The sequence below is a fragment of the Hydra vulgaris genome, chromosome 09 (assembly GCF_038396675.1).
Source record: "Hydra vulgaris chromosome 09, alternate assembly HydraT2T_AEP".
NCBI classification, from domain to species: Eukaryota; Metazoa; Cnidaria; class Hydrozoa; order Anthoathecata; family Hydridae; genus Hydra; species Hydra vulgaris.
In genome coordinates, this window is record NC_088928.1 from 6,574,201 (window position 1) to 6,646,289 (window position 72,089).

Sequence of the window (72,089 nt, forward strand, 5' to 3'; positions counted from 1 at the left end):
TTAGACTTTTTTTGTTCAATTTTTTTTTCTTTTTGTTGTTGTTATTCTGCATGAGTGGACTTGATAAAATGGCTCTTTGTTGAATAATGCAGTTTCTACATAAACCGTTTATTTTGTCAACGGCATTGACTTCTTGAAAGCATTGCGAACAAATGTGTAAAGGACTAGATTTGCTTTTAGGTTTTTTTTCAACAAGCTCTTCTTCTTCTGAACTTTCGGTTTCAGATTCTGAATATTTTCGTTTTTTAAGTTTGGATTTGATTTGTTCCTTTTTTCTCCTATTCTTGGGACGTTTTTCTTCTTGTATTTCTTCTTTTTTATTTTTTATTTTTTTAATTTCATCCAATTCGGATTTCATGTTTTGCAATTCAGATTTAGTCGAATATTGAGTCAGTTGATTTTGTAATTGTTGCATGTGATTTTTAATTTGACTGAATTGTTCTTTAGGATTTACTTTTGATTCTTGCATCATTTTTTCTTCTAAATTGACTAAATTTTTATGATATCTTCCTTTGGCACAAAAGAGACTCATTTTTTTTGTAAAATAGGTGAGAGAAAAAAAATAACAACTTTTTTTTTCTTTTTATATTTTCTTAATCATAATAAAAAATAAAAGACATTATTTTATACTAATCAAACTAGTTAATTGTAAAACGGAACCTTTTAAATCTTTAAAGTAGGATTAAAAAACAGTAGAACTAAGATTATTAAAGGTAAGCGGTTCAGAATTTGAATTGAGAAATGACCATCTTGTTTGTTTCCAATCGTCTACATCGTTGATATCAAAGGTGGATAATTGTCCTTGAATAGAAGGATTACGATTTTTTGTAAAATCAATATTGGTGGTGACTTGAGTAGAATTTGGTGTAGTCTAATAAATTGAAAAAAGCAACAATACCGGGAACATAAATTTTGTTCATATACATTTCACAATTTACAGCTTGATCACATTTGATAAAAATGTAAGCGTCCGTAGTTGAAGGAAAGTTGGAAACAGTGTTATTAAAATTACTAACTTGAACTAGAGCACATCTTAAGAAAGCGAGTCGTTTTTTTTGAATTTTAAAATCTAGCGACATGGCGTTGGTCATATTTTAATCAACTTGCATAACAAAGGGATTGATTTGTTGAGTTAAACTGTATTGATCTCTTTGTAAAAGTAAAGTATAAGGTATAGGATTGTTTCCAACAGGTTGATACATTTTTAAAATGATATTTTTTAAAGGTAAACTGTCTGTCCAAGTTTGTATAATCGTACCATCGCTCTTTTTTTGATAAATGAATTGACCATTAAGAGAAGTGCAATAAAATACCAATTCTGTTAGATTATTTCCTTGTAATATAGCTTTGACACTATTTAACCATGTTTTATGACTCGGTGTGGTAGCTCTTTCTAAAGTACTTGTTGTGACAAGAGGTACTTTGATCGTATTGAAAAAATAGGTTTGCTTTGTTCGCAATATATTAAAACTTCAATAAAAGTTTCTGCGCTATATTTAGCGATTAAAGAGCTATCGGATGTCCATATTTTATAAATGTCATTAGGTAAGTTTGAAGGTAATACTTGAAAGGGAGTGCCTTTCATTTCGGGAGTACCAATAGGAACATTATTCCATGTGTAACTGGTATCATAATCTGAATAGGAATTACTTTTCATTTCAAAATAGGCGTTACTTTTCATAAGTAGTGTGCTCAATTTAATGGGTGATAATAATTTTCTTTGGAAGGATGGTAAAGAAAAAAAAGTATAATAATTTGAAGTTCCGTCTATAGGATCAGGAATGCATGAAGGCACACCCTTTGCTTTATTTGTAAGATATTTACTAAACATGTTAAAATCGGACCCTGCATAAGTATGATCGTCAAAAGTCAAGTTATTTAAATTGAGATTGAGTAAATTGTTTGTCATGTTTAAACTTTCGGTAAAAACATCCATCATTTTTAATTCTCTTTCAGGCCATATGACTTGATCTACGTTAAAAAAGGTAAGAGTAAAGAAGCTAACGGTATATTTTTTAAAGTATAACGATAATATTTTCTTTTGGATGTGAGAGGAAAATAAATTTGATAAAAACTTGTTAATAATTCTGTAGGTTCTACGCCTAAATCAGCTGCTGTAACATAGATAAGTTTTGTACCAAATCCAGTTGGAAAAGCAGTTGTAAAAGCAGCTTTGATAATATCTACAAATTGTGGTAGTACTATTTTTTCATTGGTATAAACTCCAGGATAAAGTGGGTTTTTAGTGTCGATATAATCGTTCCAAATTTTCCATAAAGATTGAATACGAAGGTTGACATTATAAGGTGTGTTGAAATCGTTAAGATTAGTTTCTACGTTATATAGGTTGCCTTCAAACGGTATTGTGTTGGTGTTGGTTATTATTTTTAATAAAAAGAAAGCAATTTGCCACGGTACAATGTGTTTCATTTTTGATTTTGTACTTTCTGCAATAGGTAAAAAGTTATTAACATACACATCTAGATCAACACTAAGAATATTATTGTCGGAGGTTAAATTTGTTCCAGTTAAAGCCGGATTTTTATAATTGGGTGAGAGCATAATATGAATAAAAGGTCGAACAAAGGTTTCTTCTATACCGTTTAGAATAGTTTGTCTTTCGGGTGAAATAGCTGCTATTTGTGCGGCGGTTAAAAGCGGATGTTTTGCATAAATTAAATAATTTTTACTAGTGTGAGTATTTAATGATAAATTGAATATTTTGTCGTATAGAGAATTAGTAGTAATATAATCAAATTGTAATAATTTTGTAAAATCTTCCAGAACGTACACACTATCACTTGTTCTATTTTAAAAAAAACCAAAATAAGATAAACCTCTTTCTTGTAAAGGCGAGATCACGCATAAGGTAGATCGAATAGGTTGCAGAAAAGAAGGATTTCTTGCGTATTCGTTTCTTTTTTTATAATACCATAATAAATTATAATTGATTCTATTACTAAATGGGGAAGTATTAACGTTAAATAAATTTTGTTGAACATTGTTGTTGCTATCTAAACTAAACTTTATCATGGGTAAATCGATTACAGCCGTTTTGTATCGAAGCTCAGTCGAAGGATCAAATAAATATTTTGGATTAAAATATTTTGTTGATGAAATTTTACCATCTTTGTTATAATAACTTGAAAAAAAGTCTGAAAAATATAAAACTCTATCTAATTTAGAATTATAAAGTTCCAAGTTTCTAACAAAAAAATCATCTTGATAAGCGGTGGGTGACATAACGCCAAAGAGTTTACCTCCACCTGACGCATTAAAGGTCCACATATAACTCAAATAATCGGCGTTCATGTTTTCCATATCTAATATGTCATAACAAGGAAACGTGTCGCCTGGTAAGGGTATATGATTGGTGTACAAGACAACATTTTTAGTAACAAGATAAAAATATTTTATGTGTCTTGTAGGATTGCTAATCATATCGCTTTGAATATCTGATAACATTTTTTTTATAGCTGGTTTGGATTCCATTCTTAATCCGTAATTGTTTTCTAAGAAGGATAGGTTTTCATCCACTCGAGTTAAATTGCTAGGTACGTCCATACTGGCTAAATGTAAAATGGTGTTATTTTTAAATGTGGGTTTGTCAATATCGGTTAAAGATAAGGGTAAACTAAAATCGTTCAAGACATTATAATGCACGCTAGCTTCATTTTTATTTTTAATTTCGCTTAAATTAACACGTGCTACAATCATATTTATTTACATCTAAAACATCGTCAAACGTTAAATTGTTCATTTTTTCTTTTTTTCTTTTTTTCTTGCACTCTTTTCTTCAAAGGTTTTAAAAAAGTGGTAACATATTCATTAAAGTTTTTATAATAAATGTCTTTGTCTTCTTCGTTAATAGGTAACAAATCTTCTCGTTTTACTTTAAAAGTCGTATTTAAATCGCCTACTATTCCCACTTTATAAATATAAACGGGTAAATAACCTTCTACTGAAGGGTTAGAGCGCTTAGAGACTTTGATAATAATTACCTTTTTGGTAGTGTCCCAATAGGGTTGATCGCGAGTAGTCGATTTGCTAAAAGTGTCTTTGGGATCTATTTTATACTTTTTCAAATAACATTCGGTTCCAACGGAGAGAGGTTTGTATATTTTTAATTTTTCGTTTTTGTATTCTTTTTCTACTCGATGTAACATGTTGAAAGAAAAATGATGTCCTCGTCTTTTGCCGTCTCGGTATTGATCGACTAAACGAAGAGCTTTACCTTTGGCGTCGTCGGCCTCCAATTCATCAGGAGCGATTCCACTTGTGACTCGTTCTTTTTCGTTGAGTTTTTGTTCCATGTCCTCGATATAAAAACTCCAATTCTTTTTTTGAAGTTCGCCTTGTTTTCTTAACTTTTGATAAAGTTGTTTTAAACGTCCTATGGTTGATTCGGCCAAGTAAGCTTTTCCATAATTTTTAAACTAAAATGAACAATGTTTTGTTCATAACACCATTCTTCCATTTTGTTGTTAAAAAATTCTCCACCTTGATCCGTTTGCAAGTAGATAAAAGTTTTTTCGTCTCTTTTAATGTCTTCAAAAATATGTTAGAAACTGCTCAGCACTTTGTCGGCTGTTTTTCTACGTGACTCTCAAATACACTTTTTTAGATACTCCATCAACCACAACTAAACAAAATTCGGGTCGATGAGGAGCAAAATTTAAATTAAAACTGTTCATGTCGGCCAAATCAGCTTGAAAATATTGTCGAGGTCTATCGTACGAATATTGATGTGTTTCGTAAACATAAGGTTTCCGAGGGGCTTGTTTTTTAACGTTGACATCTGTTGTTTCTTTAAAAAGCAAAGTAACGTGTGACCAAGCGGTGATGAGACCGTTCCATTTGGCATAGATGGAATTTTCTAAAAGCGCTTTGAGTTGATCATAAAACTTCAAATCGGTTGGATTTTTTTTTTAAAGTGTCCAATTGTAATAAAACTTTTTTAATTTTGGGTACGTCTGTCAAAGCAAACAAACAACTCGATAATTTGGTTAGTTGATCTTCTACAAGGTTGTCAATAGCATCTCTCAACACATTGTCCATTTTTTTTAAAAGGCGGAATATTTTGTTAACGGAGCTTTTCTTTTTCTTTCTTCTATATTTGTAGATGGCGATCTAGTAGATGGTTTTTTTGCTCTTAATCCTAAACGACCACTTCTAGTTAACATTGGAGTTTTCAGTACTAGCACTAGCAGCTGTTGGGTCAGTTTCAGTTGTTTCAGGTAAAGCAGTAGCTCCTAATAATGTGGGATCAGTTTCAGGTTCAGTAGATGCAGTTGTTTCAACAGGTTCTTCTTCTTTTTTAGTTTCTATCGGACCTAAATAAGGATCGGATGCTCGTGTTCGTGGTTCTTTTTTGGGTGTAGGAATTTCTAATAAGGAAGATCTTGTTAAAGGATGGGTGAATAAATTTCTTTTTTTAAAATGGGTAACATGTTTTAAAGCGTTGGCAAAATTTACAATATTAATTATAATATTAAAAGCGAATTTAAACGACCAAGTTGAGAATTATACATTGCACCCATTATCATCAACATTTCGAGTAAACTTTTTTCTTTGATTGTATTTTCTGTACTGTAAAATTGATTTGAATTGGATTTAATATGTTGCAATAATCCCAACATACCTCCTTTAGCACAAGTTTGTTCTACTTCTTCTTTTAATAGGGCTGCATCTGTTACATCTCTAAAAGGTAAAGAAGGTAGGTGTTGAAAAAAGTTTTGAACGTTAAATAGACCATCGTTTCTCCGATGGGTCTGCTGGCTAACGCGTTTTCGTTATAGTTGTTTAACATTCGAACAAACATATCTTTATTAGGTAGTAAATAACTGTTGACTTGAATGTATTCTCTCAATATTTCAAATTTATCACCTCGAAACATTTCGCCATATTGTATACATCTTTGTTGAATAATGTCTTTTGTTTGTGTTAACATTTCAAAAGCTCTACTTCCACCAAAACTTTTATCGCTGAGAGATTCGCTTTCTATAAAACTAGAAGTCATAACAGTGTAAGGATCTCGAGCTAGAGCACTAGCATATACACCTTCGGAGGTTAATTTAGTTGCGTTTCGGAAGGGTATGTTGTATTTTCTAATAAAACTCCATAATTTGGCAAAAGTGAGTTGTCTTATTTGTTAATAATCAGCTACTATTCTCATGTTTGTTACAGAATGAGAAGAAGTGAGTAAAGTTAAAAATTCGTTAGCATAATAGGAATATTGTTTTGGATCGTTTATTTTTTCAAAGGCAAAGTTGCTGACATTGTTAATAATACTAGCTATGGATTCTTCTACATCTACGACGTTGGCTAGATATAAAATATAAATTTTTAAATTGCTTAAAGTGGCTTTTTCAAGTTCTCGGTTTGTAAACGCGTAAAGAAATTTGATGTGATCCAAAACAATAATTGACTTGATTTTTACATATGTCTACCAGATGTTTAGGTAAGTTGGGAATTTTTTTTACAGATTCGTTTCGATAAAGCTGTTCTAAAGTTACTCGCATTGGCTGTTTCGTGAAAAATTAAAAATTTATTAAGAGGTGTCAAAGTGTAAATTTTTTTATGAGTCGATGGAATAGTATTTAAAGTAGTAGAACGCGGTAAAGTGTTTAATGTAGATTGAATAGAGGTGGGTGGTGTAGTAGTAAGAGAGTTGTCTTCAATAGGAAATCTTTTTAAATTTCTCATCATTCTTAAAGATTCGCTAATGTTTCTTTGATCAATTTGATCGTTGAATTCGCTTTGTTTATTCAGATTTAAAATGGATTTAAAAGCGTAAGCATCTCCTCTTACGTTGAGATAAGTTTTCCATTTTTCTTGTTCGCTGATTAAACTTGTAGCTATATCACTATCGAGCATAGTGTCTAGAGGTAACAAAGCATTTAAATTTTGTTGAAAGCTTACTTCACCAGCAATTTGATTTTCGAGATTGATGGGATCAGCATAATTGAGAGAAGAAGGTAAATCGTATCTCTGGATAAGCTCAGACACATTTGATGTGTTTGTTTCTCCAGATTCTAGGTTACCTTGTTCGTTTTCTTGTTCGTCGATTTGTAATAATTTTTTGTTAAAAACATCCATGTTGTAGGCATTTTTTTGCTAATACCTTACGTAAAGTTAATAAAGGAGACTCGTGAAAAGGTCTATATCTATTCATGTTTCATAAAAATACAAATTATTTTGAAAATACAATTCTTTTTGACAATAATCAACGTCAAACTGTTGTCTTAATAAATCGATTACAGTTTTTGTAGGTTGTATAGTGTCGAATGAGATTAATTTATTAGCGTAATAATTTATAATTTCGTGATAAAGTTTAAAACGAGTAGAGTTGAAATATTCTTTTAAAACGTCGTAATTGTGATAAACAAAGTCTGATATAGCTTGATTTTTATCTTTCATTTTTTCTTTTTTCATGATGACTTTTCCGTTTTCGTTAAATTTTGGATACGGATACAAATATTCTTTGACAAAAAGTTTAATTTCTATACAAACGTATTCTTAAAAAGCGTTTTTTATTTGTTGTCGTTCGTGATCCGATAAAAGTTCGCATTTTAACATTTTTACAGCGTTAAAACGCGTCAAAATTTCTTTCAGCCATATTTTAATTTCGTTTTCGTCAATGTCTTTTCTTCTATTCATTTTGGGAATAAAAATTTGTCCTCGAACAGCCAACTTTTGTCTCATGGCTTGACGTTTACTCGCTTTGTTGGAAGGATTGCATAATTCGTAATCGTTTTGTAAAGTTCGTAAAATTCTTCGCTTTCCCAATCATTCAAAATCAGAACCGGGTCCACCGTCTGAAGATTCGTCTGTAGATTCGTCTGAAGATTCGCACAACCCATATCGTTTTTGTCTTTTAATTTCTTTGAGTAGCTGTGTTGCTCTTTCGTTTTCACTCCATATCTTTTTTTTATCGGATTTTCTTTTTCCTTATTTATATCGATTTTATCTTCTTCGCCGGGTTTATTCTCCTTCTCTTGATTAAAGTTGTTGTGATGTGATTTGAGATAATAATGATTTTTTAGATTAGGCGCTTTTACGTAGGGAAAAGATTGAAAACTAACGATTTTTTTGTTCACGCTCATGTCTTTATAATCAAAGTCCAATTTACCTTGAGCGTCTACTGGAATAAATACTTTTTGTTCTTTACTCGTAATCTGAGTTCTTAAGCGTGCAACAGAAGAGTTTCTTTTAAATAAAGCCAAATGTCCGTGTTGATTAGAAGTTTCTTTATTTAACAAATCGCTGATAACGTGATGATGCATTTTGCCGGTTGAAGGAAAATCGTTTTTAAATATTTTTTCAATTTCGCTGTTGTTATCAAAAGAAATGATACATTTGTAATGAGACACTAAATTGTTCCAACATAGACTGGCTTTAGAAGGTACGGAATGAAAAATGGTAATAGTACCTACTCCGTGATGAGATCCGCTAGAACACGCGCTCGTGTATTGTTGACTTTTTAAACAAAAAGCGCTAATATCATCAAATAAAAGTATTGTTTTTAATAAACGGTGATCACTATTTTGAATACCGTATTTATTTTTGGAAAAACCAATGGCTCTCTGTATTACTGAATCTAAATTTTATGGACTGGTAACTGTTATAATATGATACGCTTCAAAATTATTTTTAAAAGATTCGATAATATTTTTCCATGTTTTGTGTTGACATTCGCTAGGTTCTCTCATTTGTATCACAAATAACATTTCGGCATCAGGAAATTTTCCACAATGTAATAAATCTCTAGCCATAGTTGATTTTCTGCTGTTTGTAGGACCTGTAATAATTATATTTTCAGGATAGACATCTCTTTTGAGTAGGTTTAAAAATATTAAATTTAACTTGTGAATGGGTTTCTTCGTCTTTGAGTTCAGTTTCTTTGGATGTTCCTTTTAAATAAAAATCATGAAAACCTTTTTCGTTTAATATTTCGGTGATAGATCTACCATCTTTTTTTTTCTAACGGTATCTCTGCAGGTTGTTCTACAGTTTCGAGTTTTTGTTCAAGAGGTTTTTCTTCTTTTTCTTCCATTTTTTATATTTAAAAAAAAAACAATTTTTTTGATTTATATCTTTTTTTTACAAAAAAAATTTACAAAAAACGGTCTAAAATAATTTTTTTAATGTCCATTCTTGGTATATTATCCAATACGTAAAGTAATTGTTCTTTTGTCCCGTTACGATTCCATATTTTTAACATTTGAAAACTTTTTTCATCGATATTTATATTATAATAGGTCATATTTATAATCGTCGTCAATAAAATCGAGTTCATTTTCGTGCACTTTTAAATATCTTCCACAAGGTTTCCAATTGATCGCCAATTGTCTTGCTAATTCTGTTAGTAATATAGTGTCCTCTATTAAGTTATGATTCGTTTTTTTCTCTAAAAGGCAAGAACAATTATAATGTATTCTATTAAAATCTTCACAATGCTTGCAATCTTCTTCATAACAGCCTAGACGACATACAAAACTCAAATATTCAAGTAAACATTCTGTACAACAACTTTAAAATGCTTCAGGGATTAACTCGCGTCCGTTTAGAGTGATTAGAATTAAACGAGAAGTAAAAAATCCTTTTTTATCGTGATAATATTGAACTTCGTTTTCTGTATTTTCTACTAAATAAAAATTTTTTAAACCAACATCTATCAACTTGTTTTCGAGTTGTAGGGTTGTTAATTTTTGATCAAAAAAACAAAACTCCATTTTTTTTCTTAACAAAAAAAATTTTACAAATTTATATTCTTTTTAATATCGTATAATAAAGGTATCAAAACTTTTCGATTAAACATCGCCATTGTATGATAACGCTCTGATTCTTTTACAATATTTTTTTTAATTTGAAGTAAATTTTGAATGTGTTCATCGCTACAAAATTTTTCTATATCAGGTAAAACTTTTAAATTGGCTTCTCGTATTGGTTCCAAAAAATAATGATCTCGAATTTCAGTCATGACTCCGTCATCAAAAACATAATTTTTTTGTGTAAATCTTTTTAAAAAATCAATAGTGTGCGTTTGTATTTTAACTTGTTTGTAATTAACACTCATTCTATTTTGTTCGATAGGTTGATTTTCTTTTACCACTGGAAAAGGAAGTTCTCTACACAATCTTTTTGCAGAAAAGGTATCAAAGCCGTTAACATAATTTGAAAATAAGAGTTTAGAATTGGATACTCCTTCAGCTCTATTTTTGTGATAGTTTTCTTTTTCTTCGTCTCCGTTGACGCTGTGAACACTATAACATTTAGGTCTCATAGCAAAAGCTTGAGCAATGTAATAAGGAGGGGTATTTCGTTTTGAAAATGATCAGTTTCTTTGGGGTAAAGAGTGGAATAAAAAGGGTGAATTTTTTTATAATTGGAATAATCCATCTAACGATCTCCAAATTTTGAAAAATAAATCCATTCTTCTACTTTTTCGCGAAATGTTGAAGAAAGCATATTGTTTTTCTTTTTCTTTTGCGTAATGAAAAAACAACCAGAACCAGTATGTGTTCCTACCAAATGTTTTTCAGCTCCATGATTTCTCATACTTGTCCCAATTCCCAACTAAAACGTCCTACGTTGAGTTTAGCATAAGATAAAATTTGTGAAGCCACAATACGTAAAGATTTATTAATGAGTTTGCATTTTTTGCTGGTTGTTAAAATGAGAGCATTTTTATGATCCTTTGATTTTAAGAGTTCAAAGACGTCTTTCATTTCGTGATGATTGTTTTCATCGTGAAATAAAATACTTTTTGTTTTGACATTGATCATCAAAGTGAAAAGAATTTCTTTAAAATAATCGTCGTAATTAAAATCGACAGCGTCGTAATAATCTAAACATACTTTATTTTCAAAAACATCCAATTTATATCTTTCGGGTTCAACACCAATAAACATGGCTCCGTTATATAATAAATTTTGAAAATGAAAAGGAAGTAACAACCTAATATTTTCATCCGTTTGACCTTCTCGATTTAAAACATGGCGAATGTTTTGAAAATTTTCAATGATGTTTTGAAATGCTTTTTCTTCGTGGTTGATAAAAGTAGTATTTAGTTTTTGTGCAATTTGTTGACTTAATGTTCCGTAATGTCCGTTAATTTGTAATTTGCAAGAAGCATCGACTACCTTGTTACCCTTTTTAATGGCTTCTTTTCTTTTTTCTATATTTCTTTTTACCATTTTTTGAGCTAAAGGATAACGCCATAAAGGGAGCACTTTATAAATTCTTTCAACAACACATCCACAGCACGTAGTCAACCAGATTAAAGTGTCTAAAAATTCACAAGTTTCATGCGAACTTAATTTCATGACCAATTTAATGGTTTTGTCTTTTTCTATACCATAGGTTCCATTGTTTTTGAGATAACGTTTAGATACAATTTCAGTTGGAGAATAATCTTGTAATGATATAATTTCTTTTTCTACCATGGGTGAAAAACCTCCTACTTGATCTTGATACTCTGGTTTCATGGTAATTTGACAATGCACTAAAGCACTAGTTGAGAATCCGTTTAAATTAACACGATGATATTTTCAAATCACATCGTCTAAAGTAATACATTCCAAATCAAAAGAATATTTCATGTGAAAAGGTAAAGGTTTTAATTGAGCTCCTCCGTATTGACCATTTTCGTCCATTAAAATTAAACAACCTCTTAATACACTGTTTAATCAGAGTTCTTTTATTTTAGGTTCAAAGTAATCTGTATCAATGGCGTATTTTTGTGTACCGTTGGTTGACATGCCACCTCGAATACTCTTTTTAATCATTTTTTGATGTTCGTTAGTTGGAGGAAGTTGAGCAGGAATTAAACTGATGGCAGAATTTAATTTGCTTGTATAACTAAAAATGCTAACATGATTAAGAATATGAAATTTTGTAAATTCAAATGTTCTTTCATCAAAGTCAATCATAACAGAACCTAATACTACTGTGTCGAGTACAGTATAAATATGCAATAAGGACTTTAAAGTTTTTAAATTTAAAAAGTTCCACAATTTTTGAACACCTTCATAAGCTTCTTTGATTTTTTAACTCCTTCTTGTACGTTTTTAGACTTCATTTAATTGTTTTGAGCAAATAATTCAATAGGAGGTAATGTTTTATATTCAATGTTTAATAGTTCGTTTGTTATTTGCGAGTAAGGAAATAATATTTTTTTAATAAAACAGTTTTTAAACTCTCGATTGTCAGTTAAATGATTAATTTCAGGATGAAAAGGTTGTAAATAATGCAACATGGTGTTGACAATTTGATTTTGAGCTTTTTAAGATAACATACTACTGGCTTGTTCAAAGGAACAATTTAAAATTTTCAAGCTGTCCGCAATTTTAATATATTAACCAATGCAGATAATATTGACTTTACTCACATTTTTAGATATAACAAAAACATCTTCCATGTTGCTAAATTTTATAAAAGCGTTAAAAGGTGTTGTTTCAGATTCAGCCAAATGACCGTATAACGGAATATCCAAAAAAAATTTTAAACCTTCTACAATCATAATACGGCTATCAAAAGAAGCGTTGTGAGCAAAAACAGGACAGGACAAATGTTGACTATATCTGTCTAAATTTTTGTTGTAATAATCATGAGCTAATCCATATACTTATCCTGAAAAATGATCGTGATCAATAACAAGATAATTTTCAAAAGCGTTGAGAAAAAAATTGCATTAATTTAAAACTTTTTCTCTATTTTTTTTATCTTGAATAAAATCGGATAAACTAAATTTTTTTCAAATTGTTTATTAAAAGAAACCAACATGCAATGATACCATAATTCGTAGACGGGTTGCTTCAACTTTCTCATAAGAAACAAAAAATAGAGGTTATCTGTATTTTGACTACCTACTTCGTTGATACATTTGCGAAAGATTTTGATTAAAAAGTAGGGATCATCTAACAAGTCCATATAATCTTGATCAAAGTATTTTTCGAGTTGATGATCGGTCATGATAAGGGAAGCCAATTGTTTCATATAATCTACAAGTTCTCCACTGGTTATTCTCACATAATCACTTAACAAACCGTTAGTGGGAGGTAGGTATTCAAATTTTTCCCACCATCTACAACAAATGTAAAACAAACTCGATACTTGAAATAATTCTTGTTTTATTTTTTCCGCATCGTTGTTGATTAAAAAATTCTGAACATTCAAAGGTAACATGAACAATTCTAAACGTCCTACTCTTTTAAACATGGTATTAACAACTTGAATTCGTTTGTCGTTGTAAATACGAAATTCGTTATGATTTAATCTTTCTATTTCTTGAGGAGTCATGCGAGAAAATTTATTTTTATAAATATCAGATTGTCGTATTTTATCTGCAGGATATCTACAAATAGAACATAAAGGATTTTATTCTTGCTATATTAAATTTCTTACTTCAGATAATATATTAAAATTTTGAAAACGCAGAAAACAGATTTCATAAGCAAATCGAACCAAAGTATCTGCTAAAGCTATTAAATCGTAAACTCGTAATACCATATTTAATATTTCGCTATTTTCACGAGCCGGATTTAACTTTTCCCACAATATACGCCTGTGTGTTTTGTGATCACGTGTCCTTGTTCATCTAAACCAAAACATTCTCTTGCCAATGTTTCATGAATGCATTGAATGACAATGGAATGACAATGATAACTCAACTCTGATAAAGATTTGACTTTGGAAGTGGCATTTTCTTGAGACTTTGTAATACTCGTTTCACAATCAAACGTCATTAAAAAAGGAAATAAGTTTCTACTAGTACACATAAACAAATTTTGTGTACGATAGTGACTATTGCAATCGCCGTATGTAAATTAGTCCGGTTTATAATATTTCATTCCATTGGCGAATCAACAAAGTGATTAGAAAAGCAGAATAAAAACATAATCCTGGTTCAAACAAATACTATAATCTAAAAACATTTTTCTTTTTTGTTTATAAAAGAGTTTAGTATAAGATTGACCTTTTAGCGAATTTTGCCATTTTGTTATAAAATGAGGTCTATACCATTTACCAAACCATTCGTTTACATCAATTTCTTTGCTCCTTTTTTGTTGTTTTTTTAATAAAAGTAGTTTTTGTTTTTTTTTCGTAATGGGTTTTCTTGCGTTTTTTCTTATTTTGAATTTGTTCATCTGTTTTGTTTTCTTTACTCCACTTTTATTGTTGTTTTAACAAAAGTATTTTTTTTATTTTTTTCGTAATATGTTTTGTTGCGTTGTCATGAGCATTTTCTTTTTAAAACCTGACAATTCAAAATCTCGTAATTTCATCATTGATCTTTCTGTTAAATTGGATAGAGTTTTAATTTAATATTACATAATCGTATCAACCTCCATCCGCTGTTGTTTTCTAAAATATTAAAAACAGCTCGTACATTGGCATCTTGAATAAAACGTAAATTAGTCGGTCCTTCTAAAGGTTTTATAAAATAAGCAGGTGAATTGTAAAAACGTTTCATTATTTTACAATAACCATCTTCAATAGATTTGCAACAAATTTAAAAATTTTTGAAACAAGTCAGCAAAATGAAGAATGTTTTTCATTTGCGTTTCAAACCCTTCCATTGTTTTTTGTTTTACGTGATAAACAATTTTATCGGGACTTTGAGTTTCTGAATAAAGTTGTGATTCTTCCACAATATCTTCATCTTTATAATCATCTTTGATGTAAAAAAAATGTTTAGTGTATATACTGTTGTTACTAAGTTTAGTTTCCTCAGTTTGATATTCAAATTTCATTTTTATTTATACCTAAAAAAAAAAAATTACATGTACTTTTTATAAAATTCCGAAACATCAGAATCAGCAGTGATACTTTTAAATATTTTTCGTAATTCTAATTTATTATTAATAATTATAAAAATATCATTAATGTTACAAACTCGTGATAAAGAAACATAATAAAGACTATTATTAAAGCCTTTGAATTAAATTGAACAACTGCTTTATTCATTGTACTTCCTTGAGCTTATGAACAGTTAAAAAGAAAAAGCTAATTTTAAAGGTAAACCGAATCTTGAGCCTACAACAGCATGAGAGCAATCTAATATCTCTTCTTTGACACATTCAATTTTGACTTCTTTTTTATTCATATTAACCCAAACTGCATTATTTTCTATTAAAATGACTGTACCAATAGTACCATTGCACAAACCTTCTTACACATTGATATTTCTCACAAGCATAACTATGGCACCTATTTTAAGAAAAACAGCTGCTGGAATCTGAAACAAACATTGTATATTTGGATTTTTAATTACATCTTTAGCATAAAACCAATAACCTTCTTGTTTTATACTCTCCATTTTTTTATTATTATAAACATCAACTTCCATATTTCCAAAAATTAATCTTGTATATTTAGTGTTTAATTTTTCATCTTTTTCAAAACAACGCGTCATAAAATAATCAATAGTTTGGTCTGAAACTTGTTCAAAACGTATTTCATTTAAAGCTTTAAAAAATTGCGCATCTTCTTTTTGTCTAAAGCATTCAGTTAAAACCAAAACTTGTGTCATCTATTGTTGCCATATTTTAGATTTAAAAACAAATTCTCCTTTAATAGGTGGCAATTGAAAAAAATCACCACAAGCAATAACTTATATACCACCATATGATTCATCATAACATTGTTTTATTTCACAAGCTATTAAATGTAATAAATCAAATGTTTCAGCGGAAATCATTGAAATTTCATCAATAATTAAAACATCAGTTTCCAACCACGTTTTTTTAATGTCTGGATGCATGTGTCGTTTATAATAATCTAAACTTTTAACATCAGTTTCTATACCAGCAAAAGCGTGTATAGTGACTCCATTTAATAAATGAGCTGCTTTTCCTGTACTAGCAGTAATATGTATTGTTTTATAAATTTGCATACTTTGAGCAATTTCTTTGACGATATAACTTTTTCCACAACCAGCACCTCCAGTAATAAAAAACTGATTCCTTCATCAAGCCATTGAAGCGCTTTTTGTTGTTGCAAAGATAACATCTTTTTTATTATTTTGCTAAAATAAATTTTTATTTTGAATATAAATACATAATAGCATACTTTACAAAAAACATCATAAGAATAATGTTCTGGTCAACGAGTCTTTCCAGTTTATAAGATAAATCGTCTGGTCCATGAACCAACAATAAAAACTTTACAGTTAACATTTCATCTTCTGTCAATAGGTTGTTTTGTTCACTTATTAACTTGAGCATTTTTTTATTATTATTTTCTCTTATTTTATCCATCTAAAAAATTTTTTACATTTAATGCAAAACATTGATCACAATATATATATAAAAAAAAAAAAAAACTTTTTCTGAACGTAAAAAAATCTAAAAAAATAAGATACTGAGACAAAGACGACAGATAATTCATTATCTGTTATCATTATCTCTTTATCTTTATTTTATTTATGTAAAAAAATTAACATTTTTTTAATTCAAAAAAAAATGCGAACATTGTCAATATATAAAAAATGTTTATATGTCCTTTCGTAATCATTATGTTCTGAACGTATTATCTCATATTTTTTCTTTCTACATTTTAAACACATATTGATTGGTTGACATGGACATGATACCAAACAAAGAATTTCGCTTTTATGATATCCATTAGTCTTTTTTAACAAAGCTTCTGCTAAACCCAATTTTTTTGCTGCCAACATTATATTATTTTCCATTTTTTTATGCAATCTAAAAAAATATATGTTTTTTATTGATTATTATTTATATATAAAAAATGTTTATATCTCCTTCTGCTATAATCGTCAAATGGATAACGTATAACCGCATTTTTTATTATTTTACATTTTGAACACATATTGTTTTTTTGAAATGGACATGATGACAAACTCAAAATTTCGCTTTCAACATGTTCAAAAATTTTTTTTAACAAATCTTCTCTTAAACCCAATTTTTTTGCTGCCAACATTATATTAGTTTCCATTTTTTTATGTTATCTAAAAAAAAATTTATTTTGAAATAAAAAAAAAAGTTTACAAAAACTTAATTTGTTTCTTCCATTTGATATTTGTTCACGAAATCGTTGTAGTATAAATGTTTTTTTAATTTTATAAATATTTCTCGACAAGTACGACATGCTTCAAAATCGCAAAGTTCTTGATTCACAGGGAACAGAAGTACAAATCACACAGTCGTTTGTAGAAAGCATACTTTTTTCCAATTAACTACTTGGATCAGATTTTGCAACATAATCTAAAAAATAATCAAAATTGAGACCTTTCTTGTCTACTTCTCTATTTATATCAAATTCTTCAAAGCTTGTTTTTGACATTTTTTATTATGTAATCTAAAAAATAAAAATAATACAAATTTAAATTTTTCCCCATATCTTTTTATATTCACTATCGTTTCTTTCAGAAATAAAAATTGCATTTTTTTTTATATTTACAATCTAAACACATTTGTTCCAAAAGACAATTACAGCTAGCTAAATCACGTATTTCGTGTTTATGAATAAAAAATGTTTTGTTTAATAAAATCCTCGATAAACCAATCTTTATAGAAGCTTTTTCTATCATATAGTAAAATTTTTCAATTTTTTCAGCTGAACATTGACAACTAAAACAAGCAAATCTGTCTTCATCGTATTCTTTCGTATTCAGCAACACTAAATTCTGTATATTGTTGTATGTTTCCTGTTTTAATAAAACCATCAACAAAGTCTTCTAAATAAGATGCAAACATAAATGTTTCATATTTTGGACAGTGTTCGTGAGTATGTTTTTTCGCATAGCTATGTTGATAGTGTTCTAAACATAAACTTTCATTGTTAATATAAGTAGGTAGTTTACATAATTTTGGAAATAGTAATCTATTTAAATCAAATGTAAATATTTTTTGATCTTTTATTGTACTCAATACATCTTTCTCCATGTTGCCACCTTTAAAAAACACGAGATTAGATTCGAATTTTAAAAATATTGATTATAAGTAATCCACAACAGAGCAGCAAAATATAATTTCGCTGGTATATTTGAAAGTAGGATAGTACTCTAATCCGTGAATATTGTTCAGACAGTATAAAAATACTTTTTTATCTTTTTCATCCAAGTTTTCAAATTTTTCACAAGGTATTACTTGTGTGTGAAAAAACTTCTTATCACTAAGTGAACGTAAACATAACTCTCTAATGCAATTTCTTCCCCATGTATGGATCTCTCGATTAGTAATAAATTCGAAATCTAACAACCACAACTAACAAAAAATTGCTTTTTTATTAAAAAAAGAAGCGTATTCTTTTAATAAAATGGAAAAAAAAGTATAAAAAATCAAGTTTTAAAAAATTATTTATATTTTTTTTAATAAAAATAAATCGCGTTGATAGCATCATTAAAAAAATTCATAACAATTGCGCAGGTGCGCGCTTGATGAAGTGTCTAAAAGATACAAACACAACGAACATAAATCTTAAAGTTCTTCACCTTCATCTGATCGTGTAGAAGAAGAACATTTTACTGATAAAAAATCATTTGATTTTTTACAAAATGTACTCGATTCTAAAAGGATAACATTAAATTCTTACAGTATTGCAAAATATTTTAAAAACAGTCAATTTAATAATTTACTCGAAAACCCTCAACTTTGTCCTATTCATCTCAATCACTTTGATGATTTGAAAAAGTAACTCGGTGATATCTATATAGCTGAACTCTATAAAGCCAAGTTTACAGTTTTGCTATTAGACAGAGAAATCAAACCTACTATGGATCAAACAGATGGTGATCAAACAGACGGTTTTGTGGATACGTTTACTACAAAAGTAATACCTACCGTCTCTTCTTTGATAGAAAAACTAGATGGAGCTTTAAAAAAGAAATCTGTTAAAAGAAACATTGAAGGAATTATAAAGGAAGGAACCAGCGATAAAAAAACTTTATTTGTTAATATATTACACGCTATTGTAACTATATTTATTACGAGTTTTTTTAGTTTAGAAAAAGAAGAAGAATAAAAAAAAATGGCTACTGATGAATCTTTGTCTCATTTTTTAAAAATTCAGAATTTGAAAATTATTTTATAGGATTATATGCTTTTGACGAGCTAAGTCAAACAAAAACTCATATTCATATTATTAATCAAATGAAAAAAAATGGTTCTTTTATCATTTACAGCAATGAAACCACAAAAGAAGCAGGTCGACATTGGAGAGTGTTGATGAAAATAGACAAGGGTCATTTTTTTTGTTATGATAGTTTAGGAGAAGAAAGTGTGTTGCAACAAATTCTAAAACATTTAAGATTTTATATATATTTGTTTGAAGTAGTAGACGAAGTCAATAGCAATATACAAATCAACACTATTAACATAAACTACAATGAAATTGAAATTAATTCTTATATGCGACAATCAAATCATTTTCCTACAGAATGGACCGCAGAAAATCGCGAATTTTATTGGTTTACCAAATTTATTTAAAAATATAGTTACTGGCAATCAAAACGTATTTTTTTCATACAACAAGTTTCCTTTTCAATGGAATGATAGTAGTTTATGTGAAGCATTTGCCGCTTATTTTGTAGCTCTAGTCTTTCGCAGTAAAAATGTATTATATACTGATCAAATTTATTTACCTTCATTGTGCAGACTGTTAAACCATTATTTTTATGAAGTAACAACTCTTCATGCCTCTGCACAAATTCAACTAAATCTTTATTCATTTTTTCAATTTATTAAAAGAGAACTCTTTCCACACCTTGATAACACTGCCAAACAACTGTTTGAAAAAGACATGCAATTGCATTTATATATGAGAAAACAGGAAAATCTGAAACGTGGTCTATGAAAACAAAACAAATTCCTTTGAATTATGATATTTATGAAAAACAAATATTGGCACAAAATGCTATTAAAAGATTTTTAAAAGATTCTGGATTCTTAAGAACAAATTATGAAGCTACGTGGGACAAATTATTTGTATTGGATATTCAAGCTAATCCATCTGTGATGAACGAGAAAATATTTATTACATGATCCAAACTGAAATGGATAGGATTTATGCAAACAATTACACACGATTAAAGACTGCTAATCAATTTTTTGGATGTACCTATTGATGATGTCATGACTTAAAAAGAAATAAAAAGGCAGATAGCTCTGAATTTAATATAAACAAACATGAAGAGAACAGCACACACGCTACTTGAAGACGTTGTAGAAGAAAAATGTGTTACGTGTAATGGTTATGGCGAGCTTTTTTTCGTGGTCTTAAAAGAAAAAAAAATAATGCATTGTTAAAAGATTGTACTATACGCGTATTAAACAACGAAGTATGGATTTATAACATAAATACAAAAAAAAGTGCAAAAATACATCTTCGCAAGACGTGTTGCTTAACTTGCAAGGGAAAAAAAACAATTACCATAAAACGATATAAAAAGAAAAAAGAAGAAGAAAAATAAAACAATATTTTGTTTATACATGTTTATCCTTTGATGAAATAATATTTTTTTACAACTGTCTTTTATTTTAATATACTTCAAACACTTTATCCGGAGGTATATAAGGGTTGACGGGTTTTGTAACAACAGGAACAGTAGTAGTTTTTGTTTTTTTGCCTTTCCACGCTTTTTTTATACCGTATAACAGCGAACCCACTTGAAATGCGTTCGTTACATTTTTAGGGGTTATAAAATCAGCTAATCCTCATCCTCGTCTGACTCTTCCTCGCTTACGTATTTTAGATCTATAATGTCTTTGCTGCCTTTTTCGTCAATAAACCATCCTCCAAGAGGTTTTAAAGCTAACGATAAAATATTTTTTTCAGTTATTTCATAAGAATGTTCTTCTCCATTTTCATATATAAACACAATATTGAGTTTATCATTGGAACGAGTTACTTTAATAATTTGTCCCTGTTTTAAACGATGTGACAAGGAAAAATCTCCCTTTGCATTACTACTAGCTTTAAATAGTGAAATATAAAAATCAGATTATTGTGGAAACGGATAACAATCCTCTGCATAAGTTTAAAAAGTCATTTTTTATAAGCTCTACTTCTTCAAGTAGCCAAATGTTAAATGACTCTTTAATAACATCAACAAAGTCTTCATATACCATTTCAAATTCTTGGTTGATTTTATCATAAATAAAATCAATATGAGCGTTTTCGTTTGAGCGAGTTACTTTAATTTCAGCTAGTCCATCTAAACGAAATACTAATTTGAAATTGCCTTGGACTTGTTTTAAACTATCATTTGCTTCAAACTTGGAAGTTTCTACTTTTATAATAGATTTATAAAATTCATTTAAACAAGTTTTAAACTCCATTTTTTTTTTTCTTTACAACAATTTTTTTAAATGAATTTTTTTATTTCAAAAAAAACATTCTAAATTTATAGTATTTTTTAAAAAAAAAACAATAGAAAAAACACCATTAAATATTTTTTTTTATCAATTTATTTTTGGTATTTTATTACCAACATAAAACACACCGTCCTTTATATGTGAAAGACAATATAATTTATTTATAATATCAAAATCAAATATAAATCCACCAAAAGAAGTGGATGTTTTCAAGTGTCCATTTTCTTTGTCGCCGCTTCTGATTTCAACGATGCCATTTTTGTATTCATAAGTCAGAATGTAATCGCCAAACGCACTAGTATCATTTCATAAATTTTTTAACTCATCGTTCTTGTGTTTTTTCATGTTTTCTAACAACCATAGATATTTCTTTTAAATTTTCTTGGACGTGTTTTCTCATTCTTTCGATAAAACAATTTTCGCAATACTTTCTAATATGAGTTTTTCTTCTCGCATGTTTACACACTTTTGTTGAATTCATTTTTGTAAATAAACGTTTTGTAGAGTTGAGCTTTTTTATACTTGTTTTTTAATCCGATTAAAATATAGTTTTAAACACACCACCAAGTACGGATATATTTCCTAATAGGCTACCAAGGATACCTTTACCACGTTTTCTAAGTATACGTTTTAGCCCTTTACCAATTAAAGAATAATGAGATCTAGGATGAGGTCTCGATTTTCGATGAAAAAAAATATACCTTTTAGCAGTCCTATGACCTCTATGCCTTCGATGTCTCATTTTTTAAAAAATATTTCTTTGTTTATCGCGATCCACTTTTGTTAAAACAAAACGATATATCGGTTTTCCTACTCGATCCATTTCACGATTTTGTTTATTATTTATATACTTGCTTTTTATTTTTCGATAACACATCAGTGCTTTTCTACAATATTGACGCTTTATTTTTTTCAAATTTTTCTTAATTCTTCTACGTCTTAGTACTCTTAGTTCTGTATTATTAGGATCCTATCAAAAAATTCAAAAAAAGCATCTCTATAAAAAGGCTATTTTCCATCAAGTGTATATTTGGGTAATTTAGAAGTATATTTGGGTCTTAAATTACTTTTACAATAGGCAGGTCTTGAAAACAAATTCCGTCTTACAATCATACTGGAAAAATCAATATCATCTGCACTCATTTTTTTGACTTGTCTTTTTGACTTTAACTTTTTGACTTTAACTTTTTTTTTATCTTTTTAATTTTACAAGATAAAAAACATGGTGTCACCCTGACACAACCTTACTTATTTCATCTTTACTTTGTCTTAGTAGGCCTACTTACTTATGTTTTTCTTATAGTGTTTATTTTTTATACGGCCGTATTTCTTACTTACTTACTTAACCTTACTTAGTCCTTACTTAACTTTCTTAGTCCTGCCTGATTTCTTTAACCTATTTACTCACACACTCGTACGCTCACTCGTTCACACACACTCCACATTACATCAGTGAGCGGTGTTAGCGCCCCCTGTTTACATTTTAGTTTACAAGTTTAAAACTTTCTAAACTTTTTAAACTTTCTAAACTTTCTAAACTTTCTAAACTTTCTAAACTTTCTAAACTTTCTAAACTTTCTAAACTTTCTAAACTTTCTAAACTTTCTAAACTTTCTAAACTTTCTAAACTTTCTAAACTTTCTAAACTTTCTAATCTTTCTAAACTTTCTACTACCTTCAACGAGAGTCGAACCTACAACGGTCTAATGACATGGCGATTAAAACATAGTGCGGCGAGCGAATGCACTATGCTACGTTGATGTGTTGGTTCATGAAGTTTTGAATTCATTTGAATTAACATTTTAGCACTTTACGCAGAGTTTTTTTCTTCGCAGTGTTTTTAAAAAGTTGTTTACTCCGTATTTTAATCTCTTTAATCTTGTTTATAAAAGCGGTATTAAAACTTTCTAAATTTAACTAGCATGACTCAGCATTTTCTTTTCATTGCATAAAGTTACATCACTTTGTCTTTTATTTCGCATTAATCTGTAGAGATTAAATTTTATACATGAAAAGCGTGTTTTTTGTTAACAAAATTAAATGGCAAGAACAAGATTTGTGAAACGTTGTATATTAAAGTCGAGTAAAATGGAAGAGTTTATTCCGCAAGATTTAGAATTCAGCGATATCGATATAACTAATGAAGAAATAACTAATAAAAAGGAAATTATACTCATCGAAGACGATGAAGAAATATTTAAAAAATTATTTACAACGAACGAAGAACGAAGTTATTTTTATATAAATATTTTTTTTATAAAAAAAATACATTTTTTTTAAAGATTTTTTTTATTTTTTTAGAAAAAAAGAATAAAAATCGCATTTGATACAACAATAAAAGAAAGTGCGATTTTTTTTAAAAAAAAATTTTTAAAAAGTTATAATAAATTATAAAATATATTATTTGTTTCTATTTTTTTCGTCTTATGTTTGCTTCTTTTAATTGATGTTTAATATCGACATATGATTCAGCAGTATGAATCAAGCGTTTTATTCTTTTACCAACTCTTCCAAGTTTACGGTTTGTTTTATTATCTTTATATCTGTTATTTGTTCTTCGTAAACAAGATAATATTCTTTTACAATTGCTCGGTAAATACTGACTTTCAGTCTGTGTCAATGTTGAACTCTGTTTTGTACTCGTTTGTGTTTGAACTGCATTTTTTGCTCTAGGAACTGTTGTTTTTGTACGTGCCATATTGACAGAGTTTAACGATCTAGGAGTATACCTTATTTTAGGCATTTTATAAAAAATGATATTTTTATATATATATATATATTTTTTGCTTATTACAAAAAAGAACATGGAGTTTTTTATATAAAACAACTAATCATTTTTTTAGTAAAAAAAATTTATTATATAAAAATAAATAAAAGAATGTACCCATTAGAAAAAGATAACAGTCCTGTATTTCCAAAACTATTTATAGTAAGAGATGGGAAAAAAATACTCATAGCTCAAGTAAAACCTTACAATGCTAAATTGGGTAATTTTTTCATTTTTTTTGTTTATATTTTTTTTTTGAAAATTTATTATTATCAATAACTTTATAAAAATATTTTTTCTTTTAGATGAACGACAGTCAGCTGTTAACGATTTAATTCAAATACTTAGAAAAAAGTAAAGGCTTGACGAGTCGCCTTCTCATAGTTTAACTTTAGTGCTTTTATTAATAAAAAATAAATACATTTTTTTAATATTTCCCTCTCATTTTTTTTTTTTAAAAATCCGTATCATGAAAGTCAAAATTTATAAAATTTTATGTAAATTATTTTTTGTAGAAAATAAATTTTTTTATATTCTTTTTTTTTTGTGTGTTTATATTAATTTTGTTTATATTTTTTTTTTCATTTTTATGTTAACTTTTTTATAATACAATATAAAAAAATGATTAAACAAATAATAATAAAAATGAGCAAACAACTCCATGGCGAATGGAAACAACTGGCAGTATATTTAAAATTTAAAAGAAATCATATTAAGAAAATAGATGACAATTATGTAAAAAACTCGGATAAATTAAAAATTATTTTAACACTATTCGTTTTTCAACACAACACAAACAAAAAAAGAGCAATAAATTACTTATAGTTTATTTTATCAATGTGGGAAAATGAAATTGATAATGAAAAACTTTTATTTAGTTTATCACTATGTAAATATTTATATTAAATTGTTTACATTAGTTATTATATTTGTTAGCAAAAATAAAAAAATGAATTTTTTTCAAATTAAACTGAAAAAAGCTGGACGTTTACAATGGCAATGGGAAAGTTTGGCTCAATACCTCTGATATAAAAGAAGAGAAATTGAATGTATACAACAAGACTATCGAGACACGAATGAAAGAATCTTTAGAGTTTTAACTTTATTATATCAAAAACACATTGAAATGGACGATTTTTTTCTTTTATTTAACCTGGTCGCCATGTTTATTAACTCTATATATTTAATCATTCTATTTTGTTCTTAAAAACTGGTGTATTTTTTATTATGTTTTTTTATATAAATAAATGTTTTTATTTTCAGCAACTAATAAGAAATGGACAAATTTCCATGTTGGTTTTGTGATGAAAAATTTGTTGTAGAACAACTCATGGATCATCAAGTCAAATGCACCAAAGATAAATTTGATCAAATCAACTTTCATGAGTGTTTTACATGCAAAAAAAAGTAAAAGATTCATTAAATCACGAGTGTGATTACGAAGTTCTCAAAAATGAACCAAAAATATGTTTTTTCTGTAATACTGTTATTGTTGACAACTATTATGAACACTCTGTTATTTGTTTCCATCAGTATAAAGATCAACAAAATCAACATATGGAGCAAATTATTCAAGATGGTGAATCAAACTTAAACTATTTAAATCTTTGATTCAACTACAGCATAAACAGTGTCAAAAATCTTTAAGATACTATTGCCAGACAAATTGTTGATTATAAAGATATTTTACAAAAGCAAAGAGAAGACGATCAAGAAATAAAAAATCTAAATGAACAGAATGCTAAATTACTAAAAACCTTGGAAGAAACCAACAACGAAATGCTAGAATTAAAAAATCTTATATATGACAGCATAGCCATGTTAACAAATCAAGAAGATGTACAAAATCTCAAACAAGAAATCATAAAACTCAATCAAATTGTAGAAGAAAACAGCACAGAATTCTTAGTATTAAAAAAATCAGTTCAACAACCACAAGTAAAACAACACCTCTTTAAAGACAAACATATCATCAAACTTGATCAAATGAATCTAAGACTGCTATCAGATGAAGCTTATTATTCGCAAGCTGTTTACTCACCAGATGGGTATTATTATCGAATAAAAATATATACTCGAAGCACAAATGTAAACAATTTTGCCACTTTCTTCCAACTCATTCGAAGCAAGCTCGATGATGTTTTAAAATGGCCCTTTACCAAAATAATAACTTTTACTCTAAGAAATAATGATAAATTTTTTGCTCATACTATCACCCCAGAAAATTATATTCAAAGTTTAAACGCAAGTTCTTTTGATAAACCTACCAAAGAATATAATGTAGCTGTTGGTTTCCCCAATTTCATTTTGCACGAAGAACTAAAACAATTTATTATTATTAATAATTTATTTATTACGATTACTATTCAATAATATATTTATGTAAAAAAATGATTTTTTCTCATTTTTTTGGATGCATTCATATTTTTTATGTCACTATGTATTCATATTTTTGTTATACTTCGTTTATTTTTTTAGATTAACTAATAAAAAAAAAATGAATTCAGTAGAAATATTCAGACAAATCAGTCTTGAACTAACTATTGCCAAAGTGAAAAGTATCAGTTTTATGTTGAAAATACCATTTGGAATCAAAGAAAATTTAAAAACTGCCATGGATATTATAGAGTACTTTAAAGACAACATTATAGAAGACGAACAAGGACATATTTATGAATCATTGGAAAGCAAATTGGAATTTTTACTTGTATTGTGTAAAAACATTCATCGTTTAGACATTGTAAAAAAATATAAAAATCAAATACCACGACTACCTACTTATGAAGAAAGCGTAGTTAAAAATCTACCACCTGTTTATTCTCCACCAAACACATTTTATCCAAGTGCTGTCGTTGAGGCCAAGCAAGAAGAACTTTTCAAATTTTATCATTTTCTTAACGCTGAACCACCTGAAGCACCTGAATGTGCCCAAGAACCTGATTTCTTCTAAAAACTTTTTTTTTGGGAAAGAATTCATAGTTTTTTACTTGTATAGTAAAACTATGACTTCTTTCCCAAACATAATTTTTTTTATTGTATTTTTTATATATTTATAATTTTTTTAGATAACTAATTAGAAAAATGGGCAGCAACTGGGGCAAAATTGGTTACATACTTGAAAAAGAATTTACTTCATTACACTACTTACTGCATAAACATAGAAAACAAATGGAACGAGAAAAAAAAGTCAAAAAATTGGACAAAAAAACTAAAGATAGTTGGAGTTATTTAAATAACATTCATTCACGCATTGAAAATTTTGAACACGAAACAATAAATTGGTTTGAACCTTGTGAACGACAATTTTCTTATTATCTTTTTGATTACGATGATAGTACATTGGATAACTCGAACAAATTTACCAACGAAAATCAATCTCAATTAACCTTGAAAGATTTATGTAAAAGAACCTTGGCACATCAACGAATCATTATCGAATTAGAACAATTACAAAAAAAATCACTTCTTTATTTGATAAAACTAAACTACCCTCAAAATGGAAAAATAAAGATGAAATTAGAAAATTATTCGATGGTTATCAATAACACATCTTTTACGAATGGAATGTTAAAAAAAAGAAACATTTATTATTTTTTCATCTTCAAAGACGTTATTTACACCGACTATTTCATTTGCTTTTTACAGAAATATCGTATTTAGCTAACCCTCATGAACAACTAGAAACAGATTTAATAAAAACACTATATCGTTTAATAATGTCTTATATATACTGGGCAAATCAACATTATTTTAATATTACAGAACCTTTTTTTATTTATGTTAATATTGTAAATCAATTTTTTTAGTTTTTTTAGATAACTTATAAAAAAATACAAGTACAAAGAAAAACTTTCAAAGAATACGATATGCATTATGAAAAATGGGTATGGTTTTGTGGACAAACAAGACTAAACTACAAACATGAAAAAGTGCCTACGTTAAAACAACTTTGTAAAAGAAAATGGGTTATGCTAGAATACTAGTCGAAATTAAAGCATTTTTAAAAAAACTACCTAAACTGATACCATTTCAATACTACGATATTAAATATATTATTTGGGATCAATCCTTTTACATATCAACTCATTGTGGACCTCGTTTTTTATATAGAGAACATTTAGAATTTTTTTACGAACAAGCCTATTTTTATATATAAGCAGTGAAATATTTTTATCTCATTATTTTCATTCTTATTTAAATAATGCTCAATATGATCAATTTTATATTTTATTAAAAGATTATGTAAATTGGGCTACAGAGCGTATCATTTTATTTCATCTCATAATTTTGTACATCTGAAAGATGTTATTTTATATTAATAGCTAAAAAAAAATAAACAAAATATATAAAACAAGTGGTTATGCTAAGAAAAAATCAACTAAAAAAGTAAAAAATTAAAAAATTTTTGAGTTCAACCAATTTTTTTCTTTTTTTTCAGCAATGTACCCTTATTTTTTTATCATGAACAAAGAAGCTTTGCAGCATTCGCAATCGATCAACAAGAGATATTTTTGTTCAAAAAAATGTGGCGTTTGCCAAAGTTGCCTATCCAAAAATAATAACTTTTTATTCAGAATATATATTTTTTATTACATTTTTGTCTTTTTTTTTCCTTATTTTTTTTTATTGCTTATTTATTCCTATTTTATACAACTTTATACTAACATTTTATTTTTTTTCAGATAAAAAAATGAATAATACAACTAAAATTGATGCTTGGGATTTTGAACTCGATGGTGAAAGTTTTGAAATTAAAATTAACAACACGAAATTAAAAAGACCTCTCCGAGGTCTTAATTTTGAAAAATGCGCAAAACTTGAAGTAAAGAACTTAAAAACAGAAAAAAAAGAAGAAAAAGAAGTCGAAGAAACAGAAGAGTGGATATGTGACGCCCCACCCTTTGAGCTTAAAGAAGTGTGGATATGTGATGCCCCACCGTTTAAACTCAATTGTAAATATTTATATGAATAAATTTATTTTTTTTATTTTTTAGCTAACTAATACAATGTGTGGAAATTCTAATTGTCTGGTGAAAAAAAAGATTGTTTTGTCAGTTGAAGAAGCACTATTCGTTTTGGAAATGTCTACAAAATTTAACAAACCATTTGTTGAAGAACTCAATATTTATAATCTCTACATTACGATTGGAAAACAATTTTACCCAAACATGACCTTTGAAAATGATGTGAAAGAAAAATACCCTATTTTCAGAGAAGAAAAAAAATCAATATTGTAACCATTTTTTTATTGTAACATTTTTTGATTGTAATAGGTTTTTTATATGAATAAATTTTTTTACACCTGAACCTCTATTATATCTGCGCACGCGCATCACGCTTCATTAAACAAATTAAAATTCCTAACATTTTTTTCCCCTCCCCACTATTTTACCGTCACTTGGCGTCCGTCATTTGACGGGCCCTCTCTCAACTCACTTGACGTGTCAATAAAAGGCGTCTTAGTGTCTTTACACACTTTTCCAACATACTATATCTCATATATTGTAGTCAAACCATCTGTATTTCCACAACCACCCCTAAAATTAAACAGAAACTTTCAAACAAACAGCAGTTGTATGGCAACTGCACCCCAAGTCAATGAAATTTATCAAGCGAGAAAGTTATCAAACTTGTAAAGTTTTTCAATTTTATTGTCTTATGCTTGATGTAGCCAATGCAGTTGCTTAAGCTATAATCTTTCTTTCATCTTTGGATCTTATAACTATGAAATATGGACTTTGATTAAATATTGCATAAAATTTTTTAAGCATACATTTGACAACATACATTTTAAAATAGATTTAAAAAAAAATTAAGTTAGTGCACCAAAATTTTAATAGTTTTTTTAAAATATGTTTCTTATCTGAATAATGTAATGTATTTAACAGAGTTCCGAAGAAAAAGTCTTTATCAGCTAGCAAATTTGGCAAATAAAATTAAAGAGTTGAGAATATCAGTTGAAATAATGGGTATTCCAAGTTCAGAGCACATAGAAAGTGGTGAAGTTCATCTAGAAGTTATTGCTGGACCTAATCAAACCTTGAATGGGTATAGAAATTTAGAGGAGCAGTGTGGGATACTTGCAAATAAAACAACTTTTGTAAAAAGCTCATATTTTCTATTTCAAGTCCAATATTCTGTCATTTAAAATTTGACTATGATTTAAAAAATTTTATTCAAGACTGTTTATATTTAAATAGGTTTTGCTTTTACTAAACGAGCAGAATTTATATTTTGATTATAAACTGAAATTCCATAGATATTAAAAAGTGCATTTTTTATTAAATTATTTGTAGTTTCAACTTCTTCCACGATTTGGAGGAACATCTACTAAAGATACTTTACATTACGACTTTTTTCTAATTTTGTTATGTTGTATTTAAGTATGGATAGAAAAAATAGCAAGTCTTAAATCATAACTGAATGCAATAAATCAGGAGAAAGAGGTATTCGTGAGAACGAAACAACTCTTTGTCGAATGACGAACAATACATCACTTATCATTACATGGAAGTTTCATAGCCTTTCTCTCAATTTCTGTAAACTTCACTTTTTTAATTTTAGTATGCTTATGATGACTGCTCACAAAATAAATGTCTATTAGGTCAGAGCGGGGCTCAATGAAAAATGGGTGTAAATTAGCAAAATTGAATATATAATACAGACATAAATCTTGTTGAACTTAAAAACCTTTTGCATATTGACCATTTTTTAGTTGTACAAACGAATCTCAATATGCTGTTGATAATTTAAGGCTTGGTTTTGTTGCATTTTTAATTTCAGATAATTTATTAGCATTTTCGTATTCTTAAATTCTTTTTGCTACTTGTACAGCAGGATTTGAAGGACCTCTCACATATCTTTTTAGTTTTTGAAGATAATTTTCAAAACGAAATGCACTGATATCATTGAGTGGTGAACCAAAGAACTCCATATCATCACCAATGTGCAGTAAATAATGAATATTATAAACGACAAAATCACTGCCATATAATTGCTGAGAATTCGCAACAAATTGTCTACGCAAATGTTTGGCATAGGTCAACATGTTATTTCTTCTCTCTTTTGAAGATGTAAGTAGAATTGATACCCCAACAGATAATGTTTTTAAAGCTCAGAAATCAATATTCCTTTTTAGACAACAGTTCCTGTATATAACAAGATTTGCCGGAACTTTGTAGCTTTCCATCTATCAAGTTAGATATAAAAATCTAGGGCGTCTGACAAACTCACTTGGTATGCATTTTCTTAAACCCAAAAGGTTTTCAGAAATTTGTAATATGTTATTGCTGCTTAATTTCGTCTTTCTATTACCTTTTCTCAAAGCTTGCAGAACACGACGTACAACATTTACGCAGATCAAATGCATATATTCAAGTGCAAAAATGATGATACATTGGCCTGTTATTTCATTTAAAGGTAAAGCTCCATGTTGTTGACTTCCAAGCAACTCAAGATTTCTAAAATTGTCATCGGTGCGATTTTCAGCATTGAAGCAATCAGTAGAAACAAATATGATTCGTTTGTTAGTAGACATACCCACAGCAAGACAACGTTCACATGCATGCAGACCGTTATGACCTACAATATTTTTCAGAAAAGCTCTTGCTGGAGCATAACAAACAACTGAGTGCAAAATAACTGTATAATGTTTACCGTTATGATTGAAACCATTATACTTAATTATTTTAAGTTCTTCAATGATATCTTTTAAAAAATCGTTAACAGAGTTTGGCTTACTATCTCCTTGATATAAGGCAACAATCGTAGGTGAACCTTGATTAACAGTAGAGAGAATTGGCCGAAATTGTTTTTTAGAAGATCTGTACAACGGTCAACATTTATCTATACCGTCAACATTTATTTGCAGATTGAGTACATCGCTGCAAGTGCCTAGATTTATTGCATTCTGTGAAACTTTTGTAAGGCCAAAATATATGTTCTTTCCACCACATCTTTCCTGAATTTGTATAGTTGAAGGAGTTTACAATAAAGAACGACTATCTTTAGGGCGCTGGCATCCATGTTTTCTCAACAAGGTTAATAATCCATTACATGATGAACGTGTCAGTTTGACATTAACAACCTATTGAGCTAGATTGTATTGAAAAGATCCATTGTCAATTACATCAATATCACAATAATGTTCATCATCTGAGCTGCTATAAGGTGGCACTGTGTCAAAGTTGGGTCCTTCAGAATCGCTATGGAACAAATAATCGTTGCTATTATTTGATATATCAACAAAATTGCAAAAACTTGCATTGGAAAGTGATTTTTGATTCAGTTGATATTTCAGATAATATGGTCATATTAGTTGAAGAGTTTGATAACGCAGGAGATTCCAATTCAAAGCAATTATTTACATCTTTAATAATTTTTCTATACTTTTGCATATGCTCTGCTTGTTAAGTCATTTTAATAAACCTAAAGAAGAGTCTTCAATTTGAGTATTCAAATACTTGATATTCAAATATATTTTTGTGAATAAAATAAAAATATTTAAATTAAATATTTAAATAGAAAAATATATATTTTTTAAATATATGCGTATTATTGAACAACTTGTAATTCAAATATTTGTCCATTATACGAATAATTTTTAAAATAAAAATCTACAGAAAGCTTTGAAAAAAAATTTCAGAATTTTGATATAGGGTACAACACCTAGTGTTTGCCATGCAACCTAGTCTTCGCCACTTGATCTTTAAATGAATCCCTTGTCTTTTGTTTTAAAGTTAGGATCATCAAACTTTTGCTTATATTGAGCGGTCATTGCTCTATAACTGAAAAAAGTTTGACAATCTTAAATTTTAAATTAAAGGCACTAGATTCATTTAAAGATCAAGTTGCGAAGACTAGGTCAGATGGTGAAAACTGGGTATTTTACCCTAGCCTTTATATGGAGAAATGAAAATATATTTTTGTATGGATTACATTTTGTGTGACATTATTTTGTTTTGTTTTAAAAAAAACACTGTCGAATATTTAAATTATTTATAAATATTAGTAAATTTAATAATTTACCATACGAGCCCATAGCAACCAGCGTGGCAGTATTTGATCCCCTAACCACAATTGTTTAAATAAAGGTTGCTTTTTTCAGAATTTCTATTTCAGAATTGTTTATGATAACACAAGAACAAAAGTTCATATGTTTTATTTAAGAATCAAATACTTGAATGCTAAAAATCATTAGAAAGCCCTCAAATACAGTATTTCAAAGGTAAAACAATTATGAAAATTGGACAATTATAAAAAGTTCTGACGTTTTTAGTAGCAAATTTTCGAGGTATGGATTTCTTGATAAAACTGTGGTCAAAACAATATTTTTTTAAACAGAAATTGTTATAACTTTGTCAATTCTTATTCAAATATCTTTAACTTGGAATCAAAAGACAGATGTAAAAAAGGGCTATAATTTCAAACTAGTTTCTAGGTAAAGGGCGCATCAATATTTCTAAAAAAAAGTGACAAAAAAAATGTTTGCCTAACTGTACTCAAAGAAATAAGATAGGAAATTTACTAAAAAAAAATATTTATTGTGAAAATTTTACAAAACAATTACGAAAGTATTGCTACACCTTAAAGGTGTAGCTAAGATTTCAATTCTTCCTTGCTTCTCGAAAATCTTAGAGCGAATTATGTATAACCGAATCTTAACTTTTCTAAATATAAATAATATTCTATATAATAAAAAATTTGGATTTCAGCCAGGGTATTCAACTGACCATGTCATTATTAATATTGTTCACGATATATTTAAAGCATTTGACGAAAGTAAGTTTACCCTCGGAGTTTTTATAGATCTTAGCAAAGCCTTTGATACAGTAGACCATGGCATTCTTATAAAAAAACTTGAAAGTTATGGAATTAAAAGCACATATTTAGAATGGCTCAAAAGTTATCTAAACAATAGAAAACAATACATAGCACACGAAGAAGGAAAAACTGATTACGTGACTATAACTTGCGGTGTTCCCCAAGGCTCCATTCTGGGTCCACTGTTATTCCTTATTTATGTAAACGACTTTCATAAGTTTTTAAATATTTTAAATTCAGTTTTATTTGCAGATGACACAAATTTATTTTATTCTAATGGAGATGTCAACCTTTTATTTAAAACAGTAAACAAGGAACTTTTAAATCTAGCGGAATGGTTTAAGGCAAACAAATTGTCATTAAATTTAAATAAAACTAAGTATACTTTTTTCATAGAATACACGATAAAGACAACATCCCATTAAAACTTCCTGATCTTAATATTGGTAACTCTAAAATAATTAGAGAGTCATCATTAAAGTTTTTAGGAGTAATACTTGACGAAAACTTGACATGGAGAGAACACATAAGAACGTTAGAAGATAAAATTTCAAAAAATATTGGCATTCTATACAAAGCTAAGCAATTATTAAACCAAAACTGTTTAAAAATCTTATATTTCTCCCTCATACGTTGTTATATAAACTATGCAAATATTGCATGATGCAGCTCTAATGTAAATAAAGTTAAAAAATTGCTTAGTTGACAAAAACACGCTGTCAGAATTATTTCAGGTGCAGGTCGTTTTACACATTCTAAAGAACTATTTGAAAATCATCACATACTTTATGTTTTTCAGTTGAACCTTTATCAAATTCTTATATTTATCTACAAATTTCATAATCAAGTAACTCCTATAATATTTAATACACTTTTCAATAAAATTAACCACGAGTACCCTACAAGGTTTTCAAATTACAATTACGAGCAACCTAAAATGCACTATTTGGTTACTAAATTTTCTATTGCCATCAGAGGTCCTAAATTATGGAACACTTTGTTAAATAACCAGCTGATAAATTGTTCTTCGCTTTCTCTATTCAAACAAAAACTAAAACAAAAACTTCTTAACGATGTTAATGAATTAAATTCTTTTTAAGATTCTTTTTTTCGTCTTTGTTTTATTTTTAATTTTTAATTTTTCTTTTTAACAACTATCTTATTAACTAGTCTTTAGTTTAAATTTTCCTTAAATCCTACTTTCAACTTATTTTTAGTTTTTATGTGTAACTATTATTATTTTTTTTTTTTTTTGGTTTTTTTAATTTTTAATTTTTTTTTCACGATTTCTTTTTAATTATAAATTAGTTACTGATTATAATATGCATGTAAAATTTGTATTTATTTTTTATCTGTATTTGTATCGATTTTACTTGCATTTATCGTACAAAGTAATTTTATGTTTACATTTTAATGATTGTACACGGTTGCTGATGAAAGCACGTCGGGGTGCAGTGATAAGGCAAATATTGCCTTCTTTTAGCCCCGATCATGTAAATTTTATTTATATGAAACAGCATTGTATTCTTTTTTTTAATGACAAAATAAAAAAATAAAAAATGACCCTAGCTTTAAAAATAGCTAAGCTAAGTTGACCTTAGCTTTAAAAGTCCGCTTTAAAAAAAATCTTTTCTGGAAACTATAGAACTAATTTTTCATTTTTGTTTCATACTTTTGACGTTATAATGTTATGTTTTAATATTCCTAGGTTATAAAATGAAATTTAAAATAATAAGCAAAATACATAATAATCAAAAAGAAAATTTAAAAGCATAAAAATTAAACATACCTTAGGTTTATTCTTTTCTAGGTTCTTATAGGTAGATATTTCATTTAAAAATATTTACTTTTTATTGAAGTCAGAAACAAGGAAACCAAAGAAATTGACAATTATTCAAATGACCTTAGAGAAAGCAGACAAAATATTTATAAATCTCATTAGAATATATACTAACCACATTTTTTTGCATATTATGTTGCGGTAAAAAAGATTTATAAAATATTGTTTAATTAAAATGTGTTGTCTAAAAACACCACGTTATCAACACATTTATTTGAAAAAAAAATTTTTTTTATTGCCAAAAAAATAGTAATTGTGAATGTCTTTTAAATATGTTGTTTTGTGGCTTTAGTCATAACGTATTTTCAACACATTTATTTATAATAACAATAATAGTTTTTATTTAATTTGTTTGCTAGCGAGAAGAAATGCTCTTAATTTTTTGTTTTTTTAATGGAATTGAATTCGATTAATTTAAAGTAAATTTAAAAATTTAGGTTAAACATTAATTAAACGTCGATTAAATTTTATAATGCCCGATGCGCAGTAAAAAGATCTTGATTAAGCGTATAAACGCTGTCTAAATATTTAGAATTCGTTTAGAATTGATTTCTAGACGTTCAAATAGATTTATATGTCATTTAAACGCGATCTAAATTCAATTTAAATCAGCAAATGCCCGTAGGGTATATATGTATGTATGCATGTATGTATGTATGTATGTATGTATGTATGTATGTATGTATGTATGTATGTATGTATGTATGTATGTATGTATGTATGTATGTATGTATGTATGTATGTATGTATGTATGTATGTATGTATGTATGTATGTATGTATGTATGTATGTATGTATGTATGTATGTATGTATGTATGTATGTATGTATGTATGTATGTATGTATGTATGTATGTATGTATGTATGTATGTATGTATGTATGTATGTATGTATGTATGTATGTATGTATGTATGTATGTATGTATGTATGTATGTATGTATGTATGTATGTATGTATGTATGTATGTATGTATGTATGTATGTATGTATGTATGTATGTATGTATGTTAGTATGTATCTATAACCTAAATATCATTTAATGTAAATTTAAAAAAAGTCAAAGTAGCAATATTCAAAGAAAATTATTTTAGTTTCAAAAAAGTATATATTTAGAATATTATTCTTTTGAATTAAAAAAGTTGCGAATATACCTTTAACTTTGACGACAGTAAACACCAGGTTAATTAATTTAAAAGATATATTTCTATATGTTAAAAACCAAATTTCAAGTATTTATTTTTTTTAAAGTAAATATTTTTCAAATATTTGCATTTTTATCTCTTGTAAACTTTAACGAAAAATTAACCTACGTTCTTTGGATTTTTAGGCCTATCGTTTTATATTATAATTACTTTTAAAAAACAATAAAAGTTGCACAACGTTAAAAAATTATAAAAAAGCAACGTTATAAAAGATTTTTCGAGCGACTACTATATTTTGCGTTTTATATGGTAATTTGAAATATGTTCATAATTTTACCTGCTATCAAATCAAGAGGCTATTTTAAAAATAAAACGAGGGGACGAATCCCTAAAAACAACCAACTCCTGTTTTAAAAAAGAAAAAAAGAAAAAGGGCAAAACTAAAAGATTGCCGCCTGAAATGTCTCAAATGCTAACTAACCGACTATACTCCGGAAAAAACCAAATATAAGTTCAAAATCGCCTTCTTTGGGGAGGGGGGTGTCACACACTTTATACACCACATACACTACCGTAAACTTGTCCCTATTCGAATCTCAACAAAGCTATCTACTTTTCGAAGACTTGTGTTTAGTATTCACGCCAAATATTTCCACATTTCAAAACCTCTTCTTAAATGTTTTGTGTAATAACCTATCACAAAATACCTAATATACTGTGTATGTAAGAAGATATCGTATTACGAATGTAACTTTTGCTTTTAGATTGAATTTTTTTTTGAAGTGTCGTATTATAAACATCAAAAAAAAATTGACGTGTTTTTTGTTCATTTTTTGTTACTAATATGGAATGGGAATTTGCATAGGAATTCCTTGCGGAAATTCCCCAGTATTATTATTGCATCATGTTTTCTATAAGCTTGATGGTGTTAAGCTTGAATATATTATATTTTATCTTGACTTTGAGTAAAAAGCAATTTTTTAACTTTTGAAATAACAGATTGGGAATATATTACTTCGATCAAATGAACCTATTTTGGTTGTTCTTATTCGCCTGCATATCCATATTAGAAACATTTTCAAAATCGACATCAGGCGAACAATTATCGTGCATAAAAAACGAAAAAGGCTTATGTATGTTTAATACTGCTGCTGGCCCGATCTCATCCGCTCTTTGTTCGTGAATTGGTGATTCGCATATAAAACAAGATGTTTTACATGAAAAATGTGAAACATGTTGTTGTGAATATGTTAGCAAGACAAAAATAAATGACTTCAAGGATTTTAAAGTAAAACACACAAAAGGTTTGTTTATTATTTAATGATTGATAATATAGCGTTGACTAAGCTCGTTTGAGGTTTATTCTGTTGTTAAAAAAAAAAATTAAGTTTATTCAAATAAACGACTCTCTTCCCTTTTTTAACTGAATTTTAACGCTGCAGCAGCAGATACACTGCTGCTACAGCAGAAAAAGTTGCAACTGCAGTAGAAACACAACGCAACTGCAGAAGTAAAAAAAAGTTTTACGGCATATCCCAGCATAAAGATAAAGCGAGAACCTTTTCAAAATATGTTTACAATTGTTGAAAAGTTTTTTATCATTTTGATAAACAACTTTTCAACATTGGGTCAATGACTCATCAGTGACCGTTTTGATGAAACAAAGGATTTTCAAACTAGTTGAAATCTTGCCCCTATTTTCCCTAATATTAATTGAATGAAACTTTTGTATTTTTTCAAGATGAACGAGACATCAAAAATGAATAAATATTTTTATGGCTCACTAATTTTTATTTGTCAACTTTTATTCGTAATTGCATTAGGCTGCACATACCACAGAAAAAATTGTTATGGTTCCCGTAAGTTTTTTCTTTTTTGCAAGCATTTTAAACTAACAAAAAAAATAAAACTAATTATTAAGTTACGTGATTTTAATTTTATATGCTTTTTTTCTATGCAAAAATATTTTTTAAATTTGATGTTAGTGTATATATTTTGCAATTCTAATTTATTTTAGGTCCTCCTTATCAAGCAGATGAAAAAATTTATAAAGAAAATAAAAATAGCCATCAAGGTTTAATAAAATACTTTTGTTTTTATGATGTAGTTTATTTATAGCATTTGTGTAAAATCCTTATATAGGTATTTAAAGATAATGCATATAAATATATTTTTAAGATCTAAGTAGACACTTTTCTTCTTATTTGCTGTTCGATGCAAGGGTATTTACGACTGCCATTGTTAAAAGTCGATAAATAAATAAAATCGATAAATAAATAAACTCGATGAATAAATAAAATCGATAAATAAATAAAATCGATAAATAAATAAACTCGATAAATAGATCAGCGTTTTCTAGATATCAATCTAGATCAGAATTTTCAAAAGATAACTATTATTTTGATATTAACATTAAGGACACATTTAGTGTTCGGGATGCTTCAAAAAGTAACTTTTAAAACAAATCATTTGAAGTAAATTTTGAGGAGATGTCTAACTTGAAACTTCGCAAAGAAATTCCCTAAAACCAAGTTAGTAAATTTGCTTACGGTGTTCTTTTTGCTAATGTATTTCTATATTTTGTTGGCTTCTAAGTGTATTGTCTTACTAGCAATTCGAAAACACCAATATATTTCAAAAATCAAAGGTTTTATTGATTTCTGATTTCTGTAGAGAGAGAGAGAGAGAGAGAGAGAGAGAGAGAGAGAGAGAGAGAGGTTTTATTGATTTCTGTAGAGAGAGAGAGAGAGGTTTTATTGATTTCAGATTTATGTAGAGAGAGAGAGAGAGGTTTTATTGATGTCTGATTTCTGTAGAGAGAGAGTGAGAGAGAGAGAGAGAGAGAGAGAGAGAGAGAGAGAGAAAGAGAGAGAGAGAGAGAGAGAGAGAGAGAGAGAGAGAGAGTAAAGTTTAGCATAAAAGACTGTTATTAAGGGCTTTCCTTTTATTTTTTATTTTTTTTTTTGCATTTTTTATAAATTTAGTAAAACAGTGAAAGTTATTTATATTGCGCAAAAGTTAGGTTTTAATATATAAACAATTTCTTGCTTAACTCACTCAACTAAAAGTTTGTTTTATGACAAAATTTATTAATTGTGGCAAAAATAAAAACAAATTAGTTTTTGCAACAATTGTTGTACAACGAAATCTATAAGTGTTGTTCAACATTTCTATAAGTTAGAAACCAGACTTTAATAAAGTTAGAATTTTTGCATTAATATTTTTATAAAATGAAACTGTATCTTACTTATGACATGTGATATGACATGCGATATGACAAGCGATATGACATGTGGTATGACATGTGGTATGACATGTGGTATGACATGTGATATGACATGTGAGGCACTCTGCAAATAAATAAATAATAAGAAAAAAATAATGTTTTATAAAGCATATTTTGTATATTTTAACTACTCAAAATTGATTTTATTAGTTTTTAAAATTTTCTCATTTGTCTACAGTAATTCTTTCTAATTTCATAGTTTATATAATAATAATTACATAGTTTAAGCAATTAAAACATATTTTTGAGCATCGTTTTGGTTAACTTAATTTTGACATGTTATCAGTTATGTAAAAATCCATATTATCACATAAAGTATCATATCTTATCATTTTGGTGAAACATATTAAAAAAACTTTTATTTTTTTTTATTTTTTCAAGGTCTTCTATTAGATGATTTTTTTTTTTATTACAATAATACTTTCTTATTTTATTTTTATTCTTGTTAACTTTATGATGATATTTACAAATAGATAAATTGTATATAAATTTTAGTATATAAATTTTAGTATATAAATTTTAGTATATAAATTTTAGTATATAAATTTTAGTATATAAATTTTAGTATTTAAATATTAGTATATAAATATAAGTATGTAAATATTAGTATATAAATATAAGTATATAAATATTGTCAGAAACAAGAAACAACTTTCTTAGTCTTTACACCGAGTCTTTCATGTTAAAAAAATATAAAAATATTTATAACAAAATATATAACAACATTCATAATATAGGTATATCGATTGTTTTAGTAAAATATAAGGTATTATAAACTTGCAATAGAATTTAAATAAATTATATTTTTAATAATTAAATAATTATTTATATAATTAATTATATTTAATCAATTTATTATATTTAATCAAATAACCATATTTAGTCAATTAATTATATCTAATCAAATAAATGTATTTAATTAATTATTCATATTTAAATAATTAATTATATTAACTAATTATATTTAATTAATTAATTATATTTAATTTATATTAATTATATTTAATTAATTAATTATAGTTAATTAATTAATTATTGTTAATTAATTAATTAATTATAGTATTAATTTATTTTAGTTAATTAATTAATTGTATAATTAATTATTTAAATATAATTAATTAACTATAGTTAATTAATTAATTATAGGTAATTAATTATTTATATTGATTTAATTTTTTATGTTTAATTAAATAATTATATTTAGTTAATAACTATATTTAGTTATTTAACTATATTTAATTAATTAACTATATTTAATTAATTGATTATATTTAAATAATTGATTATATATAAATAAGTGATTATATTTAAATAATTATTTATATTTAATTAATTAATTATATTTAACTAATTAATTATATTTAGTTAATTAACTATATTTAATCAATTAATTATATTTAATCAATTAATTATATTTAATTGATTAATTATATTTAATTGATTAATTATATTTTATTAATTACTTATATTTAATTAACTAATTATATTTAATTAACTAATTATATTTAACTAAATAATTATATTTATTTAATTAATTATATTTAGTTAATTAGTTAAACAAAGAACTGCTTTTTCAAGACGGGGGTTATGAACTGAGAAGTTCAGAACTGTTATTTGTAAGGAATGTTATTTATCATAGAAATGGTTGTCCGTTCGATTAACTGATCTTCGTCGATTTGACGCCTTCGTCTATTCTAAATTTAGTAGTATTTAGTAAACCTAAGACGAATATTTATAAAGTATTTCACTCAAGTTAAGCAAAGATACATATGAAGAAACAAACTACGATAATGCATTTTTTGAAAGTGCAAATTTAAAAGAATATAAAAATTACAAAAGAGGTAACTTCAATTTATAAAAATAACCAGGGTTTAGAGATTACAAACCAGTTTTGTTACATTTTTTAACCTTCAGACTTAACTGTATAATATGGTGCATATTTAACCTTCAGACTTAACAATATCATATGTTGCATTTTTAACCCTCAGACTTTACATTTATCATATGGTGCATTTTTATCTCTTTAACTAATCGGTCTGATTGCATGCGTTATCATATGATGTTCCTAAACAATATTTTGATGTTCTTATGCCTGTTAAATGTAACAGTTAAAAGAGTTATTCTTAAAATATTAAAAATCAATTAACCTTTATAACTTTTGAAACAATAAACTTACACCCTGAAAATCTGGGACCTAATACTAAAAAAATATTCCATCAAAATCCTTTTAATCAATGATTGTGTATGCTATAAGGTTCTCATAACACTAAAAATTAAAATTATAGTTTGAAAAAACTTAATTTGAATATTTTGTGCAGGAAGTTAAATTTGACAGTTATTTAATGATAGATATCAGCTCTTAAAAATGCATTTTACAAGTTATTAATTATCACAGTGATAATTGATCACACTAAACTTTGTATAGGTTATTTATTTCAATCGATATTTTAGGCATAGAGAATTCACTCAGCATATCTCTATCACGTACCTATTGCTTACGTCCATGCATAAACATAATTGATTTCCGCGCTCCAAAAATTTGATTTCCATAATGCCTACGTTTGCCAAAAACCATTAAGACTGCAGAAAATCCATTTTGCCTAATCTATATAAAAAAAAGCAGAGAGGCATCCTGATAACTTGAAATCATAATGCTGAAGAAAAATCCCATCAAAATCCTTTATAGTGGTGAGACTGTATACCGTGAAGTATCCATAATGAGATTTGAAAAACTTGTATTGAAATCCAACGGAGTTATTAACATTTTACTGCAACTTGGTCTTTATTTCAAGTTATAACAACTTATGACCTCTCCCAAATAAAGTTATTTCGCTCAAAAAAGTCAAAATATTAAATAGAATTACACAGAATTCCTGATTTATTTTATTACTCTTTTTTCTTATTAACAAACATATTGGCCGTAAAAACACTGCTCAATAAATAATTCTAGCAACACAACATTTTTTAGATTCTTCTCATTCGAATTTTTTGCATCTTGGTCCATCTCCGTGCAGTTGGTTCACACTTTTTTGCTTTTGTGACCAACAATACAGTTTAAGAATCGATGAGAGTATTCGGGATGAGAAGCATCTCTTTTGTATCTTGCCCTATGACTTTTGAAACAAGAATGTAATGCTTCTGTGGCTTGTTCACTATACAGTCTTAGGCTAATTATTTTCACCTTGATAAACTGTTGAACATGATGAAATACAGCCTAAACCTTTGAAGTGACAGAAATCTGGAGCTTCAAAAAACTGGATTCAAAAGTTCTCTGAGATTTACATGACGTTTTCCTTGTATACAATGATGAGGATGTCCACGAGCAAGCACAGATAAGTAAGTTGTGCACCTTTTTTTAGTTGCAGGAGTTTGCTTGGCCTTCATTGAATCGTAGACGGTGCTTCTCTTTTCCATTGGTTTTGGCAATTTTACAAATCAAACAATCACACTGTGCTGTTTGCCGTGTGATGATTTTTACAACAATGGAGTCGATGAATTGAACAGGCCTGGAATATTTTTATCACTTGGCTGATTGATCTTGAATCTACAAGTCATGCAAATTCCAGAAGACACACAATCATACCTAAAGTTGAAAGTATTTGAGATAATCTTGTGAATTTTCTTCTGGTAAGATTCTGTCAATTGCCTGTCTGCTTTTTTCATACAGATTAAGCAAACAAATTTTCTGCAGTCTTTATGGTTTTTGGCAAACGTAGGCATGATGGAAAACAAGTTTTTGACGCGCAAAATATAGATATTTTTTGCATAGACCTAAACAGGAAGTCAACAACATGGAGCTTTACCTTTAAATGAAATAACAGGCCAATGTATCATCATTTTTGCACTTGAATATATGCATTTGATCTGCGTAAATGTTGTACGTCGTGTTCTGCAAGCTTTGAGAAAAGGTAATAGAAAGACGAAATTAAGCAGCAATAACATATTACAAATTTCTGAAAACCTTTTGGGTTTAAGAAAATGCATACCAAGTGAGTTTGTCAGACGCCCTAGATTTTTATATCTAACTTGATAGATGGGAAAGCTACAAAGTTCCGGCAAATCTTGTTATATACAGGAACTGTTGTCTAAAAAGGAATATTGATTTCTGAGCTTTAAAAACATTATCTGTTGGGGTATCAATTCTACTTACATCTTCAAAAGAGAGAAGAAATAACATGTTGACCTATGCCAAACATTTGCGTAGACAATTTGTTGCGAATTCTCAGCAATTATATGGCAGTGATTTTGTCGTTTATAATATTCATTATTTACTGCACATTGGTGATGATATGAAATTTTCTCGGTTTACCAATGATATCAGTGCATTTCGTTTTGAAAATTATCTTCAAAAACTAAAAAGATATGTGAGAGGTCCTTCAAATCCTGCTGTACAAGTAGCAAAAAGAATTTAAGAATACGAAAATGCTAATAAATTATCTGAAATTAAAAATGCAACAAAACCAAGCCTTAAATTATCAACAGCATATTGAGATTGTTTTGACAACTAAAAAATGGTCAATATGCAAAAGGTTTTTAAGTTCAACAAGATTTATGTCTGTATTATATATTCAATTTTGCTAATTTACACCCATTTTTCATTGAGCCCCGCTCTGACCTAATAGACATTTATTTTGTGAGCAGTCATCATAAGCATACTAAAATTAAAAAAGTGAAGTTTACAGAAATTGAGAGAAAGGCTATAAAACTTCCATGTAATGATGGGTTTGTGTTGATGCCTATTATTCATTCAAAAGATTGTTTAGTCAATCAAATTTAAAAGTCGTTTAACAAACAGGAGTGATCGTATTTTAGTTTTGAGATGAATTAGGGAAAATAAATACATATTCATAAACAAGACTATTATTTTATAGTTAATACATTAATGTTTACTTATTTAAGTGTTGAAAGTTTTTTTAATTTAATGAAGATATTTCTTAGTATATAAGGCTTAGCAATAAGACTGAATTTTCTTTAATTTGCACTAGCTATGTATAACATTCTAAGGCTTCATATTTAGAGAAAGAATTATTGCTTTTTACTTTTTTAATATTTGTACTTGGTATTCCATTTTGTAAATTTATAAGAGTTATACTATATTATGAGTGAATTATCCTTCTTAAAAAATGTTAATACCGTTTTTGTGTCATTCACCTCATAGCTTTTACTTCGATAGCAAAACCGACATGAAATTAATAAAAGTAGTTAATATATATGTTTATTTTTTGAAAAGTGTCCTAGCCTCCTATAATAACCTCTCTTAACATATTGTTCAATTGAGGAATGGGTTGTAAAAAAATTATATATATATACACACAAATTAAAATAAAGAAGAAGTTTTTCAAGGAGTTTACTTATGGCAAAATGTCATATCAAGAAGAATATGTTTTGCCTTGCAGGTGGGTGCGTGGGAAACTAGTTATGTGACCCCCATCTAAACTGAATGCATTAAAGTTAATGAGAGATAGAGTTGAACCTGGTGAGAAGTGGCGGTGTTTCAAACTTATAAAAATAAAAAATACTTCAGGTATGATTATTTTTTTTTTTAGCTTCTGTTGAGCTTTTAAAAAGTTTTATTGAGTTGTTTTTATTACAATTTATATTCACAATGTTTTATATAAGTTAAGCTAGTTAAGTTTTATATAACTTGTTAAAATACTTTATTTGGACATGTCGCATTACAATTTTAAATGCATAAACGTATAATCAGATGTTTCCTTATTCCTTTTGGCAGATTCCTACGAAGATTGCAATAGTTACGATGTAACAACAGCAACTAAAGAGGACATTGATATTCAGCCGATAATAAAAAAGCGCAAATGTAAAGACTATACTACTTTTTTTGAAGGTTTTCTTTAATTGTTTCCATTATGATATGTTAATATCTTTGGCAGTTATTTATTATCGGTTATGATAAGTCTTTAATTTTGTATTCCATTTTTTTGCATTCCTTTTTTTTTTTTTAATTTAAAATAATGTTACCGGTTTACCTGTTTAGTTTTATTACAATTATAGTATAACTAATTTTATTTTTCAGGTGATGAAGAAGTTGGTATTAATGTTAATGTAAAAAGTAAGAAAAGTGGCAATTTAGATTTTGGTGACAATTATCACTTTGTAATAAGAAAGAACAAAGTAATGACTGTAATTAGGGTTTGGAATTAGAGTTACGTCATTGTTTTGTTATAAAAGTTATAATCAGAATTTTAATCAGGTTTGGAACCAGAGCTACCCGTAGCTGATATTTTTATGAGGAAACAATATAAGACAGTAAAATTTAGACCTCAGCTATAAAGCCTTTGTAGTAATAATGGCAATAACAAAAAATAACGAGTTAAGGCAATACTTATAGCGAATGTAAATATTTTTATTTTAAATGCATTATATTCCTTATTATATTTCATTTTCAAAATGGTTTCAACCACCTCTGCAGCTTATTTAGTTCCAAAGATATACGTGTTTAAATATTTTCAATTCATAGACTTTTCATGAAATATTTTTTTTAAGTATCTCGTTAAATTTTTGGCAAAAAAAAACGTTTTTATCTTTTTTTTTCTTGCATAAAAAGATGCGTAAACTAACTTATTATAAAATTTTATTAGAAATTAAATTGTAAATCCAAATTATTTGAGCAATTCATAAGTAGAATTTTTTGGAGGGTTAACGCAGACGTACCATGAAATAGTCAATTAAAAGTATAATATGTTTGAATATGTTTTAAATTTTTTTGTACAAAATAAATTTTCAAATGTTTTAATTTATAATACGTTAAGCGTAACAAAACTTTGATGATAAATATTAACTTAAATTATTTTTACTAAAATATATTAACTTTATTTTTCTTTAATAAATTATCAATTGAACAACGTGGATCCAAATAAAACAGGCCGAAAACGTCAAAATACGTACAAAATAAACATAAATCTAAATTTATTTTTACACAAACAAAAAAGATTTTAGTCAACGACTTGTTAATAATTTCAGTATTATTATAAATTCAAAAAGAGATTTAACCGCTTATAGTGTACTGTTTCGACTAATTTATTGTTTCCAGCACCTTCGATAATAATTTATGGATAAATTTATCGTAGATAAAAGATCTACGATAAATTTCTATTTTTTAATGGGGTTAGGGCTTTTAACTTTTTTGAAAATTTTGAAAACAATAAATGAAAAACTCGTTGAATTGTTCTATTTTATTGTGTTTGGCTTTATTTGATTGTGTACTCTCGAGTCCATAATTGAAGGGGGGGGGGGGAGGCGTTTATTAATTTTTGAGAAACTTTGCCACCCACCCTAAGCTTATTAAGACCCCCCCTCCCGTTTATTAATTTTTACTTGTTATCAACAAAAAAATGATATCTAAAACTAAAAAAAAAAAATCACTGAAAATCAGCTTTAAAAATTAAAAAATATATTCAAGTTACTGATATACAAAAATACATACAAGTAATAAAACTTTCAGTGTAAATTCTGCCCCCGCCCCCGGTTTATTAAATCTTGACTAAACTCCCCACCCCCACCCACACTTTTATTACCCCCTCCCTCTTGTATTAGGAAATTGAGAGTACATAGATTAATAGATATGGAATTACCATAGATTAACAGTCATGGAAATAAACAGTCATAATAACATAGATTAACAGTCATGGAAATATTTATACGGATTATCTTATCTATCTATTTGTCTTAAATTTTTTAAAGATGTCTTAAATTGTTTTTTCTTCTAAATAAATTATTGCACTATTAATGTACCCAAGTTTGACTATATGCTGCAAATTATTTGAACACAGAAATTTCAATTTTCAAAATTCATTCAAAACTTTGCAGACATCATCTCTGTAAATTTATGCAATTTTATACATAATTTGCCTTGGCTATTCCGTTCATAAATTAGACAAAATTGTCTAACTTACTTAACGAAGTGCACCAACGAGAAGGTAAGCCATAGGACTTTGCACTCCATCAGTGAGCTGTCATGTTGCGTAAGGTTAGCCCTCCATTTCTGGATTCTTTCCTTTACTTGATAGGCAGTTCATGTAAAAGTAATAGTAAATTAGCATAAGTTAGCCCTCCATTTCTGGATTCTTTCCTTTACTTGAGAGGCAGTTCATGTAAAAGTAACAGTATTTTTGCATAAGCTTTTTTTTTTTTTTTTAATGATAATGTGCAGTTAAGCTGCAAATAAACAACAACAAATAAACAAAATTGGTACAGATAAACATATCAGATATGATTTATACTATTTATAAAGATAAAAACCACTGAACTTAAATGCAGTAAAAACACTTTATTGGAACATGACAATAAAATAAATAAGATTAATATATACTATAACATTATTCTAAATTTACTTTAAATAAAATTACCTTGCAATCCTAGCTACAAAGAATAAGATCACCTTTTTCAAAATCAATTAATAAAGGAAATGACCATACTTCATCAGGTTTGTTATCATACTTAACAAGGTATGTAGTTCGTCTACCATTTAATTGATCAATTTGAACCACTTGCGCACGTTCCCAAGATACTTCATGAGCATCTTCTTCTCTAACACGATATTGTATAGAAAAACCTACAAAATTAGATGGATTGTTAATAAATTTTGATGAGTGCATTTTTTGTTGCTCTATAAATTTGTTTAGTCTTGCATCTTGAATTTTTTTCCATTAATTCTTTTTTTTTGTTTTCAACAGCTTTTACGAGGATTTAATTTATTACTTATATTAGTTAAAGATTGTTTGTTTGTGTTAAATTTGCTTGAATAACAATAAGAAGATTTTGATATAATTCCTCTGAAGACAAGTTTATTCTTTTGCTTTCTTCTACCTTTGTTTTACAAAAAAGTCTTTTTGTCACAATCGACTTCTAAGATTATGCAATAAAAATTAAGATGAGCAAGAATTTCATTTGATTTTAAAGGCTCTTCTATATTAAAAACTGTTTCCTCTGCTTCCAATAATGATATCCATGCCCTTACATTTAAATTTATCAAATCATTACAAGCTGCAACTTTTTTATGTTGTAGTTTAATTTCTTCTCGATTTTTTTCTTCTTGCTTTGCTAGACGGTGCATAGCTTTATCTTTTTTAAGTGCTTCTTATCTTTCATCATATTTGCTTTTCATTGATGTTACTTTAGTTCTTGAATATTCAAGTAATTGTTTTCTTTCTTCATCTGTTTTACCATTAAGCCATTCTAATGTTTGGTTCTGAGACCACCTTGTCAAAGCCTGGATAGTTTGAACATTTGCATTGGGTTTTGTGCGAACCATTAAATCCAAAATGGCAAAGTCACTTTCTGATGCTTTGTTAGTGACAGGAACATTAGAAGCAGCTCCAGAAACTGAGTTAGATGGATTCCAATACCATCTGGTAACTGATCAGCACACTGACGTTCCAAAATAACAAGAATTGCATGGAAAATAACTTCAAGTGATTGAACAGTTAAAGAATCAAACTCATCATTTTGAGTGCATCCAAACAGTTTGGTGTAAACCACATCTTGATCAAGAAGATTAGTATCCTCAAAAATTTTTCCATTAGCAAATAGTAAAGAAGATGCATCCATACAAAGTGATGAAAGTCTATTTCTTAAGCGAAGTAGATAGGGGTTTAAAAATAAAATACTATCGAGTGATTCGATAGTTCGCCACATTGGACCAGTAAGTAGTTTGTCAACAATGCCTAATGCACAAACTTCAGTAATGAATACAAGATTTGTGATGCCTTCTTTAATTGCTTTTAATAAATTATTAGGGTTAGGTCAAGCATTATGAAATTCTGTTATAGCATCCTTATGATAGTATAGGGCAGCTGCATTGTAATATAAAATACTAAAACGATTTCCAATAAATGGAACAAAAAGAGATTTATCATTACGAGAAGAAAGAAAAGAATTAAACCATGATGCAACACCAGCTTCCTCACTACCCTTTGAATAAAATGCCTTACATGTGGTACAAACTAACCTTACAGCACCACATTTTTTACCACTAAAAGCAAAAACAGTTTCAAAATCATTTTGAAGCAGAATTTTTTCAAAAGAATTCAAAACCTTATCAGTTTCAGATGCAAAATTAGCGAGCAAATGAAGTTTACAGAAAAAATTACTCATGTTCTTCATATTGTCTTTGACATCTAAAGAAAGCAAATGCCAGTTATTAATTGCAACCGGCAAAAGTTGTTTGCTTAATGTTTTTAACTGTGAGTTAAAAAGAGGATTAACTGAAGATAGATCAGACATTGTTGATTTAATTGATGTTATTAACTTAGCAAAATTAATTTCTTTTTCAGTGGCTGAGTTGCTAACAACGTCACAAATGTCATCTACTATATTAGTAAAGTTTTGCAAGAGAGTTGCCGCATCTTTTCCAACCACTACTGACAAACCAAAAGATAAAATTTTCCCACTGGTTGTAGCAATTTGAAAATTTTGATAATGCTTATGGTATTTCTGAGTACCATTACCATGCAAACAATTGCCTATATTAGAGTTTTTATTTGTCAAATTATTTTCAAGCATTGCTTCAGCAACTTGAAATTGACCTAAAATTGAAGCTTCCTGCATTAACCTACATTTTACCGTGACTGATGGTAGTCTAGATATGTTCTTTTTTGCTAGTTTGTTTAATACTACTTTTATGACTCCGTTGACACTATTCATACTCACGTTCATTGAAAGAAGTTTCATAGTAGTTTCTCGAATGTCATCGCTGTATCTGCCATCTTCAAATGTCATTACTTCCTCATCATCTAACAAAGAAACCAATTTTTGAAGTTCTTGATTCTCCTCGTTTAAAATGTTTGTCTTATTACATAATGAAACAACTTCATCCTCTAAACTTTAGCATCTTTCATATTGCAGTCATTAATATAGTTAGTTTTATTTTGCAAAATAATTTTTAAATGACTCACTTTTTTTTGCAGCTTTATTTTCTCGTTTTTTAATTCAGAAATGTTTATATCGGAATTTTCAAGAACTGAAGTATTATCTTCTTCCTTTTTTTTTTAATTGCGATATTTTATATTTTGTTTCATTTTTTAATGAATTTATTTCATTTTTTTTTATTTCCAGTTGAGTATTACGATATTTTATTTTTTATTCAAATTTCTAACATTAAATGAATTATTTTTGGACTTTAATAGTTCTAATTTGTTTTCAATAATATTGAGCTTTTCTTCTTTTTCACAATAAAGTTTTTTAACATTGATTAGTTCAGTTTCAATTAAAGAGTTTTTTGAAATAAGTATTTGCAGATTGCTTGACATATCTTCAAAATCCTTTAGATGCTTAAAATAATCCAATTCTAAATCCATCATCGAGTCAAGATTCCTTTTTAAATTTTTCTTTTTTATTTTGAGCATTTTGTTTTCACTGATAAGGATTGTTTCTTTATAAACTTCAGAACTAATAGATGTGTTATTAAAAATATTTGTCACAGGTGGAATAAAGGCTTCACTTAATAACAAATCCAACTTTTTATTTTTGCGTTGTTTCTTTAATTTTCTGATATTATCAACTAATCTATTTATCTTTGTTGCTAATTGTCTTTCATAGCAGAGGATCTGAACCTTAAAATCACTGCAAAATTTACAATATAATGCATTGTTAGAGGTATCTTTTAACATTAAATACCAATTATAAGTTTTTTCATTAAACATTTTATCTAAACTATTTTTTCATAAATCAAGTCAAGAAAATATATAAATTTAAATCAATCTAAACATCATACCTAAATTGATATCCAAAAATTTAATGAACTAAAGGTTATTTATTTATCAAAACAATCATTGTTTTGATAAATAAATAACCTTATAGTTAATTAAATTTATTGATATCAATTTAGGTATGATGTTAAGATTCACTGTTACAATGAAAGTAGATTTTAAATAATATATACAATGTTATATATAAAACTTACAGGTTAGTTAAAGTAATAAAAAACTTAATGATAAATATACAGATGATTTAATTAACAACACTTTAAAACTTTTTATCTACTTATCAGTAAATAAATAGTTTTATTTATTTACTGAGTACAAAATTTTACCTAAATATAAAATTAGAAACAAATTACTTCACTGAAGTAATTTGTTTCTAATTGTATATTTAGTTTATATTTACTGAAGTCTTCAGTAAATGATTTAATAAATCTTGTTTTGAAAGTTAATAATAAATACTTATCAAAAAAGTTCAGCTAGATATATCAATCAAAATCATACTATATCAATATCAACATTAATGCACAAAAATGTATGTATAATAATGTTCAATAAAAATAACAGATCTTTTTTTCCATATGGAAGTTTAAATGGTAGAGTGACTAAGAAATCCGCAGAAAGTTATAACTTAGTTTAGCGCAGTGCGCTTAATAAAACGGGGGTATTTCTAAAAATCACTTTAAAGAAAACAAAAACCCACCCTATATAAATTTTTTTTTTAAATCAAAAAGTTATGTACATAACAAATAAATAGCTGCAGAACCTATTTTCACGTGATTCCAGATGAACTATCTTAATTTATGGTATTTACACAAAGTTGAATCATTTAGAAGAGAATAACTTTTTCAGTTTAAGAGAAAACTGTCGGCATCACATAAATAAATGTTCTACGTTCTTTTCTGAAAAATAATACATCAATATATATATGTATATAATTAATTTTCATGGGTGGGTTTTTATTCTTCGACACCTACATAAAATCATTTCCTCCGTATATTGGACGAAGTTTTTCAATATCAAACCGAAAGTTTTTTTTCCGTGATAAAAAATCACGTGACTAAACTCCCTACTATAATAGTAATGTATATTTATGTGTTTTCAAGTAAAACAATTATTTATAATAGTTTTTCATATCTGATGTAGTTGCAATTTATTTACAATATAGCAAAACTGTCTGCATTTCCACTTTCACCTGCAAAATGGAGCAAAATATTGCAACCAAGTATTTTATTGTGCAGAAAAAGTGTTGATGTAGTATCAAAAGATTCTGAAGTTGATCAGTTGTGTCAGTCTTTATATCTTTGAATATTGTTAATAACTATAACAAATATATTACATATATACAACTTTTCTCAGATGCAGCTTGGTTTCTTAAAAGGTTTTGTAAATATTTAATTTTTAAAAAACTAATGTAACTGTATTTTTATTTACCTTGCAGCCAAACCATCAACTCTCCTACAGTCACCTTCTGCCTCAAGAAGTTTGAATTCTAAGATTCCTATATTCAAATTGAAAGTGGCTACTACACCAAAACATAATAAAATAGAACAATCAAGAAGAATCACTAAATTTCGTAATATTTTTAATTTACATAATTTTTACCTTTAGATGAAATTTTGTGACCAATGAACGTATTTAATGTTATAATTCCTACGCAAAAAATCCCAATGATATAAGTTTTTTAAAGTCAAATTTTTTACAAATTTTTTTAGTAAAATTTTTATTAAAAACGACTTTGCAACATGATGTAATTATATAATTATTTACATTGTAGGTAAAGCATCAGTACATTCACAATCTATTTGTCGGTTAACTAGAAAATTTAATTCCAGGATCCCACTATTGAGGCAGAGAGCGCCTTCATCAAAAGACAAAATTGTGGATCAACCAAGTAATACTTATTTTTTAGCTTGAGTAGGTGTTTGTATATGTGTATATGTTTTATATATATTATTTATTTTATTTAAAAATGAATTTTTATTTAAAATACTTTTTGCATACTTAATGTAATGTAACGGTTTTTTATATTTGATGATATAGTATGTTGGAAAAGTGTGTCAAGACACTGAGACGCCGTTTATTGACTCGTTAAGTGAGTTGAGAGGGGGCCCGTCAAATGACGGACGCCAAGTAACGGTAAAATAGTGAGGAGGGAAAAAAATGTGAGGAATTTTAATTTGTTTAATGAAGCGTGACGAAAAGTATATAAAGAGTGAAAAAAATAAAAAATAGATTCATAATCAATAAAATCGAAAAATAAACCGTTACAACAATTTCAAACTCCAACAACAGTGGCAATAGTTCAACCTTATAAACCTGATCCTCCAATAGATAATGGTGGTATACACGACTCGCATGGAAATTATATTCAAAATTTTGAAATGTATTAATAAAGAAAAAATAGTGTCAATATTAGCACTTTCGAGCTTGTTTATTGTTATTGTAGTGGGAGGTTATTTATTTGGAGCGTTATTGGCAGCTTTTATATTACTTGGAACAATGTTGGGATTATATATTTGTGATGAAGTAATAAAAAACGAATTGTAAAATTTTAATTTATTATATATTATAAATATTATTTTCCAATTCTATAAATTCCGTAAGAAATTCCATCAGAGATAGCTCCACCCAAAACAGCTTTACCAATGGTAGGTAGATTAGCGCTAGTAAAGGAAGGTAAAACAACTTTAGATACCATTCCTAAAAGAGGTCCTAAAAAAATTTTCCACGCATTCGTCTTGTTCTATGTTTTTTATAATGTTTTTTATGTCTTTTTTTATGTCTTCTTTTATACATTTTTTTATCGTGGTATAAGAGATGATAATAAAGTTGGTGGTAAAACTGCAGCTAACAATAGAAGAAATTTACCAGGCATGCGTTTTCTTAAATGTCTTCTTAAGCGTTTTCTACCAGCGCCTTTTAATGGAGGCAAATAAACTCTTCCTCTTCCTCTTTTTTTATGCATTACGACATGTTTATAAAGTTGTGTTTTTTTAAAATGATCAAATTTAGTTTTTTGCATTTGTTTCTTTTAAGCTACATACCAAGGGTAAATCTCTTAACTTGGTCAAAAAAATTTAGACAAACCTCCAAACGCTGGAAGCATAGAAAGTGCTTTTTTAAAATCCTCTTTTTGACTGATTGGTCGTAATTCTCCACCTGGAATTCTTTTTCGGTAAAATTTAAACTTTCTTTGTCTTCTTAATCGCTATCTACCTGCGCCTATTAAAGGAGGTAAATAAACTCTTCCCCTCCCTCTTTTTTTACATGAATTTTTTTTTATTTTACAAGCGGCGCAACAAAATTTTTACGGATTGCGTTGTTTTTGAAGATAATCCAAAGCGTAACCTCCTACGTTTGATTTTAGTAGATGTTTAGCTAAGTTTTTAACTTTGGTAAAAAATTTTCCTTTCCCTCTATGATGTCGTGCGCTGCCTCTATGATGACGACGATGATGACAACGGTGTCCGCTTCTTCTTGTACGCCCGCGAGCCATGAACACAAGAAATAAAAACAACATTTATGATTTATGATTTTTAAGATTTTTTTTAGAAATAAATAGTCGTTTGCTTATAAAATAATGAATACAAATAGGGTTCGTTTATTAAAAGTAAAAATGTTTTTTATAACAAATTAAGACAATTTAAGTTTGGTAGGAATATAGTTGACTTCATATTCGTCTCCTACACCACTTTCTACAAGTTGAGCTGGATATTGCAAATACATAACAAGTACACCTTTAAATTGATCTGTAATATGTACATTGATTTGAAACGAATTATTTCCAGCAATTGTAGCAGGAGGTTTATCGTTGACGAAATTAAAATCGCTGGTGGTGTCAATGACTAAAGGTTCAGTAGTGTTAGTAGTACTAAAGTACAATTTAGGATGTCTTAAAAAACTGTCATCGTCACTATTATAAAAATCTGCAAAATTGTTAATGTTAAAAGTAGAGGGTGTATTTCCTTTAGACGAGGAACCATAACTTCTCCAAATTGACCATTGATCGTCTTGCTTTTTCAAATCGTATTCAGTAGTATCACCCTATGAGTTAACAAATGTTCTTCTGTAAATATAAAGGGTGATTTTTTTAATAATGTTGGATGCCATTTCAACCGGTGTAAAACAACCTTTGCTTGAATGATCGCTTTTTTTTTTGAATTAACGAAAAATATAATGCTGTGGGGTACAAGATCTGCTGTTTTTATACTTCCCAAATTGACAGTGACTTCTGTAACATTTTCTATATTGGTGACAACTTGTTCGTAGTGAGCAATACGTAGTAAAGTATACATTTCATCTTTTTTACTGTTGAGATATAAAGACTTTTCCAAGGGTAAACTGGGTTTGAGTCTATACGTATTGCAATAAATCATTGGGTTTGTAATAGCCACTCCCACATTGGCAAGCGCTGTTATGTCAGCGTCTGCAATAGGTCTTACTCATTCTAACAGTTGATTCATATCATTTTCAATCTAAAGTTCTAATCTAATTTTTTAATTCTTTCCAAAATATTCTTTCATTTGAAAAACTTCACACAATAAACTCAAAGGTACTCTAAATTTACAACCTTTTTCTCCAGTCATAAAAGCATTATATCTATCTCTTAGCGCTGTTTGATAACCAGCAGGAGCAGGAGCAGCTCCGTTTGCTGTGTTGAGAGGACGATGAGTCCATTAGGATCTGCAGCTTGTATAAGCGTTTTGGTTTCAGCAAAACTTATAGGGTTTGTAGCATTTTCAGTGTCTTCTGTTAAACTTAAATTAGGACTAATCATCAATTCTCTAAAAGGTTTCATAAAACTTTTTTTAATCAGCATTGCTCTAAAACGATGATAAGAACGATTAATGAGAGCGTTGTTTGCACAAGTAGTATTATTTTTTTGATAATTGGGATAAAGTTTGATAGTTTTAAATAAAGCATGAATAAAGTTGTTGCAAAGACACACTTTTTTTGTTAATTCATCGTCTGTTGTAGGTGTAAATCTTGTTTGCGTGCTTAAATTTTTATAAAGAAATAAATCAAAATCCAAATACCAATCTTGTGGATACGTCCATTCGTTAAGTATAGTGGTACAAGAATTTAAATTATTCATGTCCGAAGTAAGATCGTAAGAAAATTTTTGATTATTAACAGCAATGACTTGATCTTGAGATTTTAAAGAATATAAAGAATAAAAAGTATTTTTCATTTAAAATAGCTTTATATTCTGCGCTAATATTACCACTTGTTGCTTCTTGCAATAAACGATTTTTGTGGTCAGCTTGTGCCAAAACATCTTCAATAGTAACATGACCATTTGTGTATAACGATTGCCGTCACCATCTCTCATATATTTAGCTAATGAACCCATTTTTTTTAAAAAAAGAAAAAATAATTTTTTTTTCTATTTATTCATCTTCTGATTCTGAAGTGCTTTTTTAAATGGTATTTTTTTATTTTTAACGTCTTTTAAAGCACGAGTGTAACCAAGTTCAATTAAACTTTTTTTATTTAGTTTTTTTTTTCCGTTATTCTGCATGAGTGAACTTGATAAAATGGTTCTTTGTTGAATAATACAGTTTCTACATAAACCGTTTATTTTGTCAACTGCATTGACTTCTTGAAAACATTGTGAACAGATGTGTAAAGGAGTTGATTTCGTTTTAGGTTTTTTTTCAACAATTTCTTCTTCTTCTTAACTTTCGGTTTCAGATTCTGAATATTTTCGTTTTTTAGGTTTGGGTATGATTTGTACATTTTTTTTCATTTTCTTGGGAGGTTTTTCGTCTTGTATTTCTTCTTTTTTATTTTTTATTTTTTTGATTTCGTCCAATTCGGATTTCATGTTTAGTAGTTCAGATTTAGTAGAATATTGAGTAAGTTGATTTTGTAATTGTTGCATATGATTTTTAATTTGATTCAATTGATCTTTAGAATTTATTTTTGATTCTTGCATCATTTTTTCTTCTAAATTGACTAAATTTTTATGATATCTTACTTTAGCACAAAAGAGACTCATTTTTTTGTAAAATTGAGAGAGAGAAAAAAATAACAACTTTTTTTTTTTTTATATTTTCTTAATCATAATAAAAAAGAAAAGACATTATTTTATACTAATCAAACTAGTTAATTGTAAAACGGAACCATTTGAATCTTTAACGTAGGATTAAAAAAACGGTAGAACTAAAATTACTAAAGGTGAACGGTTCAGATTTTGAATTGAGAAAAGACCATCTTGTTTATTTCCAATCGTCTACATCGTTGATATCAAAGGTGGATAATTGTCCTTGAATAGAAGTATTACGATCTTTTGTAAAATCAATATTGGTTGTGACTTGAGTAGAATTAGTATAGTCTAATAAATTGAAAAAAGCAACAATTCCAGGAACATAAATTTTGTTTATATACATTCCACATTGCACAGCTTGATCACATTTAATAAAAATGTAAGTGTCTGTAGTTGAAGGAAAATTGTAAACGGTGTTATTAAAGTTACTAATTTGAACGAGAGCTCATCTTAAGAAAGCTAGTCTTTTTTTTGAATATTAAAATCTAGTGACATGGCGTTTGTCACATTTTGATCGACTTGCATAATAAAAGGATTGATTTGTTGAGTTAAACTGTATTGATCTCTTTGTAAAAGTAAAGTATAAGGTATAGGATTGTTTCCAACAGGTTGATACATTTTTAAAATGATATTTTTTAAAGATAAACTATCTGTCCATGTTTGTACAATCGTACCATTGCTCTTTTTTTGATAAATGAATTGCCCATTAAGCGAAGTGCAATAAAATATTAATTCTGTTGGATTATTTTCTTGTAATAGACCTTTGAAACTATTTAACTATGTTTTATGACTCGGTGTAGTAGCTCTTTTGAAACTAGTTGTAGTGACAAGAGGTACTTTCATGGTATTTGAAAAAATAGGTTTGCTTTGTTCGCAATATATTAAAACTTCAATAAAAGTTTCTGCGCTATATTTAGCGATTAAAGAGCTATCGGATGTCCATATTTTATAAATGTCATCAGGTAAGTTTGAAGGTAATACTTAAAAGGGAGTGCCTTTCATTTCGGGAGTACCAATAGGAACATTATTCCATGTATAAGTGGTATCATAATCTGAATAGGAGTTACTTTTCATTTCAGAATAGGCGTTACCTTTCATAAGGTGTGTGCTAATTTTAATGAATGACAATAATTTTCTTTGGAAGGAGGGTAAAGAAAAAAAAGTATAATAATTTGAAGTTCCGTCTAAAGGATCAGGAATGCATGAAGGCACACCCTTTGCTTTATTTGTAAGATATTTACTAAACATGTTAAAATCGGACCCTGCATAAGTATGATCGTCAAAAGTCAAATTATTTAAATTGAGATTGAGTAAATTGTTTGTCATGTTTAAACTTTCGGTAAAAACATCCTCCATTTTTATTTCTCTTTCAGGCCATATGACTTGATCTACGTTAAAAAAAGGTGAAGGTGATGATGCTAACGGTATATTTTTTAAAGTATAACGATAATATTTTCTTTTGGATGAGAGAGGAAAATAAATTTGATAAAAACTTGTTAATAATTCTGTAGGTTCTACGCCTAAATCAGCTGATGTAACATAGATAAGTTTTGTACCAAATCCAGTTTGAAAAGCAGTTGTAAAAGCAGCTTTGATAATATCTATAAATTGTGGTAGTACTATTTTTTCATTGGTATAAACTCCAGGATAAAGTGGGTTTTTAGTGTCGACATAATCGTTCCAAATTTTCCATAAAGATTGAATACGAAGATTGACATTATAAGGTGTGTTGAAATCGTTAAGGTTAGTTTCTACGTTATATAGGTTGCCTTCAAAGGGCATTGTGTTGGTGTTGGTTATTATTTTTAATAAAAAGAAAGCGATTTGCCACGGTACAATGTGTTTCATTTTTGATTTTGTGTTTTCTGCAATAGGTGAAAAGTTATTAACATACACATCTAGATCAACACTAAGAATATTATTGTCGGCGGTTAAATTTGTTCCAGTTAAAGCCGGATTTTTATAATTGGGTGAGAGCATAATATGAATAAAAGGTCGAACAAAGGTTTCTTCTATACCGTTTAGAGTAATTTGTCTTTCGGGTGAAATAGCTGCTATTTGTGCGGCGGTTAAAAGCGGATGTTTTGCATAAATTAAATAATGTTTACTAGTGTGAATATTTAATGATAAATTGTATATGTTGTTGTATAGAGAATTAGTAGTAATATAATCATTGTAATAATTTTGTAAAATCTTCTAGAACGTACACACTTGCACTTGTTTTATTTGAAAAAAAACCAAAATAAGATAAACCTCTTTTTTGTAAAGACGAGATCACGCTTAAGGTAGATCGAATAGGTTGTAAAAAAGAAGGATTTCTTGCGTATTCGTTTTTTTTTATAAAACCATTATAAATTATAATTGGTTCTATTACTAAATGGGGAAATATTGACGTTAAATAAATTATGTTGAACATTGTTGTTGCTATCTAAACTAAACTTTATCATGGGTAAATCGATTACAGCCGTTTTGTATCGAAGCTCAGTTGAAGGTTCAAATAAATATTTTAGATTAAAATATTTTGTTGACCAAATTTTACTATCTTTGTTATATTAACTTGAAAAAAAGTCTGAAAAATATAAAACTCTATTTAATTTAGAATTATAAAGTTCCAAGTTTCTAACAAAAAAATCATCTTGATAGGCTGTGGGTGTCATAACGCCAAAGAGTTTACCTCCACCTGACGCATTAAAGGTCCACATATAACTCAAATGATCGGCGTTCATGTTTTCCATATCTAATATGTCATTGCAAGGAAACGTGTCACCTGTTAAGGGTATATGATTGGTGTGCAAGACAACACTTTTAGTAACAAGATAAAAATATTATATGTGTCTTGTAGGATTGCTGATCATATCCCTTTGAATATCTGATAACATTATTTTTATAGCAGGTTTGGATTCCATTTTTAATCCGTAATTGTTTTCAGAAAACGATAGGTTTTCGTCTACTTGAGTTAAATTAGTAGGAACATCCACACTCGCTAAATGTAGAATGGTATTATTTTTAAATGTGGGTTTGTCAATATCGTTGGGAGTAAACGGTAAACTAAAATCATTCAAGACATTATAATGCACGCTAGTTTCATTTTTATTTTTAATTTCGCTAAAATAATAAGTAGTACAATCATATTTATTTACATCTAAAACATCCTCTAATGTTAAATTGTTCATTTTTTCTTTTTTTCTTTTTTTTTTTGCAGTCTTTTCTTCAAAGGTTTTAAAAAAGTATTAACACATTCGCTAAAGTTTTTATAATAAATGTCTTCTTCTTCTTATCTTCTTCGTTAATAGGTAATAAATCTTCTCGTTTTACTTTAAATGTTGTATTTAAATCGCCTACTACTCCCACTTTATAAATATAAACGGGTAAATAACCTTCTACTGAAGGGTTAGAGCGCTTAGAGATTTTGATAATAATAACTTTTTTGGTAGTGTCCCTATAGGGTTGATTACGAGTAGTCGATTTGCTAAAGGTGTCTTTGGGATCTATTTTATATTTTTTCAAGTAACAATCAGTTCCAACGGATAGAGGTTTATATATTTTTAATTTTTCGTTTTTGTATTCTTTTTCTACTCGATGTAACATGTTGGAAGAAAAATGAAGACCATGTCTTTTGTCGTCGCGGTATTGATCGACTAAACGAAGAGCTTTACCTTTGGCGTCGTCAGCATCCAAATCTTCAGGAGCTATTCCACTCGTCACTCTTTCTTTTTCGTTGAGTTTTTGTTCCATGTCCTCGATATAAAAACTCCAATTGTTTTTTTGAAGTTCGCCTTTTTATCTTATTTTTGATAAAGTTGTTTTAATCGTCCTATTGTCGATTCGGCCAAGTAAGCTTTTCCATAATTTTTAGAACTAAAATGATAAATTTTTTGTTCATAACACCATTCTTCCATTTTGTTATTAAAAAATTCTCCACCTTGATCGGTTTGCAAGTAGATAAAAGTTTTATCGTCTCTTTTAATGTCTTCAAAAATATGTTTAAAACTGCTAAGCACTTTATCAGCAGTTTTTTTACTGGTGACTCTCAAATACACTCTTTTAGATACTCCATCTACCACAACTAAACAAAGTTCAGGTCGATGAGGAGCAAAATTTAAATTAAAACTGCTCATATCGGCCAAATCAGCTTGAAAATATTGGCGAAGTCTATTGTATGAGTATTGATGAGTTTCGTAAACATAAGGTTTCCTAGGCACTTGTTTTTTAACGTTGACATCCGTTGTTTTTTTAAAAAGTAGAGTGACGTGTGACCAAGCTGTTATAAGACCGTTCCATTTGGCACAAATAGAACTTTCTAAAAGCGCTCTTAATTGTTCATAAAATTTTAAATTGGTTGGATTTTTTTTTAAACTGTGCAATTGTAACAAAACTTTTTTAATTTTGGGTACGGCTATTAAAGCAAACAAACGACTCGATAATTTGGTGAGTTGATCTTCTACAAGGTTGCCAGTAGCATCTCTCAAATATTGCCCATTTTTGAAAAAAAAAATTTATTTGTTAGAATGGCTTTCGTTCTTTATCCTCTACTCTTTTTCTCATTGATCTCGTTTCTAATGGTTTTCTTTTTAATCCTATTGTCAGTCGTTCTTTTGTACTTATGCTAGTTTCGCTATCATCAGTTGTAGTAGTGCTAGCAGTAGCTCCTATTGGTTCTGGTAATGCAGTAGCACCTAATAATTTGGGAGCAGTTTCAAGTGTTTCAGTAGGTTCAGTTTTAGCTGTTTCAGTAGGTTCTTCTTCTTTTTTAGTTTCTATTGGTGCTAAATAGGGTTCAGATGTTCGAGGTTCTTTTTTGAGTGTAGGAATATGTATTAATGAAGACTTTGTTAACGGATGAGTGAATAAATTTCTTTTTTTTTAAATTGGTAAGTAGTTTTAAAGCATTCGCAAAATTTTCAATATTATTAGAATCCAATTCAAAACATTTTTTATAGGATATTAAAAGCGAATTTAAACGACCGAGTTCAGAATTATACATTGTACCCATTATCATCAACATTTCGAGTAAACTTTTTTCTTTGATTGTATTTTCTGTGCTGTAAAATTGATTTGAATTGGATTTAATATATTCAAATAATCCCAATGTTCCTCCTTTAGCACAAGTTTGCTCTACATCTTCTTTTAATAGGACTACATCTGTTACATCTCTAAAAGGTAAAGAAGGTACAGGGTTGAAAAAAGTTTTAAATGTTAAATAGAGCATAGTTTCTCCGATAGGTCTCTTGGCTAATGCGTTTTCGTCATAGTTATTTAACATTCGAACATAAATATTTTTATTGGGTAGTAAATAACTGTTCACTTGAATGTATTCTTTCAAAATTTCAAATTTGAAACCTCGAAACATTTCGCCATATTGTATACATCTTTGTTGAATAATGTCTTTTGTTTTTGATAATATTTCAAAAGCTCTCTTTCCACCAAAACTTTTATCGGTTATGGATTCGCTGTCTATAAAACTAGAAGTCATAACAGTGTAAGGATCTCGAGCTAGAGCGCCAGCATATACACCTTCGTATGTTAATTTAGTTTCGTTTCGGAAGGGTATGTTGTATTTTTTAATAAAACTCCACAATTTCGCAAAAGTAAGTTGTCTTATTTGATAATAATCGGCTGCTATTCTCATGCTAGCTACAGAGTGAGAAAAGGTTAGTAAAGTTAAAAATTCGTTAGCATAAAAGGAATATTGTTTTGGATCGTTTATTTTTTGAAAGGCAAAGTTGGTGACATTGTTAATAATACTGGCTATGGATTCTTCTACATCTGCAACATTGGCTTGATATAAAATATAAATTTTTAAATTGTTCAGAGTGGCTTTTTCGTTTCTCGGTTTATAAACGCGTAAAGAAATTTGATTTGATCCAAACCGATAATTGACTTGATTTTTACACATATCGACGAGATGTTTAGGTAAGTTGGGAATTTTTTTTACAGATTCGTTTTTATAAAGCTGTTCTAAAATTTCGCTTGAATTGGGTGTTTTGCGAAAAATTAAAAACTTACTAAGAGGTGTCAAAGTATAAATTTTTTTATGAGCTGATGGAATAGTGTTTAAAGTAGTAGAACGCGGTAAAGTGTTTAATGTAGATTGAATAGAAGAGGGAGGCGTAGTAGTTAGAGAGCTGTCTTGAATAGGAAACCTTCTAAAAATTTTCAACATTCTTAAAGATTCGCTTATATTTCTTTGATCAATTTGATCATTGAATTCGCTTTGTTTATTCAAATTTAAAATAGTTTTAAAAGCGTAAGCATCTCCTCCCACATTGAGATATGTTTTCCATTTTTCTTGATCGATTATTAAATTTGTAGCTAGATCGCTGTTAAGCATAGTATCTAGAGGTAGCTAGGCATTTAAATTTTGTTGAAAGCTTACTTCACCAGCAATTTGATTTTTAATATTATTAGGATCTGCATAATTAAGAGAAGATGGTAAATCATATCTCTAAATAAGTTGAGACAAACCTGATCTGTTTGATTCTTCCGATTCTAGGTTTACTTCTGGGTTTTCTTGTTCATCCATTTGTAATAATTTTTTATTAAAAATATCCATGTTGTAGGCATTTTTGGCTAGAACTTTACGTAAAGTTAATAAAGGAGACTCGTGATAAGTTCTATATCTATTCATGTTTCATAAAAATACAAATTATTTTGAAAAAAGAGTTCTTTTTGACAATAATCAACGACAAAAAAACCGTAATCGATTTATTAAGACAACTGTTGTCTTAATAAATCAATTACAATTTTTGTAGGTTGTATAGTGTCGAATGAGATTAATTTATTAGCAGAATAATTTATAATTTTGTGATAAAGTTTAAAACGAGTAGAGTTGGAATATTCTTTTAAAACGTCGTAATTGTTATAAACAAGTCTGATATAGCTTGATTTTTATCTTTCATTTTTTACTTTTTTCATGATGACTTTTCCGTTTTCGTTAAATTTTGGATACGGATATAAATATTCTTTGACAAAGAGTTTAATTTCTATACAAACGTATTCTTGAAAAGCGTTTTTTATTTGATGTCTTTCGTGATCTGATAAAAGTTTGCATTTTAACATTTTTACAGCATTAAAACGTGTCAAAATTTCTTTCATCCATATTTTAATTTCGTTTTCGTCAATGTCTTTTCTTCTATTCATTTTGGGGATAAAAATTTGTCCTCGAACAGCCAACTTGTGTCTCATGGCTTGACGTTTACTCGCTTTGTTTGAAGGATTGCATAATTCGTAATCGTTTTGTAAAATTCCTAAAAATTCTTCACTTTCCCAATCATTCAGAATCAGAACTGGGTCCACCATCTGAAGATTCGTCTGCTGATTCGGACAATCCATATCGTTTTTGTCGTTTAATTTCTTCGAGTAGTTGTTTAGCTCTTTCGCTTTCACTCCATTTTCTTTTTTTTATCGGATGTTCTTATTCCTTATTTATATCGTTTTTATCTTCCTCGTTGGGTTTATTCTCCTTCTCTTGATTATAGTTGTGGTGATGAGATTTGAGATAATAACGATTTTTTAATCGGGGAGCCTTGACATAGGGAAAAGATTGAAAACTAACAATTTTTTTGTTAATGCTCATGTCTTTATAATCAAAGTCCAATTTGCCTTGAGCGTCTACTGGAATAAATGCTTTTTGTTCTTTACTCGTAATCTGCGTTCTCAAGCGTCCTACCGAAGAGTTTCTTTTAAATAAAGCCAAATGTCCGTGTTGATTAGAAGTTTCTTTATTTAACAAATCGCTTATAATGTGATGATGCATTTTGCCAGTAGAAGGAAAATCGTTTTTAAATATTTTTTCCATCTCGCTGTTGTTGTCAAAAGAAATAATACATTTGTAATGAGACACTAATTGTTCCAACATTAACTGGCTTTAGAAGGTACGGAATGAAAAAAGGTTATAGTACCTACTCCGTGATAAGATCCGCTAGAACATGCGCTAGTATATTGTTGACTTTTTAAGCAAAAAGCACTAATATCATCGAATAAAAGTATTGTTTTTAATAATCGATGATCACTATTTTGAATACCGTATTTATCTTTTGAAAAACCAATGGCTCCTTGTATTACTAAATCTAAATTTTCTGGACTGTTAACTGTTATGATATCATAAGCTTCTAAATTATTTTTAGAAGATTCGATAATATTTTTCCATGTTTTGTGTTGAGATTCGCTAGGTTCTCTCATTTGTATTACAAACAACATTTCAGCATCAGGAAATTTTTCACAATGTAATAATTCTCTAGCCATTGTCGATTATCCGCTGTTTGTAGGTCCTGTAATAATTGTATTTTCAGGATATACATCTTGAGTAGGTTTAACAATATTAAATTTAACTTGTGAATTGGTTTCTTCGTCTTTGAGTTCAGTTTCTTTCGAAGTTCCTTTTAAATAAAAATTATGAAAACCTTTTTCGTTTAATATTTTGGTTATAGATCTATCAACTTTTTTTTCTAACGGTTGTTCTACAGTTTATCTCTGCAGGTTGTTCTACAGTTTCGAGTTTTTGTTCCAGAGGTTTTTCTTCTTTTTCTTCCATTTTTTATATTAATAAAAATTTTTTTTTTTTAATTATTATCTTTTTTTTTACAAAAAAAATTTACAAAAAACGGTCTAAAATAATTTTTTTAATGTCCATTCTTGGTATGTTATCCAATGCGTAAAGTAATTGTTCTTTTGTCCCGTTACGATTCCATATTTTTAACATTTGAAAACTTTTTTCTTCGATATATTTATAATCGTCGTCAATAAAATCGAGTTCATTTTCGTGCACTTTTAAATATCTTCCACAAGGTTTCCAATTGATCGCCAATTGTCTTGCTAATTCTGTTAGTAATATAGTGTCCTCTATTAAGTTATGATTCGTTTTTTTCTCTAAAAGGCAAGAACAATTATAATGTATTCTATTAAAATCTTCACAATGCTTGCAATCTTCTTCATAACAGCCTAGACGACATACAAAACTCAAATATTCAAGTAAACATTCTGTACAACAACTTTAAAATGCTTCAGGGATTAACTCGCGTCCGTTTAGAGTGATTAGAATTAAACGAGAAGTAAAAAATCCTTTTTTATCGTGATAATATTGAACTTCGTTTTCTGTATTTTCTACTAAATAAAAATTTTTTAAACCAACATCTATCAACTTGTTTTCGAGTTGTAGGGTTGTTAATTTTTGATCAAAAAAACAAAACTCCATTTTTTTTCTTAACAAAAAAAATTTTACAAATTTATATTCTTTTTAATATCGTATAATAAAGGTATCAAAACTTTTCGATTAAACATCGCCATTGTATGATAACGCTCTGATTCTTTTACAATATTTTTTTTAATTTGAAGTAAATTTTGAATGTGTTCATCGCTACAAAATTTTTCTATATCAGGTAAAACTTTTAAATTGGCTTCTCGTATTGGTTCCAAAAAATAATGATCTCGAATTTCAGTCATGACTCCGTCATCAAAAACATAATTTTTTTGTGTAAATCTTTTTAAAAAATCAATAGTGTGCGTTTGTATTTTAACTTGTTTGTAATTAACACTCATTCTATTTTGTTCGATAGGTTGATTTTCTTTTACCACTGGAAAAGGAAGTTCTCTACACAATCTTTTTGCAGAAAAGGTATCAAAGCCGTTAACATAATTTGAAAATAAGAGTTTAGAATTGGATACTCCTTCAGCTCTATTTTTGTGATAGTTTTCTTTTTCTTCGTCTCCGTTGACGCTGTGAACACTATAACATTTAGGTCTCATAGCAAAAGCTTGAGCAATGTAATAAGGAGGGGTATTTCGTTTTGAAAATGATCAGTTTCTTTGGGGTAAAGAGTGGAATAAAAAGGGTGAATTTTTTTATAATTGGAATAATCCATCTAACGATCTCCAAATTTTGAAAAATAAATCCATTCTTCTACTTTTTCGCGAAATGTTGAAGAAAGCATATTGTTTTTCTTTTTCTTTTGCGTAATGAAAAAACAACCAGAACCAGTATGTGTTCCTACCAAATGTTTTTCAGCTCCATGATTTCTCATACTTGTCCCAATTCCCAACTAAAACGTCCTACGTTGAGTTTAGCATAAGATAAAATTTGTGAAGCCACAATACGTAAAGATTTATTAATGAGTTTGCATTTTTTGCTGGTTGTTAAAATGAGAGCATTTTTATGATCCTTTGATTTTAAGAGTTCAAAGACGTCTTTCATTTCGTGATGATTGTTTTCATCGTGAAATAAAATACTTTTTGTTTTGACATTGATCATCAAAGTGAAAAGAATTTCTTTAAAATAATCGTCGTAATTAAAATCGACAGCGTCGTAATAATCTAAACATACTTTATTTTCAAAAACATCCAATTTATATCTTTCGGGTTCAACACCAATAAACATGGCTCCGTTATATAATAAATTTTGAAAATGAAAAGGAAGTAACAACCTAATATTTTCATCCGTTTGACCTTCTCGATTTAAAACATGGCGAATGTTTTGAAAATTTTCAATGATGTTTTGAAATGCTTTTTCTTCGTGGTTGATAAAAGTAGTATTTAGTTTTTGTGCAATTTGTTGACTTAATGTTCCGTAATGTCCGTTAATTTGTAATTTGCAAGAAGCATCGACTACCTTGTTACCCTTTTTAATGGCTTCTTTTCTTTTTTCTATATTTCTTTTTACCATTTTTTGAGCTAAAGGATAACGCCATAAAGGGAGCACTTTATAAATTCTTTCAACAACACATCCACAGCACGTAGTCAACCAGATTAAAGTGTCTAAAAATTCACAAGTTTCATGCGAACTTAATTTCATGACCAATTTAATGGTTTTGTCTTTTTCTATACCATAGGTTCCATTGTTTTTGAGATAACGTTTAGATACAATTTCAGTTGGAGAATAATCTTGTAATGATATAATTTCTTTTTCTACCATGGGTGAAAAACCTCCTACTTGATCTTGATACTCTGGTTTCATGGTAATTTGACAATGCACTAAAGCACTAGTTGAGAATCCGTTTAAATTAACACGATGATATTTTCAAATCACATCGTCTAAAGTAATACATTCCAAATCAAAAGAATATTTCATGTGAAAAGGTAAAGGTTTTAATTGAGCTCCTCCGTATTGACCATTTTCGTCCATTAAAATTAAACAACCTCTTAATACACTGTTTAATCAGAGTTCTTTTATTTTAGGTTCAAAGTAATCTGTATCAATGGCGTATTTTTGTGTACCGTTGGTTGACATGCCACCTCGAATACTCTTTTTAATCATTTTTTGATGTTCGTTAGTTGGAGGAAGTTGAGCAGGAATTAAACTGATGGCAGAATTTAATTTGCTTGTATAACTAAAAATGCTAACATGATTAAGAATATGAAATTTTGTAAATTCAAATGTTCTTTCATCAAAGTCAATCATAACAGAACCTAATACTACTGTGTCGAGTACAGTATAAATATGCAATAAGGACTTTAAAGTTTTTAAATTTAAAAAGTTCCACAATTTTTGAACACCTTCATAAGCTTCTTTGATTTTTTAACTCCTTCTTGTACGTTTTTAGACTTCATTTAATTGTTTTGAGCAAATAATTCAATAGGAGGTAATGTTTTATATTCAATGTTTAATAGTTCGTTTGTTATTTGCGAGTAAGGAAATAATATTTTTTTAATAAAACAGTTTTTAAACTCTCGATTGTCAGTTAAATGATTAATTTCAGGATGAAAAGGTTGTAAATAATGCAACATGGTGTTGACAATTTGATTTTGAGCTTTTTAAGATAACATACTACTGGCTTGTTCAAAGGAACAATTTAAAATTTTCAAGCTGTCCGCAATTTTAATATATTAACCAATGCAGATAATATTGACTTTGCTCACATTTTTAGATATAACAAAAACATCTTCCATGTTGCTGTATTTTATAAAAGCGTTAAAAGGTGTTGTTTCAGATTCAGCCAAATGACCGTATAACGGAATATCCAAAAAAAAATGTAAACCTTCTACAATCATAATACGGCTATCAAAAGAAGCGTTGTGAGCAAAAACAGGACAGGACAAATGTTGACTATATCTGTCTAAATTTTTGTTGTAATAATCATGAGCTAATCCATATACTTATCCTGAAAAATGATCGTGATCAATAACAAGATAATTTTCAAAAGCGTTGAGAAAAAAATTGCATTAATTTAAAACTTTTTCTCTATTTTTTTTATCTTGAATAAAATCGGATAAACTAAATTTTTTTCAAATTGTTTATTAAAAGAAACCAACATGCAATGATACCATAATTCGTAGACGGGTTGCTTCAACTTTCTCATAAGAAACAAAAAATAGAGGTTATCTGTATTTTGACTACCTACTTCGTTGATACATTTGCGAAAGATTTTGATTAAAAAGTAGGGATCATCTAACAAGTCCATATAATCTTGATCAAAGTATTTTTCGAGTTGATGATCGGTCATGATAAGGGAAGCCAATTGTTTCATATAATCTACAAGTTCTCCACTGGTTATTCTCACATAATCACTTAACAAACCGTTAGTGGGAGGTAGGTATTCAAATTTTTCCCACCATCTACAACAAATGTAAAACAAACTCGATACTTGAAATAATTCTTGTTTTATTTTTTCCGCATCGTTGTTGATTAAAAAATTCTGAACATTCAAAGGTAACATGAACAATTCTAAACGTCCTACTCTTTTAAACATGGTATTAACAACTTGAATTCGTTTGTCGTTGTAAATACGAAATTCGTTATGATTTAATCTTTCTATTTCTTGAGGAGTCATGCGAGAAAATTTATTTTTATAAATATCAGATTGTCGTATTTTATCTGCAGGATATCTACAAATAGAACATAAAGGATTTTATTCTTGCTATATTAAATTTCTTACTTCAGATAATATATTTAAATTTTGAAAACGCAGTAAACAGATTTCATAAGCAAATCGAACCAAAGTATCTGCTAAAGCTATTAAATCGTAAACTCGTAATTCCATTTTTAATTTTTCGCTATTTTCACGAGCCGTATTTAACTTTTCCCACAATATACGCCTGTGTGTTTTGTGATCACGTGTCCTTGTTCATCTAAACCAAAACATTCTCTTGCCAATGTTTCATGAATGCATTGAATGACAATGGAATGACAATGATAACTCAACTCTGATAAAGATTTGACTTTGGAAGTGGCATTTTCTTGAGACTTTGTAATACTCGTTTCACAATCAAACGTCATTAAAAAAGGAAATAAGTTTCTACTAGTACACATAAACAAATTTTGTGTACGATAGTGACTATTGCAATCGCCGTATGTAAATTAGTCCGGTTTATAATATTTCATTCCATTGGCGAATCAACAAAGTGATTAGAAAAGCAGAATAAAAACATAATCCTGGTTCAAACAAATACTATAATCTAAAAACATTTTTCTTTTTTGTTTATAAAAGAGTTTAGTATAAGATTGACCTTTTAGCGAATTTTGCCATTTTGTTATAAAATGAGGTCTATACCATTTACCAAACCATTCGTTTACATCAATTTCTTTGCTCCTTTTTTGTTGTTTTTTTAATAAAAGTAGTTTTTGTTTTTTTTTCGTAATGGGTTTTCTTGCGTTTTTTCTTATTTTGAATTTGTTCATCTGTTTTGTTTTCTTTACTCCACTTTTATTGTTGTTTTAACAAAAGTATTTTTTTTATTTTTTTCGTAATATGTTTTGTTGCGTTGTCATGAGCATTTTCTTTTTAAAACCTGACAATTCAAAATCTCGTAATTTCATCATTGATCTTTCTGTTAAATTGGATAGAGTTTTAATTTAATATTACATAATCGTATCAACCTCCATCCGCTGTTGTTTTCTAAAATATTAAAAACAGCTCGTACATTGGCATCTTGAATAAAACGTAAATTAGTCGGTCCTTCTAAAGGTTTTATAAAATAAGCAGGTGAATTGTAAAAACGTTTCATTATTTTACAATAACCATCTTCAATAGATTTGCAACAAATTTAAAAATTTTTGAAACAAGTCAGCAAAATGAAGAATGTTTTTCATTTGCGTTTCAAACCCTTCCATTGTTTTTTGTTTTACGTGATAAACAATTTTATCGGGACTTTGAGTTTCTGAATAAAGTTGTGATTCTTCCACAATATCTTC

General features: G+C 28.2%; 1 non-coding gene across 1 annotated transcript; it reads left to right on the forward strand.

Moving 5' to 3' along the window:
• Positions 1–37,584: 37,584 nt before the first annotated feature.
• On the forward strand, positions 37,585–39,096 carry LOC124811034 (uncharacterized). The gene is made up of 2 exons (XR_010640976.1): positions 37,585–38,216; positions 38,930–39,096. It is a non-coding gene; the product is annotated as an uncharacterized LOC124811034 (transcript).
• The last annotated feature ends 32,993 nt before the right edge of the window (positions 39,097–72,089 follow it).